Source organism: Pezoporus occidentalis, unplaced genomic scaffold (genome assembly GCF_034315485.1).
Source record: "Pezoporus occidentalis ecotype Australia unplaced genomic scaffold, CSIRO_AGI_Poc_V1 ctg10, whole genome shotgun sequence".
Taxonomy (NCBI): Eukaryota; Metazoa; Chordata; class Aves; order Psittaciformes; family Psittacidae; genus Pezoporus; species Pezoporus occidentalis.
Window position 1 is genome coordinate 11,059,362 of NW_026912779.1, and position 60,948 is coordinate 11,120,309.

The 60,948-nt window shown below is 43.0% G+C and overlaps 1 protein-coding gene across 4 annotated transcripts; it reads left to right on the forward strand.

Moving 5' to 3' along the window:
• Positions 1-14,668: 14,668 nt before the first annotated feature.
• Positions 14,669-60,722, forward strand: PELI1 (pellino E3 ubiquitin protein ligase 1). 4 transcript variants are annotated; one of them, XM_062611816.1, is made up of 10 exons: positions 14,669-14,750; positions 14,783-15,091; positions 15,733-15,784; positions 26,903-27,067; positions 51,796-51,940; positions 53,025-53,154; positions 54,736-54,837; positions 56,846-57,043; positions 57,154-57,342; positions 58,246-60,722. In XM_062611816.1, exons 4-10 carry the CDS (start codon positions 27,013-27,015, stop codon positions 58,810-58,812), a joined length of 1,386 nt encoding a protein of 461 aa, XP_062467800.1. In that variant the 5' UTR covers positions 14,669-14,750; positions 14,783-15,091; positions 15,733-15,784; positions 26,903-27,012; the 3' UTR covers positions 58,813-60,722. The 4 variants fall into 4 exon arrangements, with proteins under 4 accessions (XP_062467800.1, XP_062467818.1, XP_062467808.1 ...); XM_062611834.1 differs by lacking the exon at positions 26,903-27,067; XM_062611824.1 differs by lacking the exon at positions 26,903-27,067 and having other exon boundaries at positions 15,733-15,780.
• The last annotated feature ends 226 nt before the right edge of the window (positions 60,723-60,948 follow it).

Consider the following 60,948-nt stretch of genomic DNA (forward strand, 5'->3'; position numbering starts at 1 on the left):
CCCTGAGCAGCACCCAAGATGAGTTTGGTGGCACATCCCATGATCTAAAAGACTTTACAAGCCTCTTTGGCCTGGACTTTCATGGGAGCACCAACTCCAGCTGCAGGCAAATGTGTTCAGTAGGCAACAAGCTCTTTTTTGAGTGCCAGCTTCTAATTGCTTTGTAGTGAGCACATCAATAAGAGATAATCTGACAGAAATGGGCCATTGGGACAATACCTGGGGTTTGGCTACTGTGGATTTTAACTTGCAAGGGGTCAGAGCATCATACCCATTAGTCTCTCAGCCCCATGAGCATCACATGGGAGTCAGTTACCTTACTTGGGGTTTTCTGCATAGCATTGCACAGTATCCTCCACCAAGGTAGATGTTTGGTCACATAGCCACTTTCTCATTCTCTGCAGACACACAAAGGGTGAAACTGCTGGCTCAGGCAAATAGCGACCCACAGCCAACCATCGACATTGGCCTCTATTTACCTGTTTGGGTGTTACTGCAGATGCCACTTATTTGGTTGTCATTTTTGTTCTGTATTGCATGACCTAGCAAACAAATAATTGACCATGGCAGGGATGAAATGACAAATAATAACCAGGTAAGTGCAGACATATTTGCACAAGAAAGAGGCAAAGTAGGTGGACACGTTAAATCGGGTTAGGAGCAAACTCAGCACAAAGCCCCATTTGTTCCCTTTACCTCAATGTAGACCCAGTTCCCACTGATCTCAGGGAACTCAGGGAAGCCCAGCTTAAGCTTCACAAAGCACTTACAGAGCCTTACAGGCCAATTTCAAAAGCTCACACCTCCAACACCAGGCAGCATTCAATTCGGACACAGACCCTGAAAGCCAAATCCTGCCTTGGGCTTTGCTCCCGATGCTTCTGGACAGGGAAAACCAGTTTGGTGTAGTTGAACCTGTGAGTGTCTTTCTTTGCTGGAGTGTCCAGCTCAATGCAGCAAAACAGTATGGCTCAGACAGTGTGCAGGAGGGAGAGGATGTGTGCTTGGGTGCTCCAATGGGGGCTGAGCCACCCCAGGGTGCTCCCTGCCATACGTCCCTGCCTGGTCATGAATGAAGTTCCTTTGTCCTGGCATGGTCATTATGGGACTGGTGCTCCAGGGGAAGGTTCACTTGCAACCTCAACCCACCTTGCAGATGATAACTATCACTTTAAGGATGAGGTGAGAGCTGCACTCCCTGTCCATCTCAAATGGTACGTATCATCTCATGTTCAGGAAAAGATGTGTTATTCCTCTCTCACACATCTGCTGCCCACCTGGGATGCTGGAAGAAACCCCACACGTTTTTCTCTGCCCTTTTCTAATTGTTGTAGGAGAAAGATTGTGACTTCAAAGCAAAAAGGGAGGGGGAAGCCTAACTTTAGGAATCCTTACAGAATAAATCAAGACAAGCTTTCCTCTTCCCAAAGTCTGAAATAAAAGATTTTGTTGTGCTTTAAAAAAAACAAAATCAATAAAGTTAGGCCACTGTTCTGCTGTCTGACATAGACATGAGCTGGCCACAAGGACTGAGCAACCTTTAGCAGCAGCTGCCCAGCTCCAGAATGGAACATGGGGAGGCAGCGGGCAGGCAGCTCTGCTTGCAGAGCAAGCTTTGCATGGGTGCCCTGCTATCTGCTAAGCACCCCCCTTACAGCTGAGCTCGACGGGAGATGATAGCAAAAGCATTTTCTCTTCCCCGTGTCAGATTTGCAACTGCTCTGCTCCAGGTTTGCCAAGCACCGTGGCAGCAGGAGCTGGCAAGCCTTCCTGAAAACGAAAGCTACGTGGGGCCGGATGAAGCTGAGAAGGGTCCTAAATTAATAAACGTAATAGTACAAGAAACCCACACCAGGGCAGTGACTTTAATGGAAATAAGCTGCTTGACTTTGCCCTTGGAAGTTTATGGTGTTTTAAACAATTGTAAACATGTCAGTGTACATGGATACGGTTTCTATAGCAGCACAGCAACAGTTAAGGGCTTGCTCCCAAACATACCCCAAAGGAAACTAAAAATAGTGTGTCTGTTGTATCAAAATCTGTATACATATTCGAGAAGACATACAGAAACTAGGATTTTGTGAGCTTCCATCTGCTTCTTTTCCCCCCACTTTTTTCCCCTTTTCTGAAGGGGGACCTGGGAGAAGAGTGCCGGATTAAGCAGCAGAGAGTGGGGACGGATGAGCCCGATGCTGTCTGTTGCCTCCCTGGTCCTTCCCAGCCAGGACCAAGCTGGGAGGATGCTGTGTTCTCTCCTCCCTGCCCTGGCATAAACAGACCCACTGGCCATAGGTCAAAGAGAAACCCAGTTTTCTCCTCTCTTCTGTCCTCATCGTTGCCTGGTTGCAAGCGATGCCTGCGCATGCCCACTGCTCTGCCATTGCCTCTGCTGCAGCCTGGAAACCAGTAGAACTGCTGGCTTTTACTGGCAGCACTGAAAGGCCTGAGTACATGGCACACATCATGTACACCACGTACCCCCTCCCTTCCTGCAGTGAGGCAGGGTGCAAAGTGAGGTGCAGTCCTGGCCATCACTGCAGCAGAGTGGGAAGGGCAGTGGCAACAGGGTGCAGACTCAATTGAGTTTAGGACTTGGAGAAGTTTTCTCTTGCCTTTGAAACAACATTTAAACAAGCTCAGAAAGCTGGTTGCTCTGTGAAGCAGGACCCTGATGGGGGTAGAACTGCCTCCTCACATGGCCAGCCTGGCCTTTCTAGGGTGGCTTTTGCACTGGCAGCATCTGCTCCAGCAACTCAGAGTTGCCTTTGAAGCAGAGGGCACTATGTTCATGTGGTTTTACAGCAGGAAAAAGGTGGTGAATGGCCTTTCTGGGAAGGAGGGTGTGTACTTCCCAAGAGGACCCTTCAGAAACACGCCTGTGGCTCCATGGGAAGGATTTGCAATGACAACATCCTTCTTGATAAGAGTGCAAAAGTCCATTGCAGTCCTAAGAGACCGTGTGTTGAGTGTCATAGCAGAAACCAAGGCGTACAGCAGAGAAGCCAGCCAAAATATACAGCAGAATACAGCACTTTAGAGACAGAACCAAGAAACTGAACTTGATGCAAAGCAAGGATTTTCAGTGTAGAGATAAGCACCCTGCTGTGGACCATCTCTTTCCCAAAGAATACAGTCTCAACATTACCTTTTCTTCCATGCCCTTTCAGTCAGGCGAATGACAGTTATAAAGGTTGAATAAAATGCAGGAATACTTAAACCGCATCCTTCACAGTGAAACCGTTTCACTTCCTTAGTTTCTTTTCTTTTTTTAAGCATCAGTCATCTCATGGTAAAGTACAAAAGATACAATGAGAGTTAAGTGTCCAACTACCCCACGGCAGTGGTGCCATAGCCAGCGCATCGTTCATAAACACAGCATCCCACCAGGCATTCAGGAGAGCCATGGGCACAAAGAACGTTATTCATACCCGGTATCTTGACCAGCTCTACTCATGCTAAAATGATGCTGCTTTTACACCATAAAAGCCTTATGCTTTTCATTTATTCTTAATTATAAACAGGTACTTTCCTGTGTTTAAAGCAGGCATTGCATGCCGTAATGGTTAATGGATGACTGGTCTCTGTTAATAAAAACTGCACAAGTGGGTTTATTATGGGCATTAGTTTGCAGAATAATACCTTCATAAAGAAACATTTCAGGGAAAGGCTTTGGGACTGTGGGCAGTATTGGGGAAATTGTTTGCTAACAGGCTGGAATCACCATCTTCTTCATGGATTGGGAACAAGGCCCAGCTTTGCCTTCTGGTCTTGTGACCCTATGCTTTGAGAGGTGGCTGTGGCAGCATGTGTCCCCTTGCCTTTTGCTTTGCCCTTGCAGCTTTTAGGATGTGACTACCCCCAGCGTGACCTAAATTCCTGTTTGTCTGGGGAAAATGGGTGCTGGGTCAAAAATACCCTTTGGCTGAAGCCTGGTTATGGCATCAGCTATGTGTTTATGCAACAGGAGGTGTAGCAATGACACCATCCCTGAGCCAACTGGGAAAATGGTGCCATGGACTGAACTTCTTGACTTCACCTGGTCCTCCCTGCACATCATTCCATCTCCCACTTAGTCATTACCCTCAGTGCCAACAAAAAAACTCTCCCCACCCCAAGACATCCAGAAAAAGATCATGCCCATGCTCAGCCAACATTAAACTCTAGTTTTGGCTTCTGCCTTGCATTCCCAGCCACCTCCATGCAGGATATGCCAGAGGAGAGCCCAGACACACTGTCTCCCAGCTGATTTTACTCATGGGTTATTTAAAGCAGACATTGATAGCTCTGAAGTCGAGGCAGCTGAGTGCAGCCACCAGTGGCTAATAAAGGTGAATGTCAGGAGTCATCATCGAAGTGATTAGTGTAATTAAACCGAGCTGTGAAATACCAGTGCAAGCATTAGCAAAGTTGCTCTGATGGAAGGTTTGCTTCACTAGATCGAAAACTAGGTGCTTCCTTTGAATCTCCTGATGCACTACCTGTAGTTGTGCAGGTTTTCCTTTGCATCAGCCCTCTTGTCCTGACACAGTCACTGAGCACTGCCTACATCTTGGCAGCTTCTCTTGCTGTGACCATGGACAAGCTGCTCCACTGATTTTGGTCTTGCTTCCCCAAGCTGTAAAGCACAGATGAAAATATTTTGCTTCTTACCTGACAAGGCTGATGTGCAGATTAATTAATATTTCTCAAGTGCCTTGAAAGTTGACAAGTATTATTGCTATATAACAACTGTTGCTATGTAGGGAAAATTCCTGCCACTGGATCCAGGTGCGGACACCGCACCTACGTTTCCTGGCCTCTCAGAGGTCAAATCCCAGTTTTGCTATGAGCATGCAGCCAGAAAAATCCTCCTTTTGGCCTCTCCAATACTTTGCTTCTGCAGCTTTTGTTATTCCCTTTGGTACATTGGGCGGTGCAAGGCAATACAATCAATAGCTGTGTGCCCTATCCCAAAGCAACGTAAGCGATGGTTTCTGGCAGCATCAAGGGCAGCAACTGTTCTTGGCATGGCCGGGCTGTGTCAGAGCATGGCTCGCTTCCGTCGGGATTTGCTGGGCTGCCGATGCTGGGAGGCCCCAGAGCAAGCCTGTCTTCCCTGGGTGATTTGCCATACCCAAAACCAGCACCAACATCCAGCCCTGAAAAACTACTCAGCTCCTACCATGGCAGCAGTGAAGCAAGGGTGGACCTGCCAAGCAATGCAGGCTGCGATACCACACCTTAGTATCTGAGTGACTCATGGGGTGCTCCATGAGCGGATGGTTTCATTTCCCTTCCCCTTTTTGCACAATGGAGATATGTGTGTTTAAAAATTAGCATGTTTCTCCCTCCATTTCCTACTTTTCTTACTGGGAAAGCCTTATTTCCCATGGCTGTGGACCCTGGCTGCATGAACATCACACTGGTCATTCACACTGAGGACCACCAGTGTTGCCACCATGGAGGAAGTAGCGTGAGCTTGGGTTATGCCAGTGGCTCTCAGACCATCGAGCCTCAAAGACAACAGATATATTAATAAATTAAGTATGTCCTCAACGGTTGCTAGTCCTGAGGGTAGCTAGCAATGTCCTACTGCTGTCAAAGTCTCCCGCAGCCCCAGACAAGGTGGTCCCATGAAAACTGCCTCCTCTGAGTGGTGTCCAGCTCATGCAATTCCTAACCACGCAGTGCTCTGGCTCATTGGCCTGGTCCAAAACAATGCTGAGGCTCTGGCATGGATTATTTTATTGTAGCAGACACAGCCAACTGATTTTGTGTGCCATTTATCACCAAACCGTTAGAGGCCATTCGGTGACGGCAGAGACCACCAGTGGTCAATGGAGCAATGTCGCATCTTCCTCAGGATCAAACAGGATCCAATGGAGCCACCAGAGCCCAGACTGGTGGGCAGGGAAGGTGAGCATTTGCTAGGAAGGTGGGAAGCTGGCTCCTGATAGTGAGCCTATGCTTTCACAGCTCTGATTCATTCTGGGTTGCAGCAAGCTGCCATACTTGGAGTCTGCAGACACCAGCCCAGGACGTGGTGTTCTTTATTGTCTGGATAATATTCAAAGCGTTTTTCCTCACCAATATTGCAGAGATTTATTTCAGGCCAGCCCAAGTAAAACTGAGGGGCTGGTATGCAGAAGGGGAGTTTTCCCATGGGAAAGGACAAGGTCGTGTCAAATGAAGTTCAGTGACAGTAAATGCAAATTAAAGTGCAATGGCAAGAAACATTTTGATCTTTTAGGTGAAAGCAAGGGGATTTGGTATTGGCTGTATCAGCCTGTCAATGAAACACAGCTTTGAATGGCAAAGTCTTGACTTCAAAATCCAGCAGTACCCCTAAAAGCAAAAAGAAACACCAAACCAATGGTAGGATCCAGGTGCAAACCCCAAGTAAGGAACAAACACAGTGGGTACTGGCTGGTCTAGAGCAGAAAGATCAAGAGCTGCTGCTAGCCCTATCCAGCAGAGCCTTCAATTGAATTGAGAGCATCAGAAATTTGAAACACTTGGCATACAACCCTGGAAGCTCATAGCATCTGCAGTCAGTAGGAGCCTTTCAGTTCCACCCCAAGAGACCTTACTCACATCACCAGGGGCATCTGAGACTCTGTTTGGGTAGTGCTGGACATAGCCAGAGGAGACCTGGTGGGTGCAGCCACAGACAGGCCACCCTGGGTCTTGCTGTGGGCATGTCATCCTCCTCAGCGTGAGTGGAAATGTTGAAGGTGGCTGTGCCAGCCTGGCCCTGCCAGGACTTTCAGTCAGGTCTTGACTGCAAATCCCCCTTGTGCAATGATTAAACAAACCCTGTTTTAACAGAGCCCATGGTGGCCTCCTTCCCTTTAGCTTCTTCCTGGTCTGCCAGCCTTCAACCAGCCAGAGGACACCATGTCCATCATATTTTTTGAGTGGGAAAGCCAAGGAAAGGGTATTATTCTGTTACCGTGCAGCCAGGTCATGCAGCTTAAATCATAGCTACAACAGGACTTCTGGCATATGAGTTGCCAGGCAGAAAGCATGGGATTTTTTTTTTCATAACATGTGGAAAAAAGGGAAAAAAAAAAGAAAAAAGAGCTTTGGCTGCATATATTGAATGCAAACAAAAATATAGAGACATCTGTGGGTTTGTGTGTTTTCAAGGACTTACAAGCTGCTTTGTTTCTTCAGCTAACCCTTGGTTAAACAGCACGGACTTGGATGTGTTGTGGACTGATCTTTAAGTAGTAAATTGGGAAGGGGACAGTGGCTGCTCCTCTCCAAGGAGGGTATGAGGGGGGAGGCTGAAACATCTGGATAGAAAGTGGGTGCTATGGGTGTTCCCACTGCTTGCCAGTGCTTTTGAAATACAGTAAGGTACCATCTCAGCATGTCCATTGCTCATGCTCCCATACTGGCCCCATTTCTGATGATGTTCTGGGCCAAGCCCCTTCATTTTTCTCTACATCAGTTTCCTCAAGTGTAAAAGGGGCTGTGGAGGTCACCTATGAAGTGAACCCATCCTTCGGGGACCAGGAGCACTCACAAGCTGATGTTTATGTACTGGTCTTCTTATTACTTCACCCTCTAGACTGATACACCAGCTCTAGTGAGCAACACATGGTGTTTTCATTTCACCTAATCATGCATTTAAATATGCCTTGCTCAAGTAACACCTGCCTCCTCCGTTTAGCTGGTTGAGTCATGGGTTGTGTGAGGGGGAGGTGCTACCATGTCCTCCTCTCTGGGAAAATGCATGGGGCTGATGTCCTTCCAAGGACAGCTTCAGAGACTGTGCTTTAGAGAACAAAAGAAGGGGAAAAAAAGACTTTAATTTTGGGAGTGGGTGTCTGGGAAAGCTGAGATGTCTGTTTGCATGGTCCATGGGAGGACCACTGAGCAGCAGCTTAGTACCTTCCTCCATCTGAACCACCCATGAGATGCTTCTGGGGTGCTGCTGGTGGAGGGCTGACTGCACCTAGTGTGGTACAGCTGGTAAAGAAATCACTGCAGAGGCTGAACAATCTAGACCCATGTGCAAGGAAGAGCAATGAAATTCACACCAGAGCCTACGGGGTGCAGTTCTGTCCTCGGTGGAGGGACAGTGGGAGTCTTTATGGGCTGCTAACCTCCTTTTTTACTGTTATCTTCAAAGGGAGGTCCTCTGGAAGCACTTCGTTTTTGGTCTCTCATCATCAATTGATGTAGTTCAGTGGGGTTGATACATGGCCATCTGGGTGGCTGACTGCCAGCAGCATCCAAACACTGTGCTGGTGCAACAGTTCCATGCCTCCTTCTTCTCTGCCATTATGAAGTGCCCCTTGATTTTACATCTCTGCAAATACACTTTGAAAGGATAGATGTTTGCTTATTAACTTAAAGCAAATTGCATTTCTAAGAACTGTTGGAAGAAAATAATTTAATTGGCACACACGATCAGTCTGATTGATTGTGAATAGTTACACAGCCACCCCTTTACTCTGCCTCAGCACAGAGCAACTGAGTACAAGCACACACCCACATCACTGGGCATGGAAAAGTATGAACAGGCTGCCAGGATGGTTCATTTTTAAACCATCATCTGATAGTAAGCCTTGATGGACCAAAGCCTGAGTTTGTAATGAGACAGAGGAATTAGCATGTTCCTTTTGAAGAACCCAAAAACCTGCTGATCAGGGTGATGTCTGCACCCTGGGTTACAGCATCATGTTATATGTTTGACAAACTCTGACCTCCTGTCAGCTGGAGCTAAATATTAATTTGCTTAACCCTTCCAAGAAGGAATTCAGCATTGACTTGTAATCTCAAATATCTTCACGTGACCAAAGTCTGACTAATGACTTAATCACAGCTCATGGCAGCGAGCCATGGTCGTTACCCACACAGGCATGCACAGCAGCACGTTGTGGCACCAGCAGACACTCAGGGCCCTGTCATCATGCTTGGTTCCTTCTGTCCCTGGTGAGATTTGTTTAGGTGTAGGTTTGAAACCCTCCAAATCTCAGGGGCTGGATGAGAAAGGTGATGCTAACCTCTGTTTGACAGCTTGGGATGGCAGCTGGTTTAGAGAGGAGTGAGATTTTGGGAAGGACTTGGTGAAGTATCCTAGCAGGCTGAACTTGGCATCCCAGGTCTAGAAGATGATCTGGGCATGGTCAGGAGATGCACTGGAGCCAGAGGGGGGATTTTGGACCAGCCATCTGCTTTCGGGGGTGCAGGGTGTTTAGCAGCATAGCCACAAGCCCAGCCAAGCCACTTTGGCTTGGGGTTGTTTTATTTAATAAGATAGACAGGAGCAGTGCAGTGTGAATGAGCTATTGCAGTTGGGGCCATATGCAGCTTAGAGCAGCACAGAAACCTGGCTAAGAGCCTTTACGATTTCTTCATCGCTGCAGTGAGATCACAGGACCGTACGCGCTCTGATGGGAACATTAGAGGGGACCATGTGTCAATTTATTTTATGTCTGGCTCAGAAAGCCTGTTCAACACAAATACTGGAACAGTGGCTGTCAGAAAACAGAAGATAGTTGTTTAAATATCAAAGATGATTTCAGAGCTCCACTTTGTTGGGCAGCAGCTCCATGTTTCAGTTCTGGGAGGGGAAAAGAGGGGAAAAATAGTCTGAAATGAGATGGATCAGCAGAGACAATGCTCCACGTACCCACCCTTCCTTCTCCAATCAATTATCCATGGTGCTGGGTTACCTCAGGCCAGCTTGGCTCCCCCCATAAATGGGTCTTTAATGTTTCAGCTCCCTGCTGTCTCACCATGGAGTGGTACAAGCTTACGGGACAGGGGAATGTGTCAGGATCAGAGGGAAAACCAGCCCCCAGGCTTGCTGCTGGCAGCTAGCTGTGTTATGAAGTCCAGGTTTTAGTACTAGCTTCTCCAGACCTCTGGGCATGTCACAGAAGACTGTCAGCCCCAAGTGGTGGTGGCTCTTTTTCCATAGCAAGAGGCATGTGTTAAATATAAGGAAATACCAAAAGAAGCCACTAAACTCAGCCGTTTCCTCTCTTGTGTTTTTTAAAGTGGGGAAAGAAAAGCTTTTTGAAAACTGTTCCTCCTACAAGAGGAATGCTTTGTAATGATGATTTGTCTCTCGAGCTTCCTCTGAACTGTATTTGAGAAAGAAATGAACCCTGAGGCAGGATGGAGATCAGAAAAGGAACTGTGAGCAGGGCTAAGCCAGGCGCTTGTGAGAAGGATAAATGCTTGCACAGACTTAAGAAGGGATTGGACCAATTCATGAAGCAGAAGTCCATTATAGAATCATAGAATCGAATAGAATGGAAAAGACCTTTAAGATCATCATGTCCAACCATCATTAACCCAGGAATGCCAAGACCACCACTAAACCATGTCACTGAGGGCCTCACCTACACAGTTTTTGAACACTTCCAGGGATGGCAATTTCATCACTTTCCTGGAAGCCAAAGGCTATTCAGAACAAAGGTGCTAATTCAGAGTTAAATAAAAGAGGGTCCGCAATGGGACACTGGCCCTGGCCCCGCTGTGGATGCTGTAGATATTATCATGGGTCAGGGCCAGGCTCAGCTGCAGCACCCCTGGAGCCAGTGGCTGGCAAGGCAGCAGGGATGCTGGGGTAATGGAAACCCTTCATCTGTGCTTTGGCTTCTGAGGCTTCTCAGGGTGGCATGGCTGAGTAAAATCAAGAAAGAGCCTCCCAGGGGTCAAAGTGATAAGCCCATCAGCTACTACAGAAGAGTATAGCGGATGACAGCAGTCTGGAGTATCTTTTGGGAGCTGAACAGGACCCCATTCAACATGGCAAGAGGGACTGTTTGCTGTGTCAGGACATGAATGATAGAGGCAAAGCTCTGTACAGTGAATGCTGAGCTCATCCTCTGCCCCTGGGCTTTCTTCAGTATCCTCTTCGGGTGCTTCTGCTGGCTGCATCTAATTCCAATATGGCTTAGTAAAGTGAGCATGGGACAGCAGCGTGAGGTCTAGCAATCTAGCCCCGGTATGCCCCAGGCGTAATATTCACCTCTCCACACCTCAGTTTCCCTTAGTAAATTGGATAATAATGAGATCTATTAACACTGTCATGTTACATCACACGTGTGGCAAGTGATTCATTACACGCAAAGCTCCGAGCACGTACGGCAACACACAGGGGTCAGGCAGCACCAGGCTCATCCCAGCGTGATGCGTGTCCATGAATGAGGTGGCTTTCCACCTATCCCTCACCTTCTTCTCCATCCCATCTCCCCCAGCTTTTCGCCTCCCATCCTAGGGAAGGAAACAGCTGGACCCTGGGAGATGTGACTTCTTTCCAGGTGGGACCCAGAGGGCTTTTGGTGCTGGGGATCATGCCAGGAGCTTCTCCACCACACTTTCTTGCTGCCACCAACTGCCACCCATCTCCCATGTGCCTGCATGCATGTTCCTTACTCCCTCATGGCCAAATCCCACGGGAAGCAACACATCCAGCTATGGGGAGATGCGGGTTGTGTTCCTCCAGCTCAAGGATGAGGGTATGACTTGCCCTGTAGCAAAGGATTAGGGGATGCTGGTATTGGTAGCTCAGAAAAGAGGGGATTAAAGGATACCTCGATCAGAGGGCTATAAATACCTAGGTTGGAAATAAAGCAGAGATAATGGGCTGCCGAGTGCAAGAACAAAGCCACAGCAAATCCAACAGCAAATCAATAAACACTCCATGGAGAGCTCAGTTTTAACATGGGGCTTTGTTTGCAGCAGTCACCAAAAGAGGGGGTGGGTTTACCACCCTGGCTATTTAAATCTCAGGTGTCAATGCTTCTTTAAAAGAAAAACCGCCTTTGAGGCAAAAGCTATTTTTGGGATGCCCGGGTTGTGCACCAGAGGTCAGAAGGGATGATCACCCTGACCCTTTTGTTCTTGTAATCTGGGACCTGCAAGTTATATCTCTTAATCTCTCTTTAAAAATCCCAGGCCAATGAAACTCGGGTTAAGGATGAGTAGAGCTGTGCTTACACAGCTCGGCACCACTATCTCTAACCCTTACTAACTCCTCAGTAGCTCTCAGTGTGACAGCCACAGAAGCATGACCATTAACTTCCGTCCTTGCCCATGGCAGGGGGCTGGAATTGAATGATCTTTAAGGTCCTTTCCAACCCAAACCATTCTATGATTCTATGACTTTGTGTGTCATGCTAGGGCAGGACAATGTTGTTTTCTGAGAGATGCAGCGGCAAAAGGCCCTTTTCCCTGAAAAATCAATTTATTTGTGTGTCACTAAGTACAAGAAAACAAAAATAAATTTGAAGGTCACAGCCTGTGATTTTCATTGAGCTATGGAGAACAGAAAAAAGTCATATAGAATCATAGAACCATAGAACAGTTTGCGTTGTAAAGGACCTTAAAGATCATCCATCATCCTTAAAGATCATCACCTCACACTAAACCATGTCATCCAAGGCTCTGTCCAACCTGGCCTTGAACACTGCCAGGGATGGAGCATTCACAACTTCCCTGGGCAACCCATTCCAGTGCCTCACCACCCTCACAGTAAAGAGCTTCTTCCTTATATCCAATCCAAACTTCCCCTGTTTAAGTTAATTTACTCCTTCTTCCATTGCTAGAAGAGTCTTTCAGCTGAACTAGTATTTCAAGGTGTCTATTACAAGAAGATATTTTGTTCAAACAAATGCTCTTGAAGAACCACTACAACAGTCATCAGCAGCACCACTGCCAGAGCAGCCTGTGAAATGGAGCAATCTCCCTGCCTTGCTCAGAATATGTTTTTTTATATTTATTTAAACACACACAGAGCAAGACTTATCTTGACAGGATCAGGGCAGCACACCACAGACTCTAACGTCCAGGATTACTTATTTCACTCTGCCAAAGAAATGAAGCTAAAACTCCACAAAGCAGCACTGAGTGTGAGCCCGAGTGGTGTCAGGCTTGCACACCAGGCCATCAGCAGCTCCATTCAGTTCATATTCAGTCCTGAGCCTGTGTAACAGCCTTTGAGCATCACCCCTGACTCCTAGCAAGTGTGTTTCTTTGTGTTATTAAAAAGCGGGAGGCTTTGGTTTGTGGAGATGGGGAGGTTTGCTCATGCAGAAACATTTCTGTAACAAAGAATTTTGAGGGGTTTGTTGTATCTGTAAAGGATCCATCAGTCCCTCATTCAATTTTTCCAAACAATGTAAGGCTCCCAAGGTTAAACACGTGTGTAGCTGTGACTGCTGCCCCTGGATCCCCACAGGTGGGGATCGCTGCCCCGCCATCTATCCTCATTATATTGCCCCAGTGTTCCACCCTACCAGAAGGCCAGGACTGAGATCCACGGGTGTGCACAGGTGTTTGGAAAGCCAATTTATAACAGAGGAAGGGAGAATGCTCACTGCATGCCTGCCCCAGGGTGTGCTGCAGCCCTGCAGCCCCACTGGTACCCAGCTCCCTGCATGACCAAGTCACGTTCAGGGAACTGGGAGGCTGTGGTCTGGATTTTGCCTGCTGGGGCTGGGCTCACTGCTGGCAGGAATCCCTGCGAACCCACCACAGATGTGATATGTGCATATATACATGCATGTATTATATATAAACACATGCATATTTATGGATAAGTGTGTGCATGTGCACACATATATATACAAATATATGCACATGCATATATACATACATATACATATATATACACACATACACACACATAGATGTATACATATGTGTATGTAGAGGTGAGCCAATGCGAACCTCATGAAGTTCAACAAGGTTCATAAAGGTCCTGCACCTGGGTCCGGGTAATCCCAAGCACAAATACAGGCTGGGAGGAAACTGAGTGGACAGCAGCCCTGAGGAGGACCTGCGTGTGTTGGTTGATGAGAAGCTCAACATGACCTGTCAGTGTATGCTTGCAGCCCAGAAACCAATCGTGGCCTGGGCTGCATCCCCAGCAGCATGAGCAGCAGGTCAAGGGAGAGGATTCTCCCTCTCTACTCCACTCTCATGAGATCCTCCCTTTGCAATCCTGGGGTGCCCAACACAAGAGGGACATGGACATGCTTGAGCAAGCCCAGAGAAGGCCATACAGATGCTCTGAGGGCTGGAGCAGCTCTGCTCTGGAGACAGGATGAGAGAGCTGGGGTTGTTCAGCCTGGAGAAGAGAAGGGTCCGGAGAGACCTTAGAGCAGCTTCCAGTGCCTAAATGGACTACAAGAAATCTGGAGAGAGACTTTGTACACGGCCATACATATGACAGGACAAAGAGGAATGGTTTTAAACTTAAAGAGGGGAGATTGAGATTAGACATTAGGAGTAAATTCTTCCCTGTGAGGGTGCTGAGGCCCTGGCACAGAGTGCCCAGAGAAGCTGTGGCTGCCCCATCCCTGGGGGTGTTCAAGGCCAGGTTGGACAGGGTTTGGAGCAACCTGCTCTAGCAGAAGGTGTCCCTGCCCATGGCAGGGGGTTGGAACTGGATGAGTTTTAAGGTCCCTTCCAACCCAAACCATTCTATAATTCTATGTTTCTGTGTATACACACGTATTATACATACATAGACAGACATAGACACACATATACAGACATATACACATAGGTACACATATATACATATTCACACGTGTATATACATACCCAAGTACCCGCCCCTACACACACCGAAGGATAGCGGAGACCCTCGCGGCCGGGGAACTACAACTCCCGTCATGCCGCGGGGCTGGGGGGGCGTGGCGCCGCGCCGTGCGTGGCCCCGCCCCCGCCGGTGGGGTGCGCGAGCGCGCAGCGGCTGCCGGCCCAGAGGGCGGTTGGCGCGGTGAGGCGAGGCGGCGGTAGCAGCAGCGGTGGGAGGGGAGGAGAGGAGAGGAGGCGCGGAGCCGGCGGTGATCGGGTGTTCTCTTCAGCCGCTTCCCTGCAGCTGCAGCCGCTGCTTCCCCGTCTGTCGCTCCCCACACCGGCCCGCCGGAGCCCGTAGGGGCTGCGGGGAGCGCTGCCGAGGTTCTTTGCCTTTCCTCTCGCCCGACCGGAGCTATCGTCGTTCGCGCGGCCGTGAGGAGACGGTGGACGGAGGCTGAGGCTGCCCTTTTCCTTTCCCCCTTACTCTGGGCCTCCCCGGGGGATTTGCTGCTGCTGGCGTGGAGTGCCTCTTTCTCCGGCTTCCTTCCTACCGAGGGTGAGTATCGCGCCTGTCGCGACAGAGCCTGTATCGTGAGGGCTGGTTGGGGGCCGCTTCCTCGGGTTGCTTCCCCCCCTTCACCCTCTTTCTCTGCCGCTTTGTGCTGCGCCTCGGCGGGGCTGCCTTTTTGTTACGGTCTTTACCTTAATTCTCTATTTTTTTTTTATCCGGGGTTTGGGGAGTTTGTTCTCTTTTTCTTTTATTCTTTATTTCCCCCCCTTTTTCCTTGGTCCTTTTTCCCGTCCCACCCACCCGGAGTTGGCCGAGCCCCGCTCCGGGGCTGGATGTGCTGGGGAAGCTCTTTGTCATGGAGCGGCTGCCGAGCCGCCTGCCCTCGGGAAGAACACCACTTTGAAAGGAAAACAGACCAAGAACTCGCTCGGTGTTCGCGCTCCGCGGCTTTGCCGGGCTCGGGGGTGGGTTTTGGGGGCGGTGGGGGCGATATATTTGTTTTCGGTGGGGGATGAGTCCCCCCCGCCCCAGTCCAGGCTCCATTTATCGCAGCCCCCTGTGCCGGAGCGCTCAATGGGAGCTGCACGCAGGCGGGTGAAAACAAAACAAAGGGGGGTTTTGTTTTGCTGTTGTTACCCTACAAAATCGTGGTGGGAGAGCTTCCTTCTTTATTTTTTATCCCCTAGTTCGCCCGAATTTGATGTTTTTTCAGTCCGGAGGAATCCAGATAGCTGGTAGGTAAGTTGTGTCCTTTTTAATTTTAAGCTTCTGGAGGGATTTGGAATGTTTCTTTCAGATCTTAAGGCTCGGCTCTTTTGTGAGCACCCTGGCATCCAGCGCAACTTTGGTCGGGTTTTTCTTTTCACTCTTTCTGCCTTTTTTTCCCCCCAAAATAGTTAAATAACGCAATTTCAGGAGGAGCTGATAGAAGGGGAACATTTCTGCCTCTAACAGCCGTGGAAAAAAGGGTTTTTAAAAGGCTGGGGAGAGGAGGAGCAGTTGTGTTTTCAGCTGAATATTTCTTGCCTCTTAAAGAGGATATTTAAAGCAATCGCTGTGTTTTTATACTGAAAGCTGCGCTGGTTTTCCTTTCCCCTTTGTTTTTGTTTAAACTACCCCCTCAAAACCTGCAGCTACTTCATCTCTGCAGAATGCAGCTTCTAGAATACGTGCAAGCAAAAAGCAGCCTAGCTGCACTGCTCTCCTGTTCCTGGCCTTTTAAAGGCCACCCATTCGTGTTTGCTGGGACTCCCCTGCCTTGAAAACAGCACTCGGCAAGTAAAATTACAAAGCATTTCAGCTAGAGCGTTAGGAGAACGATGGGTTTATATTTTCCATTTTGAGCACGCGTTGAGGGGAGTCGGGGGGGGGGGGGGGGGGGGGGGAGAAAAAAGGCTGTTTCCGGTTTCTGTTCAGCAGCTTTTCGTGGCTTTTTTTTTGTAACAAAGAAGCGGCCAGATGACCTGTTGATGATACATCTCCGGTTGCTTTTTGTGCCAGTTAGGTTAGTTGGAGATGAAAGCTTCAGCTTGAACAGGCTACCCAGATGTGTTGTGCGGTCCGTGTGGCTTTGTAATGTTTTAGGCCGACAGTTTTGAAGTGAGTAATGTAGTTCAGGCGTCTGCACGGGACACTTGCGCCTCTCCTCTCCCTGGCCTCCTTCCCCACAAGAAAACCCCCAGTATGTAGAAAATGGAGCACTCCTAGTTGGAAAAATAGACCCGTTTAGTGCTGTGTGAGATTAAGTGTCCTAACTCTTTTGAAGACGTATGAATGGCCTGGCAGGAAGCTTTAGGAATGCGTTTTGCTTGTATATAGGCAGCTACCTTAAGCTTAAACGTCTCCTATTTCAAATGAATTAAACTTGTAGGAGCACCTATGTTACGCTGAGTGTAGTCTTGTGAAGTGCGCATAATGTTTCTGTTCTTACTAAACACAGTATTTCTCAACACCTCAGGTCACCATGCTAGTGTTCACCTTGGAAATTAAGGTTTTAAGTAACTACTAGTATTTCAGTTAAAGCAGAATTTACATATTAGTATAAAGTCTGCCTGCTCTGTTTTGTACTTTGGTGTCAATGCTGGTTTCTATTAAGAAAGTAGTCATGGAAAACAGGATCCTTTCACTTCAGGATTTGTGGTTAGCGATTGTGTTTGTAGATGCAAAATAGAGCATCATCTGCTTGGAGCCAGTGGTATTTAAGACACTTATTCATTTGGAAGGAACTAATTGGAAGTATATCTTGGTATGAAATGTCTTCTCAGACAGGAACTCTGGAATACAGGAAAGCAGAAAACCCAAAGCTGTTTGTAGATGCTAATCTATACCCTGAGCTAAAAAAGGAAGAATGAGGGTGTTTCATGAGAAATCAGTCACATTTAAGTGCGTACTTGTAAGCAAAATTACACAGTTGATTAGGAATTCCTGCAGGATGCCAGTAATTGGAGGTACTTGTTGCTAGCTGGTCACTGTGCGGCTGGCTGGTTCTACTGTAAAAGTTTTGACTGTACATCCAGAGGAAAAAGCCTAGCTCTTTTGCTTCCCAGACGTTCATTCCTTAATCTCCAGGTTCAAAAGCATGCTGACAAACTGTCAAAGGAAGTGACAGCAAAGAGATGGTGTAGGAAGTAGGTCGAGCACAGCTAAATGCTGCTGAGTTTCAGTGGAAAAAGTAAGCGTGTTTCCATCTGATCTGCGTTGTTTCCTTTCAATCTAGAGGTTAACAGAATGCACCAGTATATCTCATACTCCTACTATAGTCCCTTAATTCTCATGAAATTAATACTGCATCCCTAACTGGGCCTAGTTAGCCTGCCTGGATGGGAAGATTCATGGGGAAGAAGGTAAAATAGCAGCTTAGGTCTGATCCCATGAAGTGCAAATCATGTCAGCTGGGCAAAGCTGAAGTGGCTCTATGCCTCTCTGGAGGCCCATAGGCAAGCCTGGGATGGATCTCCCTCTCCCTATGCTGCTGTAGGCTCTCCATTGTGTAGCTGGGGCATCGCGGTGTGTTCTTTATGACCTTAATGTTTTGCAATGGATATGGCAATTAATACTCACAAGTGATTGTGTTTCTTGTTTAAAATGTTTGAATCAGTAGATTCAAAATCCAGGTAAGACAAAAGCTCTTTGGCATGCTAGAAATCATCCTGCAACTAAAAGAAAGGCAAGCTTGTATGCTGTTGCAGCATTTTCCTAAGAGCAGTAAATCTATTGACAGTAACTTGATTTGCAGAAAAATTACAGCCTTGAACTATGAATATGTTCTTTTCCAAGTGTTCTGTATTTCTATTGATTGAAAAGGAGATCTTGTTTCAAGTAGGAAGAGGTGCTTTGCACAAGTCAGTTTGCACAGCTTATGGGATACCTAGGTGAGCCCTGTGTTGTAGACTTCTGTTGCTGACCTGTGTCATGTGATTTGGAGCACCAAATGTTGCTAGCTGTTCAAAATTACCTTTCTGGAATAACCCTGTAGTCATGAATAGATGTGAAACAGTTGACTGCAAAGCTCTGCAGGGAAAGTGTGTTGTCCTCTGCTGGCACTTTGTACTGAAGGTAGGTGGTTATCAATACCAGTCTTGCTCCACCAATGTCTCCCGGTTGGCATACTAGGTGTAAATGTTGAGAGGTGGTGTTTTGGGATGTGGGCTCAAGTGTGAACTGTTCTGCAGCTTGTTTGATTCAGAGTGAACTCAGTGCCTGGGTGGAAGTGTTTGGTTAAGGATTGACAGTATCCTTCAGTCCCTGCCATGCAGGAGCATGGTTCAGTTCATGAACAGGTAATAAAAGTTAATCTGCTAACCTTGTCTCTTAATCCATGCTGATGAATTCAATGATATTGACTTGACTGCTACCCATGGTACTTACTGCTATAAATGCTGAATTTTGTACTTGAATCTCATTTACTCGAGAGCAGAGTGGACTGAACATGGCATTGCAGTTCTGGCTGCGGTTTCAGGATTGGGAGTGTCCTATAATTTTACTCTTCTAATTGAAGGTATATGGTAGTTGTCAGAGTAGGAGCAGTCAAAATCTCTTACTCTGGTCCCATAATTATATTCCTGTTGAGAAGAGGATTCATTCAGTTGACACATTGCAGTACTTTCCTTGTTCACCAGTAGAGTATGTTATAGAAGACTTTGGATATGTATCATGCTGGCTCAAAACACTTTTGATCCTTCTTGATGTTGTCTGTGCAGCTATGTCAACCAGATGATTTTCTGTGCTGACCCTGTTTGTAGCAGATCTATTGCATAAATGTGTTTTTAGAAGGGAGAAGGGTGTTCCTTTTGGGAAAAGCTATTTTTTTTTAATAGTACAGAGATACTTGGGCCAGAGGGGTGCTGGTCTGCATGGTGGGCATGTATGTGTTCAGGGGAGCAATTGCACAATCTAATTGCAAAAGTTAATCAAAATCCCAGATGTAGACAAGCTTTTTGCTGATAAAGTGCTTTTGTCAGCCTGTTAGTTTACATATTAAATGTTCAGGGAGGTAAGTGTGGTGGTTTTGGCAGAAAAGCTTTGGTCACTAAACACTGCATTTCCATTTGTGGGTCTGTAACATTTGTTGTAGTGGCTGAAACTCCGTGTTGTAGACAGCAGGGAAATGAACAGCAAGGAAAGTAAGAAAAAGCTGAAGTTAGAAAGACTAGAAGTGATACAGAAAATATTTTTGTTATTAGGATAGATCATAATATGAATAGCTACTAGAGAATGCTGCTCTGTGGATTGATTGAGGTTTTGCGTGGGATGTATCAAAAATATTTTGTAGATGCTTGCAAGATATGGGATTGAAGCAAGTTGCTTGGTTGAGATTCTTTGGGGAATAGTTTATTTGAGCTAGGACTTGAAGATGGGAAAGAAAACCAAACAAACCTGACCAAAACCACAAAAGAGAAAAAAAAACACACTATAAAGAAAACACAAAAACCTGCCTAGACAAAATTGTCCTTAAGTAGACCACCATCAATGAGTTTTTTCTTCCATTGCCAGCTAATTCATCTGCCTGGATGTACTTAGTTGCTTGTATGCAGTGTTTCTGCAGCTATATAACCATTTGAACTTCATTACAAATGTTTAAAAATACTTTTTCCTGAGCTGGAATACCTCTTTTCCTTAATTCATGTACAAAGTCTGGGGGGTAGACATCAAATTCAAAGGGACTGATTTATTTTCCTTAAGATGACTGTTAAGATCTGCCATTAGCATCAGTGGAACTCAAGGTCTTCCAAGAGTTTCTGGAGGCATAGCAAGAGCAAACTTAGTGATCTGATTTGAGCATCTTGCCCTGTCCTGCTTGCCTCTTCAGTGCTTCTGAAGCACTATTTCTATTTTTAATTGTCTGATGGCTCATCTGGAGTAGTTTGCAACTGGAAAGTAGCAGCTGTTGAGTTAGTTTCCCCCTTCTTTCTGCCAGCTTGTCCTCTAGGATGGTAACCCCTAGACCTGGATCATAGAATGACAGAATGGTTTGGGTTAGAAGAGACCTTAAAGGTCATACAGTTCTAACCCCCTGCCACAGGCAGGGACACCTTCTGCTAGAGCAGGTTGCTCCAAGTCCCATCCAACCTGGCCTTGAACACCTCCAAGGATGGATTATCCACAGTTTCTTTGGGCAACCCTTTCCAATATCTCACCAGCCTTAAAATGAAGAATTTCTTTGATTCACAATCATTCATATTGTTGATTCGTGTTGTCTGAATTGTTCGTTGGGTCAGGGCAACCACACTGGTATCTCCATGTTAGATCTAGCTTGAAATGCTTTCATCCAGACAGTCATCTTTGTCTAAGAAGTGATCAGCAATGGCTGGGGCAGCACACAAAGTACCTGCGTGGAACTGTGGGCTCTTGGTAAGGGAAATAGCATGTCTGTGTAGCCTGCACATATGGCCCCCTTAACCATCATGTCCATTGGGATGCTTTAAGGCAACATTAAACTAATAGGAAAACTAGGCTTAAGGTTATGTATTTGTGTTAGGATCATGCCTCTGTGATGGTTACAGATCTGTCCCAGAGTGCTTGCTTTCCCTGTCCTCAGTTCCTTCTGCTTCTGATGGTCAAGCAGTATTAACTAGTAAAGACTTGATTTTAAACTCATGCAAACTTGAGTACTTCATATGTATTTTCTTTGTCCTAAGACAAATTAGTCATGTTAAATAATGTTAAGTGGTTCCTGAGGAACTCCTGCTAAGAATCTCAAGGCTCCTCTTCCTGAAGTGTTAATATGTATACTGGGATTTTTGGCTGATGCCACCTTGATATTCCTTCCACTTTCATGAAGCAGTTGCAGCTCAGCACAATATTTTTACAAGAATAAATATTGCCTTAATCATGGTTTGACACAAGATTCAGCTGGGAAAACAAGTAATGGTTCTTTTGTCATGTAGCTCAACTATTTATTTGGTATGAGGATAAGGGAAAAATCCAAAATTCATTGCACATGGAGGATTACTGTAAAGTAATTTGCTTCCTTTTAAAGAACTTGTTGCTTATTTTCCTTCTGTAATGCACCTCTTGGGAGAAACTGCTAATTCTAAAAATATGTCAGTTCCGCCATATCCCACTAATACACTTTTTTCTTTGTTTGGCTTGGTTTGCTTTTTCCCTGAGCCACTTTAAATGCTCTGAGGAATGCTCAACATGGAAGAAGTAAATGCACGTAGGTATTTGATTTGCTGTATTTACATTGCTGCTGGTTTTCATGATGACTTTGAACATCTGTTCTACAGTGAAAGGGACTACAGTGGCCTCAACCCTTAGCTAATATCACAGGTAGGATATCTGCTTTCTCTTGGGTCTGGCTGCTTTCTGCTGGGCAAGTACTCTGAGTTTAGGAAAGGAAATGTAACAGGCTACCAAGGATGTCAAAATCTTCTGACAAACTACATAGAGTTCCTCATGTGTAGGAAATTTGTGGCTATTCATGTATGGGAAACCAGAGTGATGGTAGTGCTGACACTTCAGATAAGGACTGCTTCCTGCTCCAATCTCCTGTCTCTGCACCTATTAAAGAGTTAAACCATTATATATATATATTATATAAACACACTTATATAGATGTAACACAACTTCATCAGTGTTGTGGCCAGTGTATTAGCTTTGTCTGGGGCTTTCTGAGCAGCAGATGTGAAAACAAAGTAGGGCCTTGTACCTCACTACTGACTAAGAAAGGCCAGGATGCTGTAGTAAAATGTGGGGGCTTATAAGCCACTTGTGACTTAGATGTAGCAACTGCTTTTGAATTTCTATGCCTATTTATACACTATTTATTTTTTTTTTCTCATTGAAATAACTATGCATATTTCACTGTTTTGAGATACGCGTAGTTAGCAAGAGAAACTCCTACCTCTAGAGGGAAAGTGTTACAAGCTTATTTCTTGGTGTCTTTCATTTACTGTAACTTTGGGGAGGAGCGAGTTCAAGTTGGCAGTGTCTAAACAGCAGCAGAGATAAGAGCCTGATCCAAAAGATGAGGGAAGAATTAACCTTTACCTTGAAGCCAAGAGGGACTGGTTGTAGGGAGAAGAGCTTATTAATCCTGTCAGTAAGCAAGGGTAGCAAGTGTCTGGTGTCTGTCAGTCTCTTAGCGTCCACAACAGCAAGTATTGCAGGCGTGCTGCTGCTACTTTATAGCTATTAATGAAGAGGATTAGCAGTCAGATTTATCTGGCTGTTTTGTTGCATGTTTCAAAACCTCAGTCATCAAGAAATAGCAGTTTTAGAGATCTAGATAGTGCTTGGCTTACGTATAGAGTGAGAGGGCATGAGAAGTTTCTTGCCTCACTCTGGGCAGATGTTAAGTGTAACATTGCCTGTTTCCCCTTCTCTTGCTCTCCAGTTTCCCAAGGCAGAGCTGGTGCTGCGATCCTTCTATGCAAGCAGCTTGTATTTGCCTTAAAGACAGGAGGGGTGTGTTCCCTTCTGAATCCCTGGGAGCTGTGGGGAAAGGATGTGTAAGCTTTCCCATGTGTAATAGCAGAAAACCTAGCAAAGCTAGAAGTGCACTACACCCTCCTGTCCAATTAAGAGCTCAGTGTGTGGGAGGTGGTGGGGAGAGGAACTTGTGTGTTGGTATGATGGATGATGTCTCCAAAGCCCCAGATGGATGTTAGGCTTGTCTGCCCCCCTCTCCTCTGCTTTATTTTTGTCCTTATTTTTAATAAAGGTTAGAAACTCACAGGTGTGTTGATGTGTAATTTGCTAATGTTTGGAGGTTGCCACAGAAATGAGAATTAATATTCAGTTACTAATCAAATCTTGCTCTGCTCTGAGGCATGTAAACTAATGAAGTACCAGAAAATGTGAAGGTGGGTGAAAAAAAATGATAGCGCAGTGTGAGTTCCCCGAGTTCATTCTTCACATTCTTTCTTCTGCTTCCACTGTGTCAGATGTTTAGACGTGTCAGCATGACCATGGACCAGGTACAGAATTTACCTTGAGACTCAAGCCTGATGTTGAGGAGGAAAGCACAGTGATTTGGGATATGGGGAGGTTATTTGTAACCTTTGTCACAAGTGGGATGGATTATAAAATGACAAATACTGATTCTCTGCCGGTTGGCATTCACTCAATTCAGTATTGCACAAAGCACACCAATTAGATTTAATACAAATGTTCCCTCAGAAAGATCACCTTGATTTAATTTTTTTTCAGATGCATAAAGTAGAAATGGTCTGTGCCTCTCTGATTGTTCTTTAAAGACTTAAGTGCTATATTTCTAGCTCTTGGCAGACATTGTCCACAAGAACTTCATGTTCCATTGGGCTTATGCCAAATTTAATGTACTGTTTGTACTGAAAGCATCAAAACCAGACTTATGTTAATTTTAGATTTTACAGCTACCATTATTGATTTTTCTTAGAACTGTTCCATCCAATCTGCTATCATTTTAATTTCTTTTCCCTGCAGGAATTTGGGGAAGGATCTTGACAGTCTTTATTTGTGTGGCTGCAGACTGTTTATGTGAGTGAGAGCTGTAGATCAGACGTCTCTGCAGTGGCCAAACTCTCCATTTATAGAAGCTACATCAGCACACTACATTATTTGTGAACTCTTGTCTTTAATACTGACTGGTCTACTGTGACTATGGGTAGTAGTATAAACACAGTCCATTGAGTGTCTTTGAAGAAACTGCAATTTAATAAAAAGCTGAGATGGGAAATTAATGTTACAATCAACTAAACATACAAAAAATTGCAAACTTTAATTTTGCAGTGCTTGTAGGCTGTATGAATTGAAGCCTGCTTTTAAGACCTTGGACTCTGTAGGGACAAAAAAAGGAAGAGATAGGGGTGAGAAACAGCACAAATAGGAGCTATGGTAGGTGGACAAAGAAAGGAAGGAAATAGCTGAGGGAAAGGATAGGGTATAGTGCAAAACAGCCAGCCAGCATGGGCTGCAGTGTTCATAATACTGCAGGTCTGCTGATCCCTGCCTGAGAGCTGTGTCTGTTGGCCTTGTATTTTGGCTGTTCATCTTTTATTTTCAACCCTCAGGGCCAAGTAGCTGTGCAAAAGTATGGCTTCTGCCCAGGTGGCTCACAGCCCTCAGAGTAGAGCAGGATTCCCCTCCATTGTGCTGGTGTGGGACAGCATGGCACTCAGTGAAGCCTGGGTTTTCCCCCTTTGCCTCTTTTGCTCCTGCTGAGCTTCCTTCTATTAAGGTATAGCCTGTTGTGGTTTCTGCTTTGCAACTTTACCTTCTGCTAGTGTCACTAAAGTCGCTCAGCTCTTCAAAGACATGTATGTAAGTGGGGAAGAGAGGTGTCTCTTGATACAGACGCTTAAAATCACAAGGAGTTTTACACTCCATATTAATAGTCACTATTGTAATTGAAGTAAGTGGGAGTTCCTAGTTGGTCTTCACTGTAGGCTTAACCATGGCACTCAGCAGTTTTTCTTCGGCCTAGCTCTTATGCCAAAGGATTGAGTGGGGTTTTAAGTTTATCTTTAGTTGTCTAGTCCTCAGCCACAATTTATAGTTCAGACTTTACTCCGTAAGGGTGGTGATCAGTCTTCAGAAGCATCACTTCAGCTTTGACAATCTTCAGGTACCATCCCACAGTCTTCAGAGACCCCATTTTCTGTCCTCCACCTGTCTCCCTTCCAACTTGGCACACATGTTCTGGAACCTCTGCTGAGGCCTTATTCAGTTTCTACAGTGCTAGAAGATGCTTTCCCGGTCTGTAACCAGATGATTGATTTGAAACAATTATTGGTAGAAGAGTTTTTGCAAATGTACCCTAAGATGTGTTAATGTATACCTCACATTTTATTGTAGCAACTGGTTATGGAAGTAACTTGCATTAATGTTAGCAGACAAACCGCGCCTCATTTTTGCCTCCCAAAAGTGCTTTGGTCATTTTTATCTTGGTGATGTAGCACCAGTTCTTATGAGAAACGTTATGCTGCAAAAGGGAGTAGACTAATGGTGCTTGTCTTCTTCTTGTCTCAATTTGTCCCAAGTCTTAGACCCCTAAGCATAGCAAAAAGTAATAGAAAATAGTCCTATGGAGAAATGTACAGGAAATTACTAAACTTGATGAAGGCAGAATAATGTTGCGTGTAATTGAGTCAGAATTTGAAATTTTTAGTTTATTGCTGTTACTGTGCTTGTTTTCAAGCTTAATTTTCAAATATCCTTCATATAAGCTTGGTATGCTAATAAGATTATTGCTGTACTAAGCTGTGTTTTGCTGATGAATGTAGCTTTTGTTACTTATATGGACAAAGTAAGTTGAATAGAAGAGTGACTATAAAGAAAACAGAATTAGCTCCAAAGTTAAGAATAGGAGTAGCTATGTTCCCTTGTTCTTCAAGATTAAACACAGCTTTTAAGTACTGCTCAGGAACAGATTCTAACATCTCACTATTAATTAGTCCATGCATTTAAAAATACATGATTTTGCTTTTTTCCTGGAAATGAACACAAAGTCTACTATGGGAAAGGTGGTTCCAGCTCTCTGTTCCTGGCCTATGATCAGATGCATGTGTGGAACCAGGTAAATCCAACCGAGGAACAGACTGGGGTGTGAATCTGTTGATAAATGTGGTTGTGCAGAAACCTTACATCTAAATGCAGGGTGATAGGCAGGACTGCTGCTTTTGCAGTGGTATTTTATGCTGTCTTAAAATTGCTTAACTACAGGATGTGCTCCTGCTCTGTGTTAGTCGTAACAACTAAGTGCAGGCATTCCTGCAGGTTGTGAGAGTAGGTGATAAATAATAGTAGTGTGATTCAGTGCTTCAGTCTCTGCATGAAAGCTCGTGCCTCTGCATTAGTGGCCAGGCTTGTCAATGATCATAAGAATTTGTTTTGGAAGGGAACTCTGGGGATCATCTAGTCCCGCTCCCCCTACTCAAAGTAGTTTGAAGTTAAAGCCAGTTATCTCATCCCTTTATTTTGCATGGTCTTGTGTAGCATACAGCTGGGGTATCTGCTGACAGTACTTGTCTGGTGCTTACCTGTAACTGTCAATCTTCTGCAAATGTAAAACTTACCCCGTATAATTCCAGAATATGTTCTTGAGCATGCTGAAACCAACTGGTATCTGAATTCCTTGAATACTTTAAACAACTAAGTACTTGAGTTGCTCTGCACTAGGATTACTGATTGGACACAAGGACATGCTGTGTGCAATTACCTGTTTGTATTTTCTCAAAGTGCATTTATTCCAGTAGATGCAGAACTAACATTGATAAATCTCTACAAAACCATTCTTTACAGTGGCTGTGAGCAACAGGTATACTTCTCACCACTCCTCTCCCAGCTGACAGTTCTCAATTGCTGATGCTAGCTGCTTGGTGCTAATGTGGATGGGGCTTAACCATATGGTCTCACTCTGACTTTCTCTCGCAGTGTTGAAAAATGTTGTCCTGTCTGCACTAGCAGCTAACTGATCTGAACCCATTGTTGACAGCCACCATCATCAACAGGTCATTTTCCCTCTGCAAGTGTGGCTTTTGATTATGTATCGTAAATCCAAGTGGAAGTGCGGTTACAATCTCGCGGTTCTTGGACACGGTGAGTTTCCCCACTACACAGTTGCTCTAAAAGAACACATTTTTCTACTTGCACATGAACTTCCTTCTCTGGATGAAAAATTTGTGGAGAAAATTCAATGACTCATTCTAGAATTCCCTTAAAATAGACCTTTTATTTACCTCTTCAAGATTTTGATTGAGTTTAGTTGCTAGAAGTACAAGTGTAGAACAATACAAGCTGTTGGTATTGTCTTGCTGTTACTGTCTGTAACAGTATTTGTTCTCTAAACAATGTCCTTTGTAAAGTGGAAAGAGAATGCTTTAGGTTGATTATTGGACAGCATCTCTATACAGCAACCACTCCCAGCTGTTACAAAACTACAGATGATTATATTAGAGAGAGGCCTCCTAAGCTGTACCAAATTGTACTTTCTCATGCCCTAATGTTGGATTTCTGCTGAAGGTTGTTTCCCAGTTATTACTGCCTGCTGAGAGCGATGCCTTCTCTCTCCCATCTCCCTGGGCTGTGAATACATATAACTCCCACTCCAGATCTGAGTTGTGCAGCACCGTACCCTTCTTTGCTCCAGAATTGCCAGAGTTTTTCCATAAGCTGACTTTTCTCCCTAACTTCAGAGAAACAAGGAGTTTTCCAACAGGGAGCTGTGTCTTAAGTTTGTCATTAGACTGACTATATACCTTTCTCATGTGGTAGGCTTAAAATTCTTGCATTGCTTTCCATAACTTTGTCTGTGAACGTATCTGTGACTTGTTCTTTTTCCTTAGCCCTCTGGTTTGAGGACAACAGCTGCTTTCTCCTTGCTATTGCTTGTACCAAGGTAGTAATGTGGTGGTGCGAGAGCATCAACTTTTCCTTGCTTGGGCCAGTTTTCATACCAAGTTAATGAGAGTGAAATTGAGAATACAACCTCAAGTATAATGGGTGTGATTAATAGTGAGAAGTCTTTTGGCATATAACTTTGAAAATGTTTACAGTTTTATTTTCCATCTCAGGGGATTGGAGCAAATAGGCGTAAGATGCTAATCATAATAATGTTTTTCATGATCAAAGGTATCAGTACTTCAATGGCTGCTATTTTTGTTTCAATTGCCAGTTGTCCTAAAATTGGCTATGAGCAGTCAGTATTGGTGGTTAACAGCCCAAACCATTATAAATGTAGAAGACACAACTTCATTATTTATTTCATGTGAGTTTGCTGACTTGAATTCGTGCTGCATATTTACTTCAGCTTCTGATCAGCTATGTATTCCACTGTGCCTCTCAATTTTCTGTCAAGTTTCTATCATCAGTGAATTCTTATTTCAGAATTCGTTAACTCTGCCAGTGCATTTCAAGGTGAAGCTCAACAGATAGTACAGTGTGGTCTAGAGGTTTAATAATAGTGTAGCTGTTAGGGGTTTGTTTTACCAACTCAAGAGTCTCATCTGTTAGGAAGAAGTTTCTATCTAATGAAAAATTGTGGGTCAGAGAGAACTTGAGTGCTCAAATACTTGTGTATAAGCAAAAAACCTCTCACTAAGAGTGTCATTCCTTAAGAGTTGTGGAACACAGTTGAAGTTGAAGCTGATGGTTTGAGAAGCTGGAAGGTAACTTCACATTTGAGTGCTTCATCTCTGTCAGACAAACAGTACACAACTTAAATGCTATAACTGACACTGAGCATTGTCTCTGATGCACTGTAATTATCCTGAAGGTCTGAGGCTTATCCAGAAATCAGAGTGTGAATTAAATTACATGTCCAGCCCAGATCTGCTCTAGTACAGTCTTGCTTAGGTAGGCTGATAGCAATCTCGCTTACGCTGGTTAATTCAGTTGCCTTCAAAGCAGCTGAATCCTTAATTGCACCTGCATAATTAGGCTCAGGTATCAGGTTTGGTGAGGTCACCTGGTAGATGAACAAAACCAGAAACTGGACTTTAGTTTCTTTTTCTTGCTAAGTAAGTTTTTACTTTGATATTTGCACTGTACGCCTAGAAACAAAGTCCTGCTGCTCTATAGAAATGATCATCTGTTCAACAGATGAGCTACAAACCTCAGTTTTATTTTTGTGAAACATTGTGAAGGCTTAATACAATAATAAAAAGAGAGGGAGAATTTGGTCTGTTGCTACATTACTGTGCCAGGAAATAATCCTTCCTCCCTGACCAGTTCTTTGGCTGTTCAGGCATGGTATGATGTAGTTTTATTTTTTTAACAATGACTTTATTTAGATTATCCTTCTAACTAATGGCTTTGGCATGCTTTAAAAAGACACTTAAAGAAGAGGATCTTGTTGCAGTGTTCCAGTCTTGGCTAAACTTATAGGCTGCGAGGAGTATTTTTATTTGTATTTTTATTTTAAAAAAATAAGAGATTCTTCATTTGTTCCATAGTAAAAACCATCTTTGTAGCATGTTGAGTTTGTAAGCAGTTATCTGAAAGGCTGAAGTTTTGTCAAAGGATGCAGTTGTCTGTATGCTGGAGCTGGTTTAGATTATTCTCTGCATTTCTGGTCAGAAAGAGATTCCGTGTTGCTTCTGATTAACAAGAAAGATTTTCTTACGAGCTTTGATTTCAGTTGGCTGCCACTTCACTGAGAGTTGTTATTTGTAATATTTCAATGCCCTTTGTATTAGGTCTTCTGCTATTTTTGCTTAACTTTTTTATTGGGGACCTTTATTTTTGCAGGTAAAGACAGGTCTTGCTGTTTCAGTGTGTGCAGCTATAGTGCTATTGTTTTGGGGGTAGGGATTGCAGCCTTTCTTTTTCTTTTTTTGTCAGAATTTTATATTTTAAGTAGACTTCTTTATCAAAAGTTACGGAATAAGCCCCATGCCACAACTTTGGGAAACACTGATATTTAAATCTGTTCATAAAGAATGGGTAACATGAGGATGTTAGGATGGAAATTACATTTACTGTGATTGTATTAACCTTTTCATTTTGCTGAATGTGGGGGGGTGACCTGGAAAGACAGGTCTGAATATAAAAAGAAGCTCAGGAATTCCTGAACACTTCAATGTTAAGCTCAATCTTGTTCTTAAAAAGACCTGCAACAACTAATACATGCTTACTCCCACAGCTGGACTTTTGCAAACCCCAGTGCAGCAAATATGAGCATGCTTAGCTTTAATACCAGAAACAGTAAGAAATAACTCTTCATTGCAAAACTGGGAACATGCAGTTATTCCCAGAAGTGGTGCTTTGCTCCACAGGTGCTGAGCAATAACTCACGGTTCTTGTTGGGTGAGTTTCAGGACTGCAGCTTTGTGTCAACATTTGTGCTCTTGTATTTTGGCTGTGATGCTTGTATCCTTCTCAAGTAATTAAAAAAAAAAATATTTCTAATATGAGGTAGTTACTGTAACTTCATTAGATTTTAAAATATAATTAAAATTATATAGCTGTGCATCTAATGTTACCAGTTCTTTCCCACCATGTTATTAAACTGTGCTTTCAAATTAAACAGCTTAAGTCACAGATTGGTTTTAAAGTGTAGACTGTTTTTAGAAGACAGTTTTTTTGTGTTTGCCTATTTTTCTTTCTTTTCTCTGCATTATAATGCAGTGCCCCCTTTCTAATAAGTAAAAAAAACCTCAGCTTGAATGTGGTTACTAAAAGGAAAATGCCAAGAACATTATTGGAGCTGATGCACTCCTTGTGTTATGTTTCATAGAATTGATAGCATTTCAGAGTTGTTTGGTGCTGCTGACCTCACATGTTTTTGTCCTAACAATCATGTTTACAGACAAGGGATAAGTATTATAAAAGAGAGACTACAGGAGGGCGAGCTTGTGACAGTGCTGTATTTATTTATGTAGTTCAGAGTTTATTTTGGGGACATGTAATTCACACACTTCCATCGGAGAAATGCTGAAAGTACAGAATGGCGTAAGAGTTTTGAAGTGCTTAAGTACATCAGTGGCTGCAAAGCCAGAGAAAGTCTTTCTTTCATGTTTAGATAATATACATTACTTCTATAGCTACTTCTACAACTAAGTTGCTGAAGGGAGACTGAGCATGCTTGGAAAACTTGTTTTCAAAATTCCAAATGTCTGCCACTAAGTTGCATGGAGGCAATACATGCTGCTGAAGGGAGCAACTTGCCTATTAGTTGTCTCAGCAGATCAGCTTGACAGACTCACAGACTTTGTTTCACTCGTCTGACACTTCATAAACTCATTCTGGTTGTTCAGTATCAATTTGCCATACCAGTAGTTCTTTAGTTTATTTAGCATGTCTGTTGTATTGTTAATTACTTGTATGGGCTTCCTTAAGTGTGCTTTTGTACTTTGGATTTGCATTGGTTCAGGAGCTTGAATGTGGTCAGACATCTCTGCTGAGCCTGGGTAGTAACCTCGTAACGCGTGCCAGCTGGTTGCCTATGACTCTTCATGCCCTTTGCAGTGTGTTGCCCTTTGCGTGCTGCTTTTCTGCTCCACAAACGGGTGATGCGAAACATCCTTAAGCAGGACATTAACTAATGACAAGCAGCAAACTGAATGCGAGCAGGACGTGTACAAACCTTCCTGAATGCGTGTGGAACGAGCCACCACTGTGCTCAGGATGAGCAGCTGTTAGTAATTGAGTAAAATGTTCATAAACAATGTCAGTCCTGAGAGGGCTGCTCTACCCCTAAACCTTGCAAAGCCTACCTCTGAAGAGCCAGATTTCTTGGAATGAATCAGTCTGCACTGAACAGCTGACTAAAAAAGGGCAAGTGAAACAGCTCCTTCATCCTTAATTATTACTTTGCTATGCTAGAAAAACAGGATTTAAGGTTTCTCTGGTACCCAGAGGTGGACTTGAAGATAACCAAACAGTAGTCTATTGGTAGGGTGTTGGGAGTGCACACCATGAGTTAAAGTGGAAACTTCTCAACCTCTATCAGGATTCAGAAGGATAGAAGTCTGTATTATATTAACCAGTCACTTTGGTTAATAAATAAGTGCATGCTGTAAATCATGTGAAATTGATTTCGAAACTGTGTAAAGTACTGCTGTGTTCTGAATAGTCTGGTGCTATTTAAAAATTGCTTAGTCTTGGTGCTGTCAGACCTGTGACTATATGCTCTTTTCAGTATATTTCCCCAAAAGTGTTTCCTATTTCCTGAATGGAAAAAGTTTTCTTTGAGAGAAAATGAATAGTTCTTTACTGCTTAAAGCCTGCCCCTCAATGCATGCAGGTACAAAGTGCAAAGCCAGGGTAATTGCTAGAAGTGAGTTTGCAAGTATTAAAGATAATTTTGTATTTATCTTTGCATCTCAGAGAAATGCCTGAAATGGGAAAGAGATGTAGATTTTTCTTGTGCATGTGCCAATACAAATGTAGCCCAATCTGCGAATGCTGAACTACACTTGGTTTGAGGCTTCTTCAGTTAATTTTGAAATACGAGCTGTACCTCCAGGGAACCAGTCGAGCCAATATGCAGCTTTAAGCATGTAGGGTTTTTAGAAGAAATTATTGAGCTATTTTGCTTAAGAATATTATGTGGGAAAGAAGTTTAGCATGCATTGGATGAGGAGAAATAAGTTGAAGACATGTCCCCAAACCTCAGTTTTAGGAATCTTATAAATTTCTAGGCCAAATCTTGAAGGTTTGTATTCACACCGACTTTGGATCAAGAAAGAACATGAATATTTTTGTCTTCAGGAGCACTTTCCTCACTAGTAGAATTACTAAGAGCCAAATAACTGCCTTGCTAATGTAATTTCATTAAGGGTCGATGGTGCAGCTTATCATTAAAAATGCAAGGGCAGGCCATAAAACTCACAGCTGAACATTTTAATGCTGCCTAGCATTGAGTGCACAGTTTGAAAGCATTCTGACACAGTGACCATTGGGATCCCCATACTCCACCAATTTAACATTAATTCTGTCTTCATATGCTATGTTTTTGTCTGGTTTTGCTTTCCTCAGTGGCATACTCTGAGAGGAGAGAAAGCCATACAGATTCTGGAGATCATGGCTGTTTTTAACACAAACCTGCCCCTATCTTGGTACAAAAATACCTTTTGGTGTGTTTCAAAAATGTATCTTACATGACCCACACACTTGAAAGTATTTTTCCATTGGCGTTCTTCTGGTTGTAACTGAAGAGCAGACTAACTTAAGAGTTGCCATTTTCAGCTAGGTACTTTGTTATTTCAAGGTAACATTTTTTTTTCTGTATGCATAGCAAATTGGGAACTAGTGAAACCTTGAAAGCATCCAACTGTAAGTCAAATGTTAAATGTAATGATTTCCTTAGCTCTTAATTAAAACTGGACCACATGGTCAGACCAAAGTCTCTTGGGTCCCTGTAGAAGTAGTATAGCTCCATATCCATGGTTGAGGTATTCTATCCTTGGCTTTTTGTGTGAGAATGTATTTGGCACAATAATGCCAAAAGTCACATGTGGCAAAGCCAAGAGTACCTAGCAGCTCCCTCCTGTACCTGTAAACAAGAAACTGCATTCTTGTCTCAACCAAGGAGAGTAAAATTTAGGGAAGTCATTCCTAGCCCTGAATTTGTACTACTCTTTATAGAATCATAGAATAGTTTGTGTTGGAAGGGACCTTCAAAGGGCACCTAGTTCCAGCCCCCATGCAATGAGCAGGACATCTTCAACTAGATCATCTTTGGGAATGACCTTTATGTTGCTGAGTGTTAGTGTCTATGCAGAGGTAAAGTGCAACTGCTGGTTTATTTTTATAAGCAGCAAACCTCTTATCCAAATTGGATTAAAGTGTAGGAAGTATTGCTCCTCTCTAGATATGCTAAATCATGTATTGCCCATGGGATTATAAAGAAAAGATATAATTGAATACCATGGGATTCTCTTTCTCTTAGCAGTAACAAAGTGGAAATAGGCAAGTGATCTAACATGAAGAGGTGGGGGAGATAGTTGAACTTTGTCCTGCCTAAATTGCTGGCTGTAGGAGGCAATGAACATGGAAGGTTTAAGTGTGCAAAAAAAGTTTGGCTTCTGTTTATGTATAAATACAAGTTGTATTAGCATGAAAGCTGGTTCTTTAAGAGAGAGCTTTTAATGTATCTGGAGGTATTTCAGTGTACCTGTATTAGAAACTTGCTGCTTATGCAAAGTAATCAGTTCTTGTTCTCTTGGGTTGTTACCTAAAGTAACCTTTGTTCTGTACTGGAGCTTATACAACACTATTTAAAATATTCCCCAAAAGACGTGCTTGAATGTCATAAATATTTGTTATTAATATATATTAACTTATGTATAGGGCTGTAATATATACTATCAGGCCACTATAAAAACCTGACACTTGACTTGCAGAGAGCAGGCAGACCTCTGACAGGTATCCCACAGTATGTAGGTCATATGCTTTTATATGTAAATGCTGGAGGTGATATGTTTAGAAAGGGACAGGTTTTGTACCTTATATGAAGACTATCCAAAGTTTGAAGTGAGGAGGAACATAGTAAGATAGTGCATTTATTAGTGACTTAGAAGATATTCAGGTGTGAACTATAGAATTGGAACATTCACATGCAGAGGTGAAGAGAGCAGTGTAGAGGTTATCCAGCGCTTTTTTTATTGGAATTGCAAATAAACTACAGTCGAAATGGTGAGTGTTGAGAGTGTAGTAACAGCGTGGTGCAGAATTTAGGATAAAGCAGAGGGAAACTCTATTGGATAAACTTGGCTTTTGTGCTTCATGACTTCTCTGAGTAAGAAGCTACTTGCCTTATTTTAAGATAGCCATTTGTGTGATGTGGGAGTTGAATTGAAACGGTACTGAACAGTATTAAAACTGTCTCTCTTAAGATATCTTTTTGCCTAGGATGTGAGGGTGTGGAGGACAGGAGCCAACCACTTAGAGTTGAATTACTATAACTGAATAGTTTTTCTGTCCTTTTTTTGCTTGTCTATGTGTAATGTTTTCATGACTGAAAGTGAAGCAAAGATGTGTTACTACTAGAGACTGTTCTAACTTTGAAGAAGTCCATGGCCAAACGACCTAGGTTTGTGGGAACGAGAACTTTCAGGTAATGCAGGTTCAGCTAGTTCTGCTAGAAGGTACCTTAAAAGTTTTGCAAGCAGGAAAACTACATCTTAGAAATTCATTCAAATTGGGCCTCCCTTTCTTTATTTAGGGGAAACCATAATACCTGAAGCTCAGTGAGTCAGGAGTTGTGCTGTTCAAATAACACAGAAATACAGCTAAACAGTTCTTTGAGGAAGTAAGTGCTGGTGTGTAGCCTAGGTTAATTGAACTTGCAGATACGGTATTTGGCATGCAGAGTTTTCAAGATCCAAAAATGTTCCTGGAGAACTTAAAAATAAGAAATAAACCCTTTCACAATAGCTGTTTCCAGGTACCAGGGAAACTCAAGTTTACTGTCTTGGAAGGAAGCCTGGTGCAACTACATCTGCATGTTTCTGACTGAGCAGATGGCTTCCATCAGCTTGACCTTTTGGGAAAGGAGTGTGTTTTCTTCAGATTGATGCCTTACCTATCAACCTTTCAGTCTCGGGTTTTTCTGAATCCAGCATGTCTGATGCTTCAGGCTGTTCTTGAGAAGCCAGGCGAAGGACCATCTGTCCTGCTTTTGCCTGGGATAGAGTTAATTTTCTTCCTACTAGCTGCTACAGTGCTGTGTTTTTTTGAATGTAGCCTTTATTTAATGTTGATAACACACTTGTATTTTAGATGTTGCTCAGTAGCACTTACCCTGATCAAGGACTTTTCAGTCTCTCGTGCTCTGCCAGTGACAGGGGCACAAGAAGCCAGGAGAGAGCAAAGACAGGACACCTGACGCAAACTATCCAAAGGGTATTCCATACCACAGCACATCATGCTCAGTATATAAACTGGAGGGAGTTGGCTGGAGGGCACTGATTGCTGCACGGGGATGGAATGGGCATTGATCAGTGGGTGCATCACTTGTCTTTTTTGAGTTTTATTTCTCTCTTTTTCTGTTGTTTCCCTTTTCATAACAATTATTACTATATTAGTATTATGTCTTTATTTCAGCTATTGTTCTTATCTCAACCCATAGGTTTTATCTTTTTTTTTCTGGCTCTCCTTCCCATCCCACCAGGGGAAGAGAATTGTGTGAGCAGCTGTGTGGTACTTAGTTGCTAGCTGGGGTTAAACCATGACACACCATCTTAAGAGCAGTTTAATTCCCAAATGTCTTGGGCAAGGATTGCTGTGAATAGAGTTCTGTAGTGCCAGTGCTGAGCTGCTTACTGGGACACATCTCTCTTGTGAAGCTGTTGTAAAGCATAGGGTATGCTTTGGGTCTCACTCTTCAAGTTTTAATCAGCCCAAACAATCTTTGGTGTGGCTACAGCAAGCTCTTTGCAGTCATTTTTGCCAATGGTTTTATTTTAAGTGAATGCTGAATCAGTCATAGGGAGGCTGTGAACAAACATGAAGCTCCTGACTGGTCTGCAAGACTGCTTGTCATCTACATTTGTCCAGCATTCAGTATCTTTTTCCTATTTCGTTAGGGAATGAGCATCTTGAGAGGCTGTTTCGTACTTAAAGCTCCCAGTCTCTTGCAATTATAACTTGATATCTGGGCAGCCAACTCCTGTTTTGAGCATTATGTTGGACTAAATGACCTCTTGAATTACCCTGTGATTCTGTCAAGTCGCTTATGAGGAAAGGGGTTGACTCAATCTCTTGGCAACATGCAAGCACATAAGAGTTGGTAGTCCTGCTGCCCTGTAAGTATTTCTGTATTCCTGCTTGAGATTCCTTCAGCTCATGTAAGGTTAACTTTGAAGTACGTTCTCAGTCCAAGGATCAGGAATTTTGCATGCACTCTTCTTGATGGGGTCTGTCCCCTAGGAAGTTGAAAATACTTAGCTGGTACAGTGCTGTAATCCACATGTGCCTACTAAAGCAGAGATCAAACTGAAGACAGAGGGCCAGTTGGTTGTTTTTTTTTTTCCAGTCTGCAGGATGGGGTATGCATTGATGTTAACATGCTGTCCTTGAGTAGAAGAAAGGCTTCCCTATTGTACCCAAGATGCAAGCACACAGAGATCCGAGGGTGGAATAGGGCTCTGTAAGAAATGCTCATTAGGTTTGTCTAATAGCAGAGTATGACTTGTCATGGGAAATGCCTCTGCAGTGTGATGATTTGTTGCCTCTGTAACTAGGCTACTGCAGCTTCAGAGACAAATTGCTCCACAGTTGCCTAAGGATCAGCATGGCTGTTGGATGACAGACATCTTAGAGTTGGCAAATCCGTCTGAAGGAGAATTTGCTGTGCCTTAAGAACATGAGGTTCTACTTGTGTCTTTTACTCAGCTGCCCTGCAAAGCTAGTAAGCCTCTCCCACCCCTTCCAGAAGTGGTCTGTTTGGAAGAGCTCATAAAGTACCATCTACCCTTCATGTTACAGAAACTTGAGATGCAGAAAAAAGTTCTTCTCTGAAAGCTGTTAGCAAACAAAGGTCCATTGTTATAGCTCGGCCCTTACAAGAGTTTTCTTACTTCTTGCCACAAGGCACCACACAGTAGTGCAGGGGATTAAGTCATTTCCTTCCCTCCTCCTCTTCCTGCAGATTATTTGATTAGCATTTCTATTGTATACTCTAAATAACATGTTCCTGGCTTTAGGCTGCTTTCCCCCCCACCCCTCAATCTCTTTAAAACACTGTAGTATGACTTTATTAACTGTATAACTCAGGAGCTCCTTGAACAGAGATTACATGTGACATAACACAGTGAAAGATTAATGGGGAGGGCAAGTCAGTAATCTTCCTTCTTCTCCCCCTTAGCACCTGGATTAGACTTCTGGAAACCCCCTAATATGTTCATGCGTTGCAACTCATGAAATATTTGTCTTTTTTGGCTTTCATTGGCTTTGATCAGAATTCAGCCATTGACTGTATGGGAAATAGTGAAGGTGGTGTATAGTGCATGCTCAGCCTTCAGTATCAAGTGTACAAATATATTTCCCCCTTGGGACCGTTACAGATCCTCGTCTTCCATGTTTTCACTCTTTCTTCGCAGTGTTTCCTTTACTCTGCACTCCTCAGCACCCTCTTGTGCAGCTATTTCAAGCACTTCTGTGTGTGGTTTTTATTGTGCTCCCTGCCTATTTTGGTAAATAAAGTTATCAACAGACATGTTTAAAATGTCCATCTCAAATTCAGCAGTAATATACTGATGAGGTTACCTCTAGGATGGGGAGCTTGTCATTCAGGCTTCTCAGCTGCCTGCATGCTAGAGGACATAGCATTGCCCTTTGCCCGTATCTGCAAAGCAGTCTTTTTAATTGATACAGCTAGAAATGCATTCCTCTTCAAAGCCTGTTTTGAATGTCATGTGAAATCACGTAATTATATCAAACTGTACAGCATCTGCTCTGAGTCAGATAGAAGAACATGACGATACAGCCCTTTATTTCTCTAACAACTTCAAGGAAAGAACCTCCCCTGCAGTTAAGCATCACTTCATGAAATTAGCAGCGATATCTTGAGCTACAGATTTCATTGTTTTAGTCTGGCATGGTTGGCAGCATCTCTGCTCCAGGAAAAATCAGATATCTTGCCTAGTGACAGCATGCTTGAGGCGTTTGCTTCCAGTCCTCAAGGCAGAGCACTTTGTGGAGTGGAAATCATTGTCCCTTTCTTTCACTATGAGGAAGGTTTAATGCTGACACAAGAACAGATGAGTAGAACATGGCTGTGAGTAAACACATGCAGAGAACCAAAATGGTTCAAATTCTGCAGGTTCAGAGGCACTGTGGCTAGGGGCAAAATAAACCCTCAAAAACCTGCTTTAGGATGGGGCATGATTAGTTGTGACAAGGGCATTATGTGGTATATTTTTCTGACGGCAGAAGGCTGTGCTCCAGAGTACTGTGGGTCACCAACATGAAGGGAGGTTGGATGCAGAGATAAGGACTGTTATCTGCATGAGGCTGGGTTGGGCAGTAGAAGGCATACCTACCTGCAGTTGTTTACTCTGTAGGTTCTGGCACAGGTTGCCCAGAGAAGCTGTGGCTGCCCCATCCCTGGTAGTGTTCCAAGGCCAGGTTGGATGGGGCTTGGAGCATCCTGGTCTAGTGGAAGGTGTCCCTGCCTGTATCAGGGCATTGGATCTAAATGAGCTTTAAGGTCCCTTCCAAATCTAATCATTCTATGATTCTTACATGGCTGCAGCATAAAGTAAGCCGCAAGTTTATCAACCTGGACTCTGAGCAGTGACATCTGTAACATGAGAAAATAAAGGAACTCTAGCAGCAAATTGGTGTTGAGTTCTGCTTTTCAGAATGAACACTTTTGAAAGTACAGTACAACTCAAGTGTTACAGCTTGTGTGAGAAAAGTAATGCAACTTAGAAGTGGTCATGCCAGTGTAACTTATCACTACAGCTAAATACCTGAATACAGAGCACCTTTTGTACTCTCATTGCCCTATCTGTGTGTTAAGTGATACTAATACAGTCCTGATGTGTGTGAAGCTTTTTTGTTTGAAAAGCAAACCGCATAACCAAACCCTTATCCCTGATTAAGCAGTATTAAAGCTGCCAACATTGTATAGGCCAGGACAAAGTATAAAATACTTGAAGGTGATGGGGCAGGTGGAGTTGGATGACTCTTCCACACCAGTAAAAAGTGCCGTTTTAAGGTTCTGCAAGTTACAAGTGGAAAAGCTAGATTGATCAATGTGCCGATAGTGTGAGGCTGCTGATTTGTGGCAGGGAGGAGGGCTCAACTTTAATCTCAAAATGTGGCTTGATGAGTCTTTGGCTTTATGGATGAGATGGATTCAGAAGGTTCCCATCCCTCTCACTTGCATTGCTCTAGTGGGTTTACAGAATAAACCCACAAACAAATGAGCAACATGATTTGGGTTAAAATAGTTGGGGTTTGTGTGTTGTTTTGGTTTTTCCCTAAACCCTTTATCAGTTTAGTAATCTGATAGCCGTGACAATGACCAAATCTCTGTATGAAATAGCCAGAAGAAGAGTAGGAAAAAGGGAGCCCCTGTACATCAGTTTCTCCAAGCACTTCTCAGTGTTCAGCAGCTATAGCTCAGTCACTTCTGTGGAACAAAGTGATATCTTTATGGTTAGGAATCTATGACAGGAGCAGGGAGAAAAGAGTCTTTGAGCCTATGTATAATTTTATTATCCAGAATATCCTATGGCAAAGTGTGCTGCAGTTTTTCAGGTAGGTGACAAGATCCTGAATGAGGACATCTTTATTGTATTACTTAGGGGAAGTTTGATGCAGAGTACAGGTTGAGGAGAGATAAAAACGTGTATGTTGACTGTGTTCTCAGCAGTGAAGCTGACTTACGTGGAGTTGCAGCTTACACTGTGTTATGGCATTATGAACAAAAACCTTGCTCCACAGTGCTTAGCTTTGAGCGCTGCCAGCTGATGTGGCTGCCCCTTCCTGCCTTTGGTTCTGCTGGTGCTACTGCATGGCTATGCTGTGAGCTGAACTGGAAAATGCATCCTGCTGGAAAACAGCCAAGCAGGTAAACCAGCTTTTAAAAACATGGACAAATCAGGGACACCAGTCCATAAAGTTGTGCTTGAATAATGGAGGTGGCAAGCCAAGGAAGGAGCAGCAGGAGCAGTAGTCACCTATAGAACTTGGAAATGCCAGTTGTCAACCTGCGTATACGTTGCTTGATCCAGCATAACCACACGCACCTTCTTGGACCACTACAACTGTGATGTAATGCTTGATGTAAAGGTTAAGCTACTGTGTTGTATCATGCTTGCATGATCAGTTCTAAAAGGCAGTAACTTAGAAGCTGTGGCAACTTGATCACTTTTTTATGGCTCAGACATTTAAATTATCCCACCCACTGGTCTGATGCAGTGATTTTTGATGTTAGTGGAGTAAGAAATGAGCTCAGAGCCTGGTCTGGCACATACAGATTTGCCTCTCTAAATGTGCATCCTACAGGAATGAGCTGTAGCAGGATCGTTGGCTATGGGAGTCCAGTATGCAGAGGTGGTGTCTGCAGGTGTATCATGTGCCCATTTCTATGGCGTTAGTGAAAACAGGGATAGCAATGCCTGAAGAATTTGTGCTGGTTTAATTCTCACTGCATTAAGAAATCACTTTTTGTGTGGGAGGTGAGGAAAGCAAGTTGGGCTAATAAATGATGATTATTAAAAATAAAAGAAGAATGAAGGTATCGCATGCATGGGTACAGTTATGTAAGGGAAGCGGAGAAGGAAATAGATTGATGTTTCTCAGAGAACCTCATCTACAGAGCTGTCGGGAAATTGGGCTGCAGGATCATTCTCAACACACCCTCCACTTCCTTTTTTCCTTTTTGGGGCCAGAGATGGAGAATTTATGGAGCGGGGAGCAGGATGCAGGCTCTGACTCCAGCCAATGGTGCGTGGCACAGTGGTGTTTACCTAGCTTACGCAAGGCAGAGCCAGCCCCTCTTTAGTCAGAAGGCACTACCCACAGCTTAAGTAAAAGCACACAGAGCAGAGGCACTCAGTCTGGCAGTTGCTGGGATTTAAAGGAGTTGGTGGATTTCGGCTGGTTTTAAACGAGATCGAAGGGGTGGCTTTTTTCCTTCTCCACTGACAAGCTGGAGGGACAAAAAGATACTGGTAAGTGCTCTGCATGCCATCATTTTCCCCTTCTAGTGTTGCTTTGTTTCAGCCTCTTTTCTGAAAGCTTGCTCGGTTGCAGTGTTTTTCAGTGAGAAGCTGAAAGATAGTTCAGTGATGTGGTCGAAAGGGAATCAGAGCACAGGCAGTGTGTCTGCAGGCTGCTCTTCCATCTAAAATGGGAAGATACATTCAAAATGCACAGTATAATAAATGCTTCATGTTCGTAAGAAGTGTTAGTTGCTTCTCGTGTTTTAGGGTGGAGAGCATGATGCCTTGAAGCCATCACCATTGCCTAACAAAATCATACCAAGGGGAATTTCTCATAGAGCCGTTAAACATTTGGGTTGCCTAAACAAAAAAAAAACAAAAAGGCTTTACATGTAATTGTAATTCCCTATTTTTGCAATATGATGTAGTATGCTATGTGAAAAGGCTTTAGTGTAATACAAACACCTATTTAGCTGCTGCTTTGGTACAGAAACTGCCTCATCAGGAAGTCGGAGGCTTGTGAAAAGCAAAACGGTAACATTCAGATGTGTAGAACAAGAAGTCATTGTGGTTTTCTGCAGGCACAGGGTCCTCGGCTGTGTGTTCTAGTTCAGGTGCATCTGACAGCAGATCTCCCTGGCCTCAGTCATCAAAGCATAAAAAGCTCCATCTATTTGTGTAATGGCCCTTTCAAAAATAAAATGCCTCTGTTTCGGTATAAACTCTTCGTCTGTGTGTGGAAGTTGTGCTTCTGTCAATGGCTTGCAATGAAAGTTGAGGCTGCTTATTTTTAAGGTAATACTGTGTAATTTGTCTGAAGGCAGTAAAGAGGGTAATTTGAAAGGAATCCTGACTGCAAAGTTCTCAGTATCAGACCTGTACTTTCGCCACATTGTACCAGTATTGTACAAAGGGGTTTTTTTTTGGTTTTCCTACTTGTACTTTTGCAAGGCACTCTCTGAAGACACAAATAGGTGTTCATTAGCCCATAGCACTGCCTAATGTTCTTGCATGCCTTTGTTGTATTGTTTTAAGGCTTCATGCATCACAGGCTATATAAATAATCTTGTAATCTGAGCATGGAATCAAAAGTGTCCCTTTTTAACAAAACGTACAGTTTGTAGTAACCTCCAAAGTGTGAGAACAGCCAAAAACCCATGCAGAAAGCTGCGTATCAATCTTGAGCAGCTTGTGTGAGTAACTTCTCACGGCTAGTTCAGCCAATGGAGCAAGTACAACCTGTAGGGTTTGGCTCTCGTGCTGCAGGGGTGGCAAACGGAGGAGCTGTGCCTTGTGCGCGGCTGTGCGCATCGTCATTGGTACTACCTGAAAGCTGACGTGGAGGACATGGGTGGTTAAGGGGGTGTAGGCTGCATGTAAATGTAGCTCTGTAACTGGTGAAGAACTTTCTCAGCTAATTAAGGTTAGAGATAATATTGCAGTGACAGTTTTAAAATAGACACCTTGTGCTAAAAGACAAATGTTTTCAGCTTCCCACATGCGGTCTGAATTACATCATGTATAATCTGTAGGAGGCTATCGTGGTTTCCTCGGGGGAGGATCAGCTGTTACTTTCTGTAACTGAAAAAAAATGCTGGATTTCATTATTTTTTTTCCAGGGGAATATTTTCAGAATTGATTTTTGTCAGTCTGTCGGAGTGGATCATTACATGTTACGTAAATCTTCCAGGTATAATACACCCAGCCACCTTCTCAACCCATCAACAGCAGTTCACAATAGCAGGACTGAAGTTAGCAGAGGTCTGATTGAAATCAGGCCCCTGTGCTTAGGTGGTTTTTTCCCATGTTCTGAACAAGAAATGCTATTTTTGAGTACTGTCAGAAAGAAGAGATTTTCATATAGGTGCCTATAATAGAAGTCTTGTTCTAAAACACTTCCCTTGCTCATTGAATGAGGTTGCTTGTCCTCGTAGCACTGTTCCTGACTTTCCTAGAATTGTGGAGAACTGCTCAGGCTTGCTTCTGGGGCTGAAACAATTTGAAGCAGGACACTGGATGTTTCAGGCTGAAGCTGCTGTTTCTTAGACTGGAAGAAGTTAGCTGTAGGTTTGCTCCTGTGTGTCAAGTTAATGCCCCTTTGAAAGTTATCTACAGGCAGTGTGCTGTTTTTTTGGTGTGTGTGCTGTGACTGTTGCATGACTTGTTTCCAGGATGACCAGCCTACTAATGACAAATGTGCATGGTAAAAAGATGCTTTCGTTCTGTTCATGAGAATGAAAACCCCCTTTACTGAGACCTTACAGATGTTCTCAAGGCACAGCAGCAGATAGTTGTTTGCATTATTTCATGCTTGGTATCCTGTGCAGGAGGGACTGTTTGCTCATTTCTGATCTTGGCTTTGTTGTCTTATTTTTGATGTTTTCATATCATAAGACAGTCTTGTGTGTATAGTGGATGACTAAGCTTATTCAGAGGTTATAAAAGAAAAGACGAGCAGTATATACTAAGGAAAGAATAAGCTATACAAAAGCAAAAGGCTAGGCTGATTTTCCACACTCCCAAGACTGTTTTTGTGTGTGTGTGTGTGTGTGTGTGTGTGTGTACTGAAAAACTCCCTATTCTAGAAAGGAGAAAATGGTCTAATTTCCTTAGAAAGGTTAAGCAGGGCTACTGATCTGAAGTGACAATGCAATTTGAACACGTAACATCTTAATCCCTGTGCCTTTCCTGTACGTCTGCAGTGAAGGATGTAAGCTGTAGACAGAATCTGTCTAATCTCAAAAGTGGAATATAAAACCTGCAGACTTAAAGTGCCAGGTATGTATGAAGGAAAACTGAGCTTGTTTTTAACTGGAAACTGGGAGCAGTGTGGGAGCTATGGTTGATAAACAAATGCTCTTCTGCATCCTCTTTTACCCAGGTGATCACTTCAGTAAAACATATTTTAATAAAAGCTTCCAGAAAGATTGTTTGAAAAACAGTTAAAGGAGAGTAACTTTCCAGTGGTGATTCAACCATTATGTAGAAGGAAGTGATTTCTCAATCTTTTGTCTTAGCTTTCAGAAACAATAGTGATGCAAGGAGCTGATGCCTTGTTGCTGGCACCAGTGGACATCAGCAGTAACATCATTGGTATTGCTTGTGAAATCTGGCAACCTGGACTTGATGGGCACTCATAATCAAACAAGAAGTTGTTCTGCTGGGAATTACTTTGTTGGGGGGTTTGGTTTGGTTTTCTTCTTTTACTATTTATTGCCTCTTCTTTCTTTCATGCTTGTAAATATCTTCATCTTGACAGACTATGCACAGATCCTTTGTGTCTTAAAGTGACTTTAACTTTGGTATTCTGTTCCTTTAAATCTGTAAGTTAAGACTTTGCCTTTAAAAGGATGAGACTTAACCATAGAAAACAATATGCAGCACTGAAATACTGTGCCTGTGTTCAGAGGAATCTGGCTTCTGATCTTACAGCTGCAAGATTGCTGAGTGGAAACTGGAGTGCTAAAGAGCTTAAATGTGTAAATCGATGGTGGCAAACTTGGGTCCTGCTTGGTTTTTTTGTCACGTAACTGCACTATTCAATGTGACTTCTTTGTTTGAAGAGCAGTATGGGGTTTTAAATCAAAATGAAGGTATAGACAGTAATATGTAAATCTCATGGAGGATAAGGATGAAATTTTGTTTCATTGGTAATAGAGCTGTGGTGTATATTTCAGTTGCTTGATAAAATTGTGTTGATAAAATGGCATTCTTAGAATAATTGAGCTTGTGAGGTTTTCTGGTCCTGCTCCCTACTCAAAGTTGGGCTGGACTGCCTTAGGTCAGGGTGTTCAGAGCCATGTGCAGCTGAGGTCTGAATATCTCCAAGGATGGAGATCTCATCACGGCTCTGGATTGTTTTCTCTCTAATAGCTAATCAGGATTTTCTGTGTTGTAGCTTGTTTGTTGCCTCTCATCTTGTCACCGAATACCTGTCAGAAGGAGCAGATTTTGTCTGTATCCTCCCTGATCTAACACAGAATTGCAGAGGGAAGAGCTGGGTATGAGAACTGCAAGGATAGCAATTGGAGAACTACAAATAACAAATTGTATAAAAAATACAAACATCAGTAAACAAGCTGTCTTGTGCTTTATTTCCAAAAGACAAAAAAATTCCAAACCTTTGAATATGTAGATACAGAGAATAAAGATAATATTATAAAAATGGGGGGGAAATGCCATTTTTGCATCTGAATCAGCATATTTTTATTTTAATATACTCATTGACAGAGGACTCCTTTTTATACTGTGAAAGTGGGTTTTTAATGCAGTATTTTAGAAAAGGGCTAGTCTGGCACTAGCTACAGTTGCTAGCAGCCTATAATGCTGGCTCTGTGTTTAGAAAATGATGGTAATTTATTACAAAGAGACTTTTATTCTAGTATTTTTAGCTCACAGCCGAGTGTTTAATGAATCTCTGCTTGGGCTCATTGAATTCATGTTCTCTCCTCCCCCTGGCCCATTTTAACCATTAAGGTACTGCTATTCTTGCTGCAATTCCAAAAGCTGTGCTTGATCTACTGAATAGTGAGCTCACTCACAAGGTGCTATGCCTTAGCACAAACAAGCCCTGAAGATTTTATGTAGAAGCCACCAAAGACTAGTTGTGTATGAGTCTCAAGAGCCAGAAAGGCAGCTGAATACTTGAGGGTGGCTGGTAAGCTAAAGATGGTAATTCAAAACCAACCAAAATTGATTCCCTCTCTGTCCCTCACTGAAAACGGCATGTTCAGCAAAAGTGGGCAGGCTCTCAAACTCTTCCATCTACTCTGAAGTGTGGTTTGTGAGGTCTTCCTGGAGAATAGTCTGCCTCTAGGTTCAGACTCTAGTGTTTGAATGTGACAGGAGGGAGTACATTGATATGGCTTTTCCTTCTTTTCTTCTATTCACCTTGAATGATGGAATTCAAGATGCAATCAGAAATTTGTGGCTTGCTTTCTGCCATAGCAGTCTTTTGCCTTCTGTGACTCAAGTGAATATTGAAGAGCCAGAAGGCTTGTAAGAAACTGGATTTCCACTCCTAAACAAATACTTTTTTTCAGTTTAGATGTCACCTCTTCTCCCCAGAGTAGTTGTGGGTCAAAGTCTCATCCCTGGGAAGTGTCCAAGGCCAGGTTGGATGGAGCTTTGAGCAACCTGTCTACTGGAAGGTGTCAGTGCCTGTGGCACTGACAGGGGCTTGAAACCGGATGAGCTTTAAGGTCCCTTCCAACCCAATCATTCTATGATAACACAACTGTGACACACAGTATTGTACAGGTTACCTTCACTGAACTTTCTCCCATTTCAAGAGGAACTGTTTAAGAATAAAAAGGTATTGTTTAGAAATGAGTTCTACTTGTTGCAGTTGCCTGTTTTTGAGACTGAAAGACACTAACCGGTCCCCATTGTGGTTTTGTGCTAACCTCTTTCCCAACCATGCAATGCCTTTTCAAAACTTTTTTTTTCTTTCCTGTGTGTAAGTTGCTTTACTCACACTATCTTTTCAATTGTAGAATACAGGACTGTGCACAAGCAGAGGTTTTGGGGCTTTGGTCTCTTCTCTGTAGCAGAAGCCAAGCTCTTGACCTGAAATTTGCCACTGTTGTGTGATTTTGGAAGAATGTTGAATGGGCAGGATCTTGTCATTAACAGCTTACTCCTTATTACAGTTGAAGGTGGTTCTTGGAGGAGTTTAGAACAGTCTATTGTTCAGAGCCTACTCCAGTGAAGCCTCATTGGAAGAATATAATTAATCTTTGTTATTTCTGGGATTTAAATAAGTCCTTCTTTGGGGGACAGCGCATCAGGCAGATCATAGTGGGTGAGAAGTGGCGTGTACATTGCACTGATTAGGTTGTTTCTTCAGGGTGCTGAATTTGGTATGTGCTTGGGCTGAAGTTAACTGGGTGTTAGGAGCTGTGAAAGTGGTGTGTGCAGTTCATAAATGTTGAGATATAGTAAAAAAAATCAAGTTCAAATATTCAAGCCATGCTTTTGCAAATTTACAAGCAAGATGTTTTACTAAGGATAGCTCTAGATTTCTTAACTCTTGAACCTTCCTTAAGTCAAATAAGTAGTAAGCTTCCATCATATGTGCTGGTCCCAAAATAAACTTGGCTGGTTTTCATTAAACATGAAACAAAACATGTGTTAAGGGGGAGTTAGATGTTGGATGCTTTTCCTTATACTAAGATTTTCTAGTTACCTTCTTGCATTGCTGAAGTCTGTTGCTTGGAACTGTTTGCCCCTCTTATGGTTTCTGCTCACTTATCTCTTCAGAGGAGGTTAGTGGCCACCTGGTCAGGTAACTCTTTAAAGCAGAGTCTCCTTTAACTGTTCATGTATAATTACTTTTAATGAGAGTCAGAAGCTGGCTCTGACTGGGATATGTATTTTTTCAGCTTCCCATGAAGTTGTTGTTTTGGGTGAACAGAGGAGAAGTTACACCAAACCTTCTCGTGTACTAATGGCAAAAGTTAAAAGTTATTTTTAATGCTTGCCTTCCCACCCTCTGGAAATGAATGAGGGAGGTGTTACAAACACCACAGTGTTAGGTGGATACTATTCAAATCTTTTTGTACCCTGTCATGGTATTTCCTAGTCCTGTACCATTTCCTAATGGGTGGTGCAATAGATTTCATATAAGTATTTCTTCCGAATTGTTTAATGTCAATTCGAAAGCCAACCATTATGTAGTCTAGCAAAGAACTGTCCACTGTCCCACACGACATCCTTGTCTCTAAATTGGAGCGACATCAATTTGATGGATGGACCACTCCGTGGATAAAGAACTGGCTGGATGGCCGCACACAAAGAGTTGTGGTCAATGGCTCAATGTCCAGCTAGAGACCCAGTAACGAGTGGTGTCCCTCAGGGATCGGTGTTGGCACCGGTCTTGTTCAACATCGTCGTCGCTGACATGGACAGTGGGATTGAGTGCGCCCTCAGCAAGTTTGCTGATGACACCAAGCTGTGTGGTTCAGTTGATAGGCTGGAGGGAAGGAATGCCATCCAGAGGGACCTTGACACACTTGTGAGGTGGGCTGATGCCAACCTCATGAAGTTTAACCATGCCAAGTGCAAGGTCCTACACCTGGGTCGGAGCAATCCCAGGCACAGCTACAGGTTGGGCAGAGAAGAGATTCAGAGCAGCCCTGTGGAGAAGGACTTGGGGGTGTTGGTTGATGAGAAAATGAACATGAGCCGGCTTCAGTGTGCGCTTGCAGCCCAGAAAGCCAACTGTATCCTGGGCCGCATCCAAAGCAGCGTGACCAGCAGGTCGAAGGAGGTGATCCTGCCCCTCTGCTCTGCTCTTGTGAGACCTCACTTGGAGTATTGTGTGCAGTTCTGGTGTCCTCAACATAAAAAGGACATGGAACTGTTGGAACAAGTCCCGAGGAGGCCATGAGGATGATCAGGGGACTGGAGCACCTCCCGTATGAAGACAGGCTGAGGAAGCTGGGGCTGTTCAGCCTGGAGAAGAGAAGGCTGCGTGGAGACCTCATAGCAGCCTTCCAGTATCTGAAGGGGGCCTATAGGGATGCTGGAGAGGGACTCTTCATTAGGGACTGTAGTGACAGGACAAGGGGTAACGGGTTAAAACTTAAACAGGGGAAGTTTAGGTTGGATATAAGAAGGAAATTTTTTCTTGTTAGGGTGGTGATGCACTGGAATGGGTTGCCCAGGGAGGTTGTGAATGCTCCATCCCTGGCAGTGTTCAAGACCAGGTTGGATGAGGCCTTGGGTGATATGGTTTAGTGTGAGGTTCCAACACGGCAGGGGTGTTGGAACTTGCTGATCTTAAGGTCCTTTCCAACCCTAACGATTCTGTGATTCTAAATGTGAAGCATTGCATGCAAAATGCAATGGCCAAGACAAAATTAGTTGTATGTGGAGAAGACTGAATTGCAGGGGAGGCTGCTGAGGAGGTCAGTATTCAAGTAGGGAATAGGTTAATCAGTTGGGGAGGAGATGAAAACATGAGGAGCTGTTTTTAGAAGATACATAATAAGTATATAAGCAACTATGATGCAAGAGGATTATTTTAAAATAAAGCAAGAAGAGAAATGCTGAAGGTGATAGTCTTCAAAGGCACATGGTTTCAGGAAATTGCTGGTGTGGTACTACAAGGTGGGGTTGTGATGCCAGAAGGGAAGAAAGACCAGAGGTGGCCATAGCAAACATTAAAATGGTGACCGCAGTGTAGGGGGGCTGCATTTATCAGCGATAATCTCCACTTTGATGTGTTATGACTTACTGGCATGATAGGAATTTGAGGTCACATTTTCATATTATAAGCTTGCTTTAAATTCTTCATTTTAGAATGAAGAATTTAAAGAATGAAAACACCTTGGGCTCAAACTACAACAGTAAGAACCCTCACCATAGCAGTTACATTACTGCTACCCTTGGGTCAGCAGTCTAGAAATGCTTTGGAGCAAACTACACTGCTTTGCTCTCTCCTGTGTGACCGATGGGGACTGTTGGATCAGTATAAGGCACTTTCTGCACCAGCTAAATGATGGATACCCTGAGGCTTGAACGAGGATAGAGCCCAGTGAAAATGCACACTGCTTCCTATGCAACAAAACCATATCGGTGTAACTGTTGTGTTGACAGGACAGAAACTTCGCAGTAGTGTTGTGCAGATTGGGTCTATTACAACACGCTCACACATTTAGCAGTGGGTTAGGATACCGTTGTGATAACGTCATATGTGTGCTAACCACAGAGGCAGTCTTCAGCTAACTTCTTGTTTGAAGCGCTGTGAAATCCACAGTACCCAGACTTGAGAACAAAGGAGAAGAGATCTGGAAAATAATGACAACTGAAAAGGAAAAGAAAGGTTTTGATATAGCCCCCATGGTTGTGTTCTGCAGGCATTACAGCAGAAGTCTGTAGGACAGCAAGATGTCTTTGCATGTGCTTATGTGAAGCCCTCCCACATATATGGGATGGCATGTAAGAAAACATGAAGGAGCGTTCTGCATTTTCAGAGAGCACTGTGAGCTGATTGCAGGTGGGGAATCGGCAAATCCATGCTGAGTAAGAAATAGGTACATTGAGATGTGGAAGGCCAAGCTTCTCTGTGAAGGAGCAGAGAGGATCGGGAGAGGGTATAGATCAGGTCAGTAAAGGGATCTTCACATCGGCTTCTGAATGAATGTGAGCAGGTTGTCAAGCACTGCCATATCCATTTCTCTGTGGTTAGAACATAAGATGGGGGTAGGTAAAATGTGCATGTTGGTATCTTTTTGGCTAATATCTATGATCTAGTTTAGGTAGAAGAAAATGGAGATAAAGCATTGTAGTCACACAGAGTTGATGATAAGATTCAAGAAATGTAGTCAAAATGTGTATTTGCACAGAAGGCAGAACATTAACCATCAGTACTGTAAAAGCTTAATATCTTCTTTGAGCTGGTCTGAATCTTACCTGGAAGTACCAAGGGAATGTTCTTATTTCTTTTCAAGAAAACCTCAAACTGGCTAGCATTAGCTTTGGGTCTTTATTGAGCAAGTGCTCTGTCTGGGTAGGCTGTGATGGGTTGAGGTAGGTTGTGATGGGTTGGGTAGGCCAGAGGTGTCTGGAAATGTTACTAATGAGAAGCTGTAGAAAATCCTAATATGAACTGTTTCTCAGAGTAGAAGCATGACAAAAAATTGTACTTCAAGAGACTGTTCTCATTAAGAATTATATTTCCTGAAGGAATTCCACATAGTTAAACATGAAAGGTCACATTGCACACCTCAAACTGGTATGATAGGCTATATCGAATTGTCACACACCTTCCGTCCATCTGCAAATCCAGAAGTTTCTTAAAGCTCTGAATCAGATATTTTTATGGCCAATGTCTTGCTTTGTTGTTGTTTTCTTTAAACTTAATCCCTATCTGGCTCTGCTTCTTGTTAGCTGGTTGAACCAAACATTCTAAATGGCAATATACCATTTTACTAAAAACTAGCATGAAGGAAGACAACTGTGGATGCTTTATCAAGGCCATACCATAAATTTCTAAGTGAACTTGTGTTTTTTTGTGACCTGGTAGTTCTTCTAAGCAATTCAATCTTAATTGTGGGTTTATATGTATGTTTTAAAAATTATTTCAGGCATAACCAAAATATAGAAAACACAAGGCATTGTACTGTATCAGGGGGTAGGTTTGTGTAACTGAGGGATTTGAGTCTTTTCTCTTACATTTAATTTTATCCTTCTTTTTTACAGGAAATAATGAACAAAGTGTGCCACAACTCTTGATCAGAGACCTGAAATTTGAGAAGAAGTCATTAGCTAAGCTCATGTTTTCTCCTGATCAAGAAAATCATCCATCAAAAGCACCAGTGAAATATGGTGAATTGATCGTATTAGGGTAAGTGTGTCTTGGTTGGAAGTGAGAATGAAGGTAGGATTTCAGGGTGCACTTCCAGCAGGTAAAATGCAGGTTGCTGTGAGATGGTCCCACAACCTACCACTTGAACTCCCTCTTTTGCAGTATATCTAGTGAGCATGCAACTGAATAGTGAAGCTGATTAGCTTTTCTTCAGTAGCTGAACTCATGTAAGGAGGAGAGTAGAAGGAAGGCTGCCTTTTTCAGTGGCAGCCAGGCGTTATACACTGCAAAATTGCATTGCAGTGGGCATGCTGTTTTGTGACAGTGTGAACATGCAGGTAGGACCTGAGTAGATGCAAGGTGATTTTCAGGTCTTGTGTTCATTGCACATAAGTGTTTTTGTGAGAAAGGCAGCCAATTTTTGAAGGGTTTCCCAGCTGGTTCAAGGCTAGGCTGAAACAGATGACTAATGTGATTATGTGGAAGGAGAGGTTTCCTAGGACTTAAAGTAAAATAAAAAAGAGTTTTATTTATATTCCTAAAAACTGTAGCAGCTGACTAGAATATCCACGTTCAAACAGAAGATGTTAATAAAGCAAGCTTGCCAGCTGGCCTGTTTATGTTGACATGTTCAAAGTGAGGCTCTGAGGCTTTTCTAATGGATTAAATTGGAGCCTCAGAGGACAGCGCATCTATTTCTTATGGGTCTTTATTTCAATCAAAATTTTCTAAAATACTAGCTGTCCACCAGGGTTGGTGAGTATGGAGAATCTTTCATTTACAGCATGATGCCATTTAGAGAGAAAGCAGCAGATAGGCATATAACCGTACTTGTTCTCATGTTTGGGACCAGAGTCTTTCACATGTCAATAGTAGCTCTGAGATTGATCTGGGTAGCATTCCTTGCCCTACAAGCTTTGTGTGTACATGCTGTAATCCTTTGGGCATGTTTCAATATTGTGTTTATCAATTCTCAGATTTAAATGTGACTGATGGGAAATCTATAATTATTAATATCATACTAATTAATTGTCTTAGAATGAAAGTTCTCATCTATATCTCATGGGAATCTAAGTAACACAGGAAGATGGACTTTGTTCTTTTTCTGTGCTTTTTTTGATAGGTACAATGGGTCTCTCCCAAATGGAGATAGAGGAAGAAGAAAAAGTAGGTTTGCTTTGTTTAAAAGGCCCAAGGCAAATGGGGTGAAACCTAGCACTGTGCATATTGCCTGCACCCCTCAAGCAGCAAAGGTAAGCTCAATTTGTCTAGTTAAATATCATTTCTCCTGGTGCTGTCTGAGTTGAGTGAAGTCAGTGCTGTTATGCTGAGATGAAGTGGTATAAAAAGCATGAAGCTCTGGCTGTGAAAAGTATAGTTTGTGTTTATCCAAGGTTTTCTTGGTACCCATCAGGGCTAGCAAGGAACTGTTCAGCAAAACAAAACTAATGCCCAATCCTTGCTGTGTCCAGAAAGAAAAATGTTTATTTTTGAAACACGAATGTTCAGGGCACAGGCCAGTCATGTAAAACACTTTCTGTTTTGTTTTCCTTCCAAACTCACTGCAGACATCTGGTCTAGACTTCCTGTTTTCGCTCTCCCTCATGCTTTAGGGCTAACTTCACCTCACGTGAAGCTCACTTTTAAATGATCCTTTGCCAAAGCTCTGTGTGCGCTTGCTACTCCATCCAACAGTTTGTTCCCCAGGGATGAGGACAGGTGGTTTTTGCAGGCCATGGTTTATAGTGCTTGTAATCAGTTTCAGAGTTCCCCTTATGAAGCAGGAAAGGAAGGGCTTAGGTCCTGAAGTTGAATTGTATTTCATGTCAAAACTAATATATTATAGCTGAAGTATTACCATGAAATACTTCTGTGTTGTGGTGATTCAAGTGTATGTGCAATCATGTTCAACAGCAAATGGAACATTTCTACTAAAACCAATGGAATTTCAGAATGCTTAGTGGTTGTTTAGAGATCACCAGTGTCAGGGCCCTTAACCAAATACAGTAGTGTTAAGTTTGACTCCCTAAATACCTTGACACTTAAAAATATTATTGATCCCTAAATTCGGGGAATGGCATAAAGTACTCTGAAATCAAAAGCATTTTTCTAACCAAAATTCTTGTAATAGAGTTAAATCTATAGATCTGTGAGAAGAACATTTATTTTTACTAACTCTTTATGGCCTTCAAGTAAGTGGTATTTAGAAGCACTTGTAGAAGAGTGTTTGCTCAGTTCCCAGGGGGTAGTTGCAGAATGAAAATCTCAACTAACTGTAAACTAGATTACTTTGCTGCAACTTCTGCACCCTATGCTGAGTTTCTCCATTTTACCTGGCTTACCACTACTACTTGTTATGTTTTTTGTCTATATATCTTGTTATTAATAACTGATTTTGGTATGAACTCAGATCCTGATTTTAGAGTGAAGTCCCTCAAGTTCTTTTGTCCTCACTTGCTTTTGAAATTCAGGCTGGGGAGGCCATGATACACGGTTTTAGCCTTCGCACTCAGTTGTTTGTTATTTTGTGTTAAGGCCAGTGTTGCTTTAACATGAAGCATGACTAATAATATGTCTCAGTTAGGTGTATTTTGTTGCAGCATGTGGTGAAGAGACCAGTTTGGTCTGTTGCTGAACCAATCCTGCACCTTTTTTTTAATGGCCAGGACTGGCTTTTGTGGAGTTTAACTACAGGTGTGTCATAACGACCATCTGTCTTAATGCATTAATTGAGGAGAACAGGAGCTTGGTTATATATATATAGTCTGCTTTGCTGTTGTATTCAGTAAGGTTATTGTTCGCTGGTTCAATAATATTTGGTACTTTTTCCACAGGCAATAAGTAATAAGGACCAACACAGCATATCTTACACTTTGTCTCGGGCCCAGACAGTAGTAGTTGAATATACACATGACAGCAACACAGATATGTTCCAGGTATGTAAAGGAAGTATATATAAAAGCATTCTCACTTTTGGTGGTTTCTAACGAGACATCCTCTCTGCATGCCTTCTCCCTCAGACCCCAAAGTTTGCATGTGTCACTTTCTGCACTTTACTATTCAGAGATACCTCACTCTGTTCATTCCCAGGCCATCACATGAACAAGGCTGTATATCTGAGCATCTCTTTTAGGCTTGATCAGAGGTGAAAGTTGGGGTTTTTTTGTGACTAACGCATGAGATTATGGTTCTGCCTTTGATTGCCAATCTACAAGTCGCATAACCTGTCTCCTAGTGCCTCTTTGCAACATGAAGAATAAAGAGCACAATTCTCTTCAAGCACTTGGAACTTTGCTTCTGGCATTTACGGAGGGATTTGGGATTAGCCAGCTGGAGACAGGGTAGAAGAAATACAGTGTGAAAAGACAGGAAAGCTTTTGACACAACTAATATGAAAAGTACCCCTAACTCCTTTAAGCACACCCAGAAATAAGTCTCACGTGCTGGGAAATGTGGCGAGAGGAGGCCCAGTTCTGATGTGCTGGCAGTTCATAGCAACTTTGCTGCAGTTCCTGTATGTATGAGAAGGAACCACAAACACATCTGCAGCTGTGGTGCACGCTCATATCTTATAATTGTTTCCTGTTTTTCTCAAAAGGAAGGGTTTTGTTTTAGGGTTTCTTTGTGTGAGCTTTGTTCCCTCTGATTCCCAGACTATCTTGCATTGATTTTCTTGTTGTTGTCACTAAATTATGGTAAGGAGTTTTGCTGTCACAGCATTTAGCTGTGACACCACTGCAGGATCTAAGGAGATGGGAGGTGTTGGAAAGTGGTGGAGGAAGCTGCTCTGCAACTCCAAGAACCTACAACAGAGCAAAAGGGCTGTAATGACCTAAGTGCAGCATAAGCTATTGTTTGTGTGAGCGTTGTCTCTTCAGGCATGCTGTGGCATGTATGCTGCTCTAAAATTGCCAGTGGCAGTCCCTGTGTTACTGATGGGTTATCCTGACTAAGGAGCAATAGAAAAATACATTCTGACAAAGCAGTTTCAGTCTCATGAAAACTCTCCAGCCTTCTCCAAAAAGCACCTCAGGCTTTTGGGTCTCCTGCCCAGCAGTTAATCAGTCTTAATGTGACCAGCTATTTTAGAAGAGGCTGAGAGCTCTGGAAGTGCGAGAAATGTCACAGTGGGCTTTAAACCTGGCTATGTTGATGTTTGGGAGAGGGATGTAACTTCTCTTTCTACGTTATAAGGAAAAGGACAACATGAGTTGACTGGAACAGCAATGAAACCCATGTGGTTCTATCAAACCCAGGCCAGTTGTGTGGGACTGCGAAAGTCATTCTTCCATGCAGTCAGAAAAGAGGGTACAGCTACTAGAAAAAACGTGGTTGTAGTCAGATGTTGTGTTCTTATTGTATTCTGTGCATATTAATGTAACCCCTTCCCATCACAAACATCTTGGACCTGGTCTTTCCTGACAGATTTGCTGCTCCTTAGTGCCCCACCAGAGCTGGAGAGTCAGCTCATGTAATCTAATTTTCCTGCATCCACACCTCATAGTCTGGCGTTGTTCAGAGTGTTCTGGGCATTCTGAGTGACTGAGTATAACACCTCTTTTCATCTAACTGCTCTTTCCTAGCTGTTTTGGTACTGCTGCTGCAGCTGCTCCAGCTGACCTGAGTGTAACCTTTCTGATGAGAAGGCCTTCAATGGGAGGTTGTCTCAGAATTGACTTAATTACATCATTTTATTTCCCCTTCCTTCAGTTGGCTGTACTCGGCCTTCAAAATAGTTTTGGTCACATGGAGGTGGAATAACACTTAGATTCAGATTAGGCTTTAGAAACCTGAATTAAGATTGGTGGAGGGGAATCCTTTAAACTTGCATTTTTTTTTTCTTGGTCACTTTTAAAAGTTTTGAGCTTGAATATTCCTAGACTTAAAAGCAAACTTCTAAACATTTTGGTTTGTTTATGTTTGGTTTCTTTAATTCCTTTCCAGATTGGTCGCTCAACGGAAAGCCCTATAGACTTTGTAGTGACAGATACGGTTCCTGGGAGTCAGAGTAACTCAGATACGCAGTCTGTGCAGAGCACTATATCAAGGTTTGCCTGCAGAATCATCTGTGAACGTAACCCTCCTTTTACAGCAAGGATATATGCTGCAGGATTTGACTCCTCAAAAAACATCTTTCTTGGGGTAAGGGAATGCTCTTTTTACCCCTGTGTTCAGTGCAGGCTTGTTTTTAAACTAATTCGTAGCTCCACTTCAGCCAAATTAAAAGTTTTCATTGATGTAATTTCTCCTAGGAGAAAGCTGCGAAGTGGAAGACATCAGATGGGCAAATGGATGGACTAACCACAAATGGAGTTCTTGTTATGCATCCTCGTAATGGATTTACAGAAGACTCCAAGCCAGGGGTATGGAGAGAGATATCTGTGTGTGGGAATGTGTTCAGCCTCCGTGAAACCAGATCAGCTCAGCAGAGGGGAAAAATGGTAAGAGTGGTGTTTTGTGCAAGCCCTGTTCAAAATGGGTACAACCATAAGGGGTAAAGCCTGGGATCTGCCTCATTCATTGTAGATGTCACCTCTGTAATTACACTGACTTCTTACATGAAGGTGTCTTGCTCAACCTGAATAACTGATGTTTTATCTGCAAGCTAGTACTTAATTGCAGATCTCTCCTGAACTCTAGACTGCTCTCCTAAGTTGAGTTGCCAGTCTACTGTGCTCTTTGCAATCTGTCATAGTCATGTATATGTTTAAAGAATATTTTCCTGATTCTCCCTCTTGAGTTCATGCTTTTAAGGTTTCCCACTTTTTATAGAATAATAAAGAATAATCACAATTTTATTGACATGTGCCTATATACCTGGATACCCCTTTCCACCTTGGCATTCCAAGTGTTCCCCTTGTTACAAAAGCATTGCCAGCATTACCAGGAGATAATTGGTTGGATTTGGGATCTGTTAGCAAAAAGAAATACTACATGAACACTTAAGTGGAAATGCTAACAGATGACCTTTTTCTGGAGAAGAGGAAGGCTAAGAACAGTCTAAAATGTGATGGAGGACTAAAGACTTGTGCTATTCCTCCTTGATGCGTTTCAGGTAGCATAGTTGGGACTGCTGTAGGGATGGAGTTGGGAAACGTTAAGGTTTGAGAGCAGCTTTTCTTGCCTTACTTTTTTAAGGTACACATTAATCTGTTCTTAAGAAGCTTTGGTTTGTTGTCTTTTCAAAAGAGGGCAGAGGGAAGCTGCCACTGGGCTCTTCTATGGGCATCTTGTACAGGACAGTCAAGAGCTGCTTGAAACTTTTTGTCTGGCAGATTCGTATTATGGAAGTGCCTTATGTCACTCCTCAGGTAACACCTCTCCTTCTCTTTGTCCATCACAAGGTTGAGAATGAAACGAACCAGCTCCAGGATGGCTCTCTGATTGACCTGTGTGGAGCAACACTGCTGTGGCGCACTGCAGAAGGGCTTTCACGCACTCCTACTGTCAAGCACCTGGAGGCCCTAAGACAGGAAATAAATGCAGCCAGGCCCCAGTGTCCTGTGGGGTTTAACACCTTGGCTTTTCCCAGCATGAAGAGAAAAGATGTAGTAGATGAAAAGCAGCCGTGGGTGTACCTGAACTGTGGCCACGTCCACGGCTATCACAACTGGGGAAACAAAGAGGAGAGAGATGGCAAGGATCGTGAGTGCCCCATGTGCCGCTCAGTGGGCCCCTACGTGCCTCTGTGGCTTGGATGTGAGGCGGGTTTTTATGTGGATGCAGGACCTCCAACTCATGCGTTCAGCCCGTGTGGACACGTGTGCTCAGAAAAGACAACTGCATATTGGTCCCAAATTCCTCTTCCTCACGGTACTCACACTTTTCACGCAGCCTGTCCATTCTGTGCACATCAGCTGGCTGGTGAGCAAGGCTACATCAGACTCATTTTCCAAGGACCTCTTGACTAACACACGTGTTTCCAAGGACTGCAGTAAACTTGATAAGCTAAGAGATCCCGATTTTTAAACCAACTGTTTTTCATATTCTCTGGGCTTTGCTGGTTTGCATTAAGATGAAGAATTTGGGGTTGTTTTGTTTTGTTTTTTTTTTGTTACAGTGGCTAAATCCCTCTCTATTGAGAAAAGTCTGGAAATGGAAGAAATGGGGGGGGGGAGAAGAAGAGGGAAATCTTCTTTTTTGAGTTAATAACTACTTCTGAAGAGGTCAAAGGAGTGTTGTAGAGTGAACTTCAATGCCTTCCGTTTAATGATTTTGAATCACATGCCCACAGTATTTGAAAGTTGTTTCATTCTTTTTGTATATGGAGGGTAAATAGTTCAAAGAACATTAGTTTACAGCTTGGATGCAAACGTTGTAAAATATAACGTGTATATTAACTCTTTTCTATTTATCTTTATTACTGCAAATACGTAGAATGTTTAGAGAGTAGCATGGCCATAGTGTGTTACATCCGGCAATTGGATGTGTAGTGTAGATCTGGATGGAGAAGAACATGAGATGGAAATGGTAGAAAAATCTTTTAATCTAAAATACTGAGTTCTTAGAGTAGTTAAAATGCTTTTTAAACAAAGCTAATGCAAATGATGATGGCAAAAAGGTGTGCTTTAACCACGTTGAAAGGTAGTTAAGGAGGACTTCTTGAAATGTCTTTTTGGTAGGTAGGGCTGTACTTAAGATCTGGTTAGGAGGAGAAGTATTTATCAGACTCTTTGAATATGCAACTTAGTCTAGATTAAGGATTTTTTTTCTCCCTTCATGCTAACACATCTCTTTATTTAGCATTAGTGACGTTCGTGAGGGGTTTTCCAATGTTAAACGTGAACAAACCTGAAAGATGAAGCTCATTTTGTTCCTTGCTGTTTGGGGCAGGGGGTGAAGGGAGAGGTGGATGCACATGTGCATGCGTAGGGGGATCAGGGAGCAATTTGTCAATCAGCCACAGTCCTAGCTTGTGACAGGCTTGTCAGTTGGATACGGGAGCCACGGGCTTCATGTGCTTGCCTTTACCTTGTTGTGAGGTGCAAATACTCATCTCGGCCACACATGGAACAAAGTTGAAGCCTGGTACCCAAGGGATGCGTGCCTGCATCCTTGCGCATCTTGTCTCAGTTGGCAGTCTGTTAGGGGAGAGCTTGAGCTGGGACTGGACTGGACTCACAGACCTCAGTGTGTGATGCTTTGGTAAGGTCCACTCACACTGCAGTGGGCTCTAGTATCTCTCTGCTCTCCCTACCCATCCTTTCCCTCTTTATCCACCAGAGACGGCCAGTGCACTACATCCAGCTTTGCTGCTAACCGACCGTGCTTCATGGCAAATACACAACCTGACCTTTCTAGGATTGAGTTGAGCTTTTTTTATGGCCAGCTTCACACTTTGTTCTTTTCTCAACATACGTACTGTATAATTGGAAGTAGCAAATTTCTGTACTTTATAACGTAGCTTTAAGTTTTCCTTTCGAAGCTGTTCTAAAGTTTTCTTGGTTTAAAGAGAGACCTATGTTGCTTAGATGTCAGGAATTATTTACTTTGACTGTCAATTGTTTCTCCATTTCTAAAAGGAAATTATATATATTGTTTGGTTCACTCAGGAAATGCATGTGTCAGGAAACCTGTATTATAAGTTCAGTTAGCTGTCATGTACAAGTAACTGCTGTTACTCCCTGTCCACAGAAATATAACTGATTTTGACATTTTTCCAGATTATATGCATTAAGTAATGAAACTTATGCAGCAAGAAATCCCTGTATTGTAGTTGTTCTAATCATTTTATTCAAACTATAGTATACTGTAGTTTAATTTTTATTTGCAAATTAATTTATTCAAACTACGTGAGTAAACACTTTTCAAAAACAGAAAATCTGGGATTTGTCTGTTGCTTTGTTTCCAAGAGGTGGGAAAAGTGGCTGGAGATGGCCCTTCTGCTCTCATGCATCTGTTCTGCACGTGTGGATTAAGGTCGCAGAAAAGCAACTGCAAAGAGCTTGCATGTTCTCCTGGTCATGGATTTGAATGGCTCCTTTCAGATGTGTCCTGGTTTATATTTAACTCTGCTTTAACAGAAGCAAGGTTGTTGTTCAAAAGAT

Bases quoted from the DNA above. Each gene is read 5' to 3' on its own strand.
- PELI1 (XM_062611816.1), top strand. From the start codon at position 27,013: ATGTATCGTAAATCCAAGTGGAAGTGCGGTTACAATCTCGCGGTTCTT. The intron at 27,068-51,795 runs GTGAGTTTCCCC...TCTTTTTTACAG, and splicing joins TCTCGCGGTTCTTGGACACG to GAAATAATGAACAAAGTGTG. The intron at 51,941-53,024 runs GTAAGTGTGTCT...TTTTTTTGATAG, and splicing joins GGTGAATTGATCGTATTAGG to GTACAATGGGTCTCTCCCAA.